Source organism: Crinia signifera, chromosome 7, assembly GCF_055691185.1.
Source record: "Crinia signifera chromosome 7, ASM5569118v1, whole genome shotgun sequence".
Classification (NCBI taxonomy): domain Eukaryota; kingdom Metazoa; phylum Chordata; class Amphibia; order Anura; family Myobatrachidae; genus Crinia; species Crinia signifera.
Genome location: NC_139223.1, coordinates 20,068,654 through 20,140,742, shown reverse-complemented (window position 1 = coordinate 20,140,742; position 72,089 = coordinate 20,068,654). Strand labels below are relative to the sequence as shown.

General features: G+C 47.5%; 1 protein-coding gene across 1 annotated transcript; it reads right to left on the bottom strand.

Moving 5' to 3' along the window:
• Window positions 1–21,250: 21,250 nt before the first annotated feature.
• LOC146021405 (tripartite motif-containing protein 75-like) lies at window positions 21,251–63,124 on the bottom strand. The gene is made up of 2 exons (XM_083155192.1): window positions 62,854–63,124; window positions 21,251–22,931 (listed from the first exon to the last, which is right to left on the bottom strand). Exons 1-2 carry the CDS (start codon window positions 62,913–62,915, stop codon window positions 21,317–21,319), a joined length of 1,677 nt encoding a protein of 558 aa, XP_083011318.1. The 5' UTR covers window positions 62,916–63,124; the 3' UTR covers window positions 21,251–21,316.
• Between the last annotated feature and the right edge of the window lie 8,965 nt (window positions 63,125–72,089).

The window sequence follows — 72,089 nt, the reverse complement described above, 5'->3', positions numbered from 1 at the left end:
GGCTAGGTGACATGAGGGAGATTACTAGACTAATGAGGGAGAGAGGGAGGGAGATTGCTGCTTTGTCAGGGAGTCTCCTGCAGAATGCAGGAGGGGAGGTAACTATGATGTAACAGTGTAATGTGGGCTAGGTGACATGAGGGAGATTGCTAGACTAATGAGGGAGAGAGGGAGATTGCTGCTATGTCACGGAGTCTCCTGCAGAATGCAGAGGGGGAGGTAACTATGATGTAACAGTGTAATGTGGGCTAGATGACATGAGGGAGATTGCTAGACTAATGAGGGAGAGAGGGAAATTGCTGCTATGGCAGGGAGTCTCCTGCAGAATGCAGGAGGGGAGGTAACTATGATGTAATAGTGTAATGTGGGCTAGGTGACATGAGGGAGATTGCTAGACTAATGAGGGAGAGAGGGAGATTGCTGCTTTGTCAGGGAGTCTCCTGCAGAATGCAGGAGGGGAGGTAACTATGATGTAACAGTGTAATGTGGGCTAGGTGACATGAGGGAGATTACTAGACTAATGAGGGAGAGAGGGAGATTGCTGCTTTGTCAGGGAGTCTCCTGCAGAATGCAGGAGGGGAGGTAACTATGATGTAACAGTGTAATGTGGGCTAGGTGACATGAGGGAGATTACTAGACTAATGAGGGAGAGAGGGAGATTGCTGCTATGGCAGGGAGTCTCCTGCAGAATGCAGGAGGGGAGGTAACTATGATGTAACAGTGTAATGTGGGCTAGGTGACATGAGGGAGATTGCTAGACTAATGAGGGAGAGAGGGAGATTGCTGCTATGTCAGGGAGTCTCCTGCAGAATGCAGGAGGTGAGGTAACTATGATGTAACAGTGTAATGTGGGCTAGGTGACATGAGGGAGATTGCCAGACTAATCAGGGAGAGAGGGAGATTGCTGCTATGTCAGGGAGCCTCCTGCAGAATGCAGGAGGGGAGGTAACTATGATGTAACAGTGTAATGTGGGCTAGGTGACATGAGGGAGATTGCCAGACTAATCAGGGAGAGAGGGAGATTGCTGCTATGTCAGGGAGTCTCCTGCAGAATGCAGGAGGGGAGGTAACTATGGTGTAACAGTGTAATGTGGGCTAGGGGACATGAGGGAGATTGCTAGACTAATGAGGAAGAGAGGGAAATTGCTGCTATGTCAGGGAGTCTCCTGCAGAATGCAGGAGGGAAGGTAACTATGATGTAACAGTGTAATGTGGGCTAGGTGACATGAGGGAGATTGCTAGACTAATGAGGGAGAGAGGGAGATTGCTGCTATGTCAGGGAGTCTCCTGCAGAATGCAGGAGGTGAGGTAACTATGATGTAACAGTGTAATGTGGGCTAGGTGACATGAGGGAGATTGCCAGACTAATCAGGGAGAGAGGGAGATTGCTGCTATGTCAGGGAGTCTCCTGCAGAATGCAGGAGGGGAGGTAACTATGATGTAACAGTGTAATGTGGGCTAGGTGACATGAGGGAGATTGCCAGACTAATCAGGGAGAGAGGGAGATTGCTGCTATGTCAGGGAGTCTCCTGCAGAATGCAGGAGGGGAGGTAACTATGGTGTAACAGTGTAATGTGGGCTAGGGGACATGAGGGAGATTGCTAGACTAATGAGGAAGAGAGGGAAATTGCTGCTATGTCAGGGAGTCTCCTGCAGAATGCAGGAGGGAAGGTAACTATGATGTAACAGTGTAATGTGGGCTAGGTGACATGAGGGAGATTGCTAGACTAATGAGGGAGAGAGGGAGATTGCTGCTATGTCAGGGAGTCTCCTGCAGAATGCAGGAGGGGAGGTAACTATGATGTAACAGTGTAATGTGGGCTAGATGACATGAGGGAGATTACTAGACTAATGAGGGAGAGAGGCAGATTGCTGCTATGTCAGGGAGTCTCCTGCAGAATGCAGGAGGGGAGGTAACTATGATGTAACAGTGTAATGTGGGCTAGGTGACATGAGGGAGATTGATAGACTAATGAGGGAGAGAGGGAGATTGCTGCTTTGTCAGGGAGTCTCCTGCAGAATGCAGGAGGGGAGGTAACTATGATGTAACAGTGTAATGTGGGCTAGGTGACATGAGGGAGATTACTAGACTAATGAGGGAGAGAGGGAGATTGCTGCTATGGCAGGGAGTCTCCTGCAGAATGCAGGAGGGGAGGTAACTATGATGTAATAGTGTAATGTGGGCTAGGTGACATGAGGGAGATTGCTAGACTAATGAGGGAGAGAGGGAGATTGCTGCTTTGTCAGGGAGTCTCCTGCAGAATGCAGGAGGGGAGGTAACTATGATGTAACAGTGTAATGTGGGCTAGGTGACATGAGGGAGATTACTAGACTAATGAGGGAGAGAGGGAGATTGCTGCTTTGTCAGGGAGTCTCCTGCAGAATGCAGGAGGGGAGGTAACTATGATGTAACAGTGTAATGTGGGCTAGGTGACATGAGGGAGATTACTAGACTAATGAGGGAGAGAGGGAGATTGCTGCTATGGCAGGGAGTCTCCTGCAGAATGCAGGAGGGGAGGTAACTATGATGTAACAGTGTAATGTGGGCTAGGTGACATGAGGGAGATTGCTAGACTAATGAGGGAGAGAGGGAGATTGCTGCTATGTCAGGGAGTCTCCTGCAGAATGCAGGAGGTGAGGTAACTATGATGTAACAGTGTAATGTGGGCTAGGTGACATGAGGGAGATTGCCAGACTAATCAGGGAGAGAGGGAGATTGCTGCTATGTCAGGGAGCCTCCTGCAGAATGCAGGAGGGGAGGTAACTATGATGTAACAGTGTAATGTGGGCTAGGTGACATGAGGGAGATTGCCAGACTAATCAGGGAGAGAGGGAGATTGCTGCTATGTCAGGGAGTCTCCTGCAGAATGCAGGAGGGGAGGTAACTATGGTGTAACAGTGTAATGTGGGCTAGGGGACATGAGGGAGATTGCTAGACTAATGAGGAAGAGAGGGAAATTGCTGCTATGTCAGGGAGTCTCCTGCAGAATGCAGGAGGGAAGGTAACTATGATGTAACAGTGTAATGTGGGCTAGGTGACATGAGGGAGATTGCTAGACTAATGAGGGAGAGAGGGAGATTGCTGCTATGTCAGGGAGTCTCCTGCAGAATGCAGGAGGGGAGGTAACTATGATGTAACAGTGTAATGTGGGCTAGATGACATGAGGGAGATTACTAGACTAATGAGGGAGAGAGGCAGATTGCTGCTATGTCAGGGAGTCTCCTGCAGAATGCAGGAGGGGAGGTAACTATGATGTAACAGTGTAATGTGGGCTAGGTGACATGAGGGAGATTGCTAGACTAATGAGGGAGAGAGGGAGATTGCTGCTATGTCAGGGAGTCTCCTGCAGAATGCAGGAGGTGAGGTAACTATGATGTAACAGTGTAATGTGGGCTAGGTGACATGAGGGAGATTGCCAGACTAATCAGGGAGAGAGGGAGATTGCTGCTATGTCAGGGAGCCTCCTGCAGAATGCAGGAGGGGAGGTAACTATGATGTAACAGTGTAATGTGGGCTAGGTGACATGAGGGAGATTGCCAGACTAATCAGGGAGAGAGGGAGATTGCTGCTATGTCAGGGAGTCTCCTGCAGAATGCAGGAGGGGAGGTAACTATGGTGTAACAGTGTAATGTGGGCTAGGGGACATGAGGGAGATTGCTAGACTAATGAGGAAGAGAGGGAAATTGCTGCTATGTCAGGGAGTCTCCTGCAGAATGCAGGAGGGAAGGTAACTATGATGTAACAGTGTAATGTGGGCTAGGTGACATGAGGGAGATTGCTAGACTAATGAGGGAGAGAGGGAGATTGCTGCTATGTCAGGGAGTCTCCTGCAGAATGCAGGAGGGGAGGTAACTATGATGTAACAGTGTAATGTGGGCTAGATGACATGAGGGAGATTACTAGACTAATGAGGGAGAGAGGCAGATTGCTGCTATGTCAGGGAGTCTCCTGCAGAATGCAGGAGGGGAGGTAACTATGATGTAACAGTGTAATGTGGGCTAGGTGACATGAGGGAGATTGCTAGACTAATGAGGGAGAGAGGGAGATTGCTGCTATGTCAGGGAGTCTCCTGCAGAATGCAGGAGGTGAGGTAACTATGATGTAACAGTGTAATGTGGGCTAGGTGACATGAGGGAGATTGCCAGACTAATCAGGGAGAGAGGGAGATTGCTGCTATGTCAGGGAGCCTCCTGCAGAATGCAGGAGGGGAGGTAACTATGATGTAACAGTGTAATGTGGGCTAGGTGACATGAGGGAGATTGCTAGACTAATGAGGGAGAGAGGGAGATTGCTGCTATGTCAGGGAGTCTCCTGCAGAATGCAGGAGGGGAGGTAACAGTGTAATATGGGCTAGGTGACATGAGGGAGATTGCTATACTAATGAGGGAGATTGCTGCTATGTCAGGGAGTCTCCTGCAGAATGCAGGAAGGGAGGGAACTATGATGTAACAGTGTAATGTGGGCTAGGTGACATGAGGGAGATTGCTAGACTAATGAGGGAGAGAGGGAGATTGCTGCTATGTCAGGGAGTCTCCTGCAGAATGCAGGAGGGGAAGTAACAGTGTAATGTGGGCTAGGTGACATGAGGGAGATTGCTATACTAATGAGGGAGAGAGAGAGATTGCTGTTATTTCAGGGAGTCTCCTGCAGAATGCAGGAGGGGAGGCAACTATGCACAGCGCTGACACATTGCTGAGCGTTCTGAGTGACCTAGCATTGCACAGAACAGTACTGAGACACTACAACAGCACAGGTAACAGCAGCACAATGCTCAGTACACAATACAGCTGGGATGTAGTGAAGCAGAGGAGGTGTCCGTGTACTACCAGGGGCAGTGTCGTACGTAGGGCACACATTAGTACAATACAGGGGACACAGAACATTACAGTGACTGAGACACTACAACAGCACAGGTAACAGCAGTACAATGCTCAGTACACAATACAGCTGGGATGTAGGGAAGCAGAGGAGGTGTCCGTGTACTACCAGGGGCAGCGCCGTACATAGGGCACACATTAGTACAATACAGAGGACACAGAACATTACAGTGACTGAGACACTACAACAGCACAGGTAACAGCAGCACAATGCTCAGTACACAATACAGCTGGGATGTAGGGAAGCAGAGGAGGTGTCCATGTACTACCAGGGGCAGCGCTGTACATAGGGCACACATTAGTACAATACAGGGGACACAGAACATTACAGTGACTGAGACACTACAACAGCACAGGTAAAAGCAGCCCAATGCTCAGTACACAATACAGCTGGGATGTAGGGAAGCAGAGGAGGTGTCCGTGTACTACCAGGGGCAGCGCTGTACATAGGGCACACATTAGTACAATACAGGGGACACAGAACAGTACAGTGACTGAGACACTACAACAGCACAGGTAACAGCAGCACAATGTTCAGTACACAATACAGCTGGGATGTAGGGAAGCAGAGGTGGTGTCTGTGACGGAACCAGGCCACGCCCCTTTCCGTCATATGTTGTTCTCCCGCCTCTTTCTGCGCTTCAGCAAAGAGAATTGCAAAATGCCGGCGATAACCGGATATTATCACTGACTGTATTCATATCTGAGCTGTGTTCCCCAGACTGCTGCATACAGGGGACATCACAGGGCTGTATGTCGGACAATAATAGGATGTTATACTGACTGTAATCATATCTGAGCTGTGTTCCCCAGACTGCTGTATACAGGGGACATCAGGGCTGTATGTCGGACAATAATAGGATGTTATACTGACTGTAATCATATCTGAGCTGTGTTCCCCAGACTGCTGCATACAGGGGACATCACAGGGCTGTATGTCAGACAATAATAATATGTTATACTGAATAATCCAAACAGGTTATTCCATTAGGCTGAGTATGTGTGCTACTGGAGGGAAATATTCCCTCATGTTATGTAAATGACTGTAATATGTTCCCAAAGCTTTGTATACTGTATCCCATACTGTTACATATGCATATAAAGACAAGAAGATAGTTTCTGGGCACAGGAGAAACTGGGAGGGAGGATCAGCGTTGCCCGTGGTTACGTCACTGCCTCCAGGTCCTGTTCTTAGTAAACTGCGATGGTATCATGAATAAGGGATTTGTGACTCTGATGTTAATTATGGCAGTCTTCCCAAATGCGTATTACTTAAATATTGTAACTGTATATGTGGAGACAAATGGTCCGGGTAGAAGTGACCAAACGCTTAGATTAGAATCTGGTCAGTTTGTTTATAGTTTTTGGTTCAGGGATCAAAGGGCCTCTTTATAGGCTGTTTAGTAACAGAGACTACAGGTAGTGGCAGAGACATACACTTCCCCCCCAAATAACAAGAGGCTAAGGATGGATAACACCAGGGTCAGTCTCCAGAGAAGAGATCTGTTCACATGAAGGTGTGAAATCCCTCACGTACACAAGCTTCAAAGCCAGATGAACGGAGTGAGTTAATCAGCCCCTGGACAGGTAATAGGAGACCCTGTTACATTCATGCAACTGCACCCAGCATAGGAAGGGTTAAGAATTCCTGAGGGAGGGGGAGAGGGGTGCTTTTGGGATGTAAGTGGGTGTTTGGAGGGAGAGAAGAGAGAGAAGTGACTGAGCGTCAGCGCTGGAAGTTGTGGACTTACGGGTCCTGTCCATCTGAAGCTAACCTGAGTGGTGTCGTGGTAAGGTTCTGATAACGTGACTAATACTGATGGCCTTTCTGTATATATTGTATATAGACTGTAATTGCTGATTTTACATGTATAACCCGTGTGTAAAATAAAGGTAATACTTTTGTACCTTTGCTATTGTGTATTCCTGTGCGATCTTTGGAACTCGGAGTGACCCTGGGGGCTCTGCGTGAGGCATAAGTCGCGCTGCGCGGCTGCAAGATCCCGGGATCATCACAATTGGTGGCAAGCGGTGGGGATCGCACACCCAAAGGAGGGAGAGCTAGGGGCTCGTATCTTGATGCGACCAGGCTCTGGAAACACAATAGCCAGTAATTGGCCAGTATTAGCTCATGTTTGAGGGACCTGGTAACCATTGTTCCTAACAAGGATGCCGGGGTGAAGAAAAAGTATACTTTGCGAGGGCATTAAGCGAGGGAAGAATTCCGCTTAAGTGCCGGCTTGTCCAGGGGACAATCCCTGCAAGCGAGGGAACGGCGGAGTGTGCCGTGGCCCAGAAACGGAAGCTGACGTAAGGGGGTCCAGCAAGTGACGCTGACCAAGCTCTACGAGTGCAGCCCGTGTGGAGAATGGCTCCAGGAAAAGGACAGAGACGTCCAAAGAGAGGCAAGAGGTGCCCACAGTCCCCCAGAGCAGTGAGGCTCATAGATGAGGAATCGTCATGGAGTCGTCTGGCTGAGGAATGGGACTGGAGAAGCCCATCCACGCTGATGCAGCCCCTCTGGGAGGATTGGGAAGCAGCATATCGGTGGATTAATGTATGGACAGGAGCTACTACAGAGGAGAAAGCAGCTTACCTGACCGATGAATTTAAGCAGTATGTATCTGAGGCTGCTGCAGGGAACCTGCTGCATACGGTGGCGTGGAAGGCTTTTGTCACAGAAGTAAGTAACGCCACGCATCAGCTAATGCATAGAAGCCGGATCGCTGCGGCCAGCGTGCCAGCACCGGGTAACGTGGTTCCTGGGAAGGAGCCCGCAAAGAGAACTCAAGGGGAGGAGGAGTTGATGGTGCCACCGGGGTGGATGACCGAGGGGTCCACTACCGAGATCCCAGGGGGGGAGGCAGAGGAACTGTGGCCTGTAGAATCTGGAGCTCCATTAGCGAGAATGAGTCTGGAGGACCTAACTGACGAATGGAGGCTACGATGCAGCACACCCCCCGAAGGCCGCTCACACTGCACTCTTATCCGATGGGTGTACGAGCAACAAGAGGACCCGCTACATGCATTCAGCGTGTATAGGAACTGGGTCCTGTGTCCAGGAGAACTGAGAAGTGTCCAGGAGCAGTTGCAGTGTCTCCTGCACTGTTATGATAATGCAGAGAGGGTCGCCCTGGCACAGGGGCAGCTGAATTCTCCAGAGTGGCTGGACCAGTGTCAGCGGGGGGAGGCAGAGGAACAGCGGCTGCTGCGGCTCATGCATCCTCAGAGAGCCACAGAACTAGATTCCCCACTGACACAGGGAGAAATCACAGAACTGTTCCCATTCAGTGAGTTGGGAAATGAGGAACTAGCTGTGGAGTGTCCCTGTGATATCGCACCAGGGACCCCGGACTCTAAAGGAGCCCTAACATCATGGACTGTGATTGTGGCAGACGGATATCGGGAAGAGGATATTTATTCCCCCTGCATTGTGCCAAGTAGTGTGGCGGAGCTGGGCACTGTGGCCCCACATGGTGATGATGGACTGGTGCACACGGAGCCCGTGATAGATGGAGCAGTGCCAGTATACAGTGCAGGGGCTGCCCCAGAGAATAGCCCCAGAGCAGAGCATATCTTGGAGGCTGGGACTGTGATGGCTGAGTCCTCGCCACAGGAGGTACAAAGCAGTGGTCAGCCACTGCTCCAAGCAGCTAGCCAAAGGATGGGGGTGCACCCAAAATTGGCACCCCAGGAAGAATGGCAGTACATCTTCCCTTTTGCAGATGTGGGAGATGGAGACTTTGAAACTAGCGGCCAGAGGGTCTGCAAGGATTGTGCCCCAGCAGAGGGGGCAGTACTTCTCCCCTACATGACCACCAGCGGCCCAGGGAATGAGGGCATCTTGCCCCAGGAGCCCCAGCATATTCAGCAGGGGGAGATGGAAGGAAATGTGTCTGGTGTGTGCTCTGCCACTCTACCACCCCAGGAGGATTATCCAGGACTGTTCCCACTTAGCCATCAGAGCCAGGAGGAGCTGAAGTCAAAAGGCAGGTATGTGACCGGGGTGCCAGAGCAGGGAGTAGAGGCTGGGGTGCAGCGCTTCTGCGAGTCCCCTGCAAGAGTGACTGACTGTAATTATGTGCCCGGGGAGCCGCTGCAGCAAACAGGCAGCCAAGCAAGCAAACATGGAGGGGATGGTCAGAGGCATAGCTCATCACCCCCCTGCACCTCAGAGGAAGACACCTCACTACCCAGCATGGCACGAGCAAGAGAATGTGAGTTTGCACCTGGGGCTGTAAGGGAGATGCCAGCAGTGCTGCCGTACAATGCCACCCCACCAGTCCCTCTCATAGCCAGGCTGGGGAAGCAGTGCACCCTGGGGAAGATGGAAGTTTGCCCAGGGGAGGCCCAGCAGTTATTGTTCAAAGGGCTGGGGGAGGTGTTCGACCCAAGGGGGGGGATTGTGGGTAAATCAGGGGGAGACTTGCGGATACCCCCTGCTTCTCTGCAGCCATTGTGTGAAGGAGAATCCCCAGGACCGCTGCCTGCTGCTGAGGGAAGGTGGGGGCTGGGTGTGCTCAGGCCCTGGGAGGTGGGGGAGAAGGATCCCACCAGCAAGGACCTTCAAGCATCACGTAAGGGTCCAGAGGACCATCTAGAACTGGGGGAGGTGTTTGTGGGGGCTTTTGAGGGAAGAGCCAGGGAAGGATTGCGGATACCCCCTGCTCTTCTGCAGCCATGGTGTGAAGGAGAATTCCCTGGGCCACTGCCTACTGCTGAGGGCAGGTGGGGGCAGAGTGTGCTGAGGCCCTGCAAGGTGGATGAACAGACATGGATGGAAGGTTGCCCAGGGGAGGCCCAGCAGCTTCAGGGGCTGGGGGAGGTTTCAGACCCAAGTGGGGTGGATGTGAAAGCGTTTGAGGGAGGGACATTGTCGGTACCCACCACTCCTCTACAGCCAACATCAGCACTGTTGTTAAGAGCGGCCAGGTTCCCTGATGCTGGTCTGCGTGCGCAGATCGGGCCCCTCCCAGTTGCGCCAGAGGCGGAGGGAGGAGGAACAACCAAAAGGGAAGGCGAGGAGGAAACATTCCCACCTGACAGTGGAAAACCCTGTACCAGGAGTACTGGAGGTTGTGCGATAAACTGTGAATGGCTGAGCCCAGGAGGGCCAGGGATAAGCAATACGCAGGGACATTGTGTAGCCGTGAATCGCAGCGGCGGTAAACAACAGGGGTGCTGTGTGACGGAACCAGGCCACGCCCCTTTCCGTCATATGTTGTTCTCCCGCCTCTTTCTGCGCTTCAGCAAAGAGAATTGCAAAATGCCGGCGATAACCGGATATTATCACTGACTGTATTCATATCTGAGCTGTGTTCCCCAGACTGCTGCATACAGGGGACATCACAGGGCTGTATGTCGGACAATAATAGGATGTTATACTGACTGTAATCATATCTGAGCTGTGTTCCCCAGACTGCTGTATACAGGGGACATCAGGGCTGTATGTCGGACAATAATAGGATGTTATACTGACTGTAATCATATCTGAGCTGTGTTCCCCAGACTGCTGCATACAGGGGACATCACAGGGCTGTATGTCAGACAATAATAATATGTTATACTGAATAATCCAAACAGGTTATTCCATTAGGCTGAGTATGTGTGCTACTGGAGGGAAATATTCCCTCATGTTATGTAAATGACTGTAATATGTTCCCAAAGCTTTGTATACTGTATCCCATACTGTTACATATGCATATAAAGACAAGAAGATAGTTTCTGGGCACAGGAGAAACTGGGAGGGAGGATCAGCGTTGCCCGTGGTTACGTCACTGCCTCCAGGTCCTGTTCTTAGTAAACTGCGATGGTATCATGAATAAGGGATTTGTGACTCTGATGTTAATTATGGCAGTCTTCCCAAATGCGTATTACTTAAATATTGTAACTGTATATGTGGAGACAAATGGTCCGGGTAGAAGTGACCAAACGCTTAGATTAGAATCTGGTCAGTTTGTTTATAGTTTTTGGTTCAGGGATCAAAGGGCCTCTTTATAGGCTGTTTAGTAACAGAGACTACAGGTAGTGGCAGAGACATACACTTCCCCCCCAAATAACAAGAGGCTAAGGATGGATAACACCAGGGTCAGTCTCCAGAGAAGAGATCTGTTCACATGAAGGTGTGAAATCCCTCACGTACACAAGCTTCAAAGCCAGATGAACGGAGTGAGTTAATCAGCCCCTGGACAGGTAATAGGAGACCCTGTTACATTCATGCAACTGCACCCAGCATAGGAAGGGTTAAGAATTCCTGAGGGAGGGGGAGAGGGGTGCTTTTGGGATGTAAGTGGGTGTTTGGAGGGAGAGAAGAGAGAGAAGTGACTGAGCGTCAGCGCTGGAAGTTGTGGACTTACGGGTCCTGTCCATCTGAAGCTAACCTGAGTGGTGTCGTGGTAAGGTTCTGATAACGTGACTAATACTGATGGCCTTTCTGTATATATTGTATATAGACTGTAATTGCTGATTTTACATGTATAACCCGTGTGTAAAATAAAGGTAATACTTTTGTACCTTTGCTATTGTGTATTCCTGTGCGATCTTTGGAACTCGGAGTGACCCTGGGGGCTCTGCGTGAGGCATAAGTCGCGCTGCGCTGCTGCAAGATCCCGGGATCATCACAGTGTCCATGTACTACCAGGGGCAGTGCTGTACATAGGGCACACATTAGTACAATACAGGGGACACAGAACATTACAGTGACTGAGACACTACAACAGCACAGGTAACAGCAGTACAATGCTCAGTACACAATACAGCTGGGATGTAGGGAAGCAGAGGAGGTGTCCGTGTACTACCAGGGGCAGCGCTGTACATAGGGCACACATTAGTACAATACAGGGGACACAGAACAGTACAGTGACTGAGACACTACAACAGCACAGGTAACAGCAGCACAATGTTCAGTACACAATACAGCTGGGATGTAGGGAAGCAGAGGTGTCCGTGTACTACTGGTGTGGTGAAACGGAACCGGCAGGCCAGTAACCCCTTTACCTTGCGCTCTGGGATTCCCTCTTCGTCTCTTCTTACTGGACACGGGACAAGAACCAGACTAAGGAAATGGTGCAACGGAATTTATTTAGACTTAATAGGATACTTGAGATTGGGTAGCAGGCAGGGCTACCTAAGGCATAGATAGCACTGAAAGGGGTGCACCATTATGTAACACAGCAAGTTCACAGTGATAACACAAGGCACTTCTGGATAATTCAATCAAACAAAGTTATCACTTGGTAGAAACATACGATACTTAGCAATCACATTAAACTATACGCATTAGTGAGGTCATGCTATATAAATCACGGTGCAATTTAAAACAACACATTAGTAATACTTTACTGTACACGATATTACGCTACTGGGTACCCAGTTCCTGTGACCACCTACTGTGCACAAGGATTTAATGTTCGTGGGTGGCCTGTTTATTTCTGCGCAGTGCTCCTGAACTTTAGGGCCACAGTCCTCCTCCAGTGGAAAAGGATAAAAGCTTTCAGCGGGGTAATGTCCCGGATAAAGATGGTGAATGCCATAGTGCCTTTTGAACAACTGGCCAGGCAATAGTACTATCTGGTTCCCACCACAAGATGGTGCTGTCTCTACACTAGGCCCTGAGATTGGCCGTACAGTCCATATATTAGATAAAGCGAGGGCTGCCTAAGCCAGAGCGTACTTAAGAGGATTACATTTTTTGGGTTGGCAGGAAAGAGTTAATGACTGCTAGTTGCCTAAAGTTAGTTTCAGTTTTGTGGTTAGACTATGGGAGAGCTTAGGGGCGTGAGCTTAGGAGAGGGGTATATAGGCAGGTCCTTACAGGAAATGCTTCCTCTTGGAAAAGTTCTTCCGCCCAGCAGCATGCAGTCACAGCCCAGCAGCATGCAGTCACAGCCCAGCAGCATGCAGTCACAGCCCAGCAGCATGCAGCACAGCCCAGCAGCATGCAGTCACAGCCCAGCAGCTTCTCCTCAAAGCTAAGTGCCTGCCTGTGCAGCTGATATTTATCCCCGTGCCAAGCAGTGCTGTTATCCAGCGTGTCCCATCCCCAGCACTCAGGCCCCCCTCCCTGCCTGTTTTCTGGATACCACCTTCCCTTCCAGGGATAGTGTGCCTCCTCTCCCCCCCCCCCCACCTCATTACAGCATGTCCCGTCTCCCCCCAAATCCGCACCCTTTCCGTAGCCCACAGCATGCTGTCGTCGTCCCCCCCCCTGCCGGATACTACCAGGGCCCGATCCGGGCACCCGGATCCGGCACAGCCACTTCTGCCTCGCGTCGGCGCCATCCCCCCGCCCCTTCCCTTGTGCCTCCCGCGGGCACTCTCTTACCGCCCGCCACTTTCCTCCATCCCCCTACTGTGTCCCCGCCGGGCGCCGGCATCCACGTGTGGCTGGCGCCCCTGTACAGCCGGTCAGCACTGGGCTATGACGCGATGGGCGGCATTTCCGCCCGCGCGTCTATGCCCGACCCCGGCACCTCCGGGCGGGCGATCCAACCCCATCCCACTGCACATCTCCCACCCGGTGCCAGGTCAGGGGGGGTGCAGCGTTTAATGCCGCCACGCAAGATGGCGGCTCCCGGGTGCACGGTCACCCGCAGGTACCCCCGTTCCAGGCTCGCCCCCATCTGCCGCCATAAAATAAGGGGCCTTATTCAGCCCTGGTTGGGGCCGTGCCGGGCCTGCCGGGTCAGCCATCCAGCACCCCCTTTCACCCCAGCAGCGAATTCCCTGTGGTACAGGCCCCTCCCGGGCCTGGGGTCGGGTGTCCCCACCCGTCCTTCCCACTAAGGGGACCGCTTATCTCACCGGTGCCTCCCCCTGCCTCGACAGGGGTACGAGCACCGGTGACCGCTCCACCACTGCCCGCGGGGTCCAGGGGGTGGCGGACTTTGCGGCCCCCTACCTCGCTCCCTGGCCCCCTGCCGGGCAACCGTGGTGCCAGCCCCCACTCCACGCCAGGCCCCAGCGGGCTTGGCGCAGGATACCTGGCTCCCGGATTGCTCAGGCTGGTGTCTGCCCAGTCCTGTGCTTGCCAATTTTGCCACACCCCTGGGCCATACCCGGCCCAGGGATACGGGCAGGGGGACTGGTCCCAATCCAGCCTGTCCTCCTGGCGGCCTTACCCCTCCCAGCAGCATACGCTCCCGGTGGCCAGGACACCTATTTCGCCCGTCCAATTTCCCGCGCTTCCCCACTCCCACTCCCCTCCCCCTCCCCGGCCCACATGGACATTCAATTCCCACCTGTGACCATGCTATAAAAGGGCAGGGTAGGCCACCGTCGCCCTTGCCACCATTGGGGAAATGGCAACCGACCATCGATGGTGGATGACAGCCGATGGGTGTTACATATTGATGGTCGGCCATTGCCACGTAGACGGAATACAGTGCGGGCTTCACAGGTGCCTGCTCGGAGCTTCCCTCCGCAGCCAAGGCAAAGGCCGTTACAAAAAACTATTTTATGCTTGACATCGATGGGGGGGAAGCCATCTGGCTCTTCCACATCGTGTCCAAACTAGTTGACATCGGCCATAAACCATCTATGTTTTTCCAAACCTCAAAGACCATCCATGTGGGGCCCCACCAGGCCTTGGCAACGCCCAAAATATTGGTGACAGCCCCATCGGCCGGTCTATACCTCTCTCCTGGAAATAGCTCAGATCGAGGGCACGTTAGCTTAGCATGAGGGGGTAGCGGGGCCGGCGCTTGCATTTTCAATATTGGTATGGGTTGGTCCTCATGGCCAGGGGGTTCCTCCCATCGTTGTCAGTGTATAGTGTTGTTGGCCAGCTGTGTCACGCATACATTACTGTGGCAACACCCCCCCCTTCATTAGTCGAGCGCATGCCCCGTTTGTGGGAACCTTGTTCGTTACTTTAGCAGGGTTTAACATTTTCTTTTGTTTCCTCCGAGGTGTTACCCAGGATCCGGTGGAGTCTTCTGGATCCCTGCCGTCAGCCGGGTTGGATGCAGTCCCGACGCCCCCCCACCACGTGCTGTCAAGAGAGAAACTGGTTTCCGTGCAGGCTTCACTCACGCATCGGCCAGGGGGAAGCGGAATTCCTCCTCTAGGTATTCAGACAGTGCCAGCTCTTCAAAAAAGGCCCTGGATATTATCCTGGGTTTTGGTGCTGATCCACTTTTGGCGTCGCCGCCGCAAGCATTGCGGCGGCTGCAATATTTAGTGCTGAAACTGCCTGTGCGGGCAGCTACCTGCGCAGCGGCCAGCAGGCTTCCTGACTCTTCCGTTCAGGCAATGGGGACGATGGAAGTCCGCTGCAATTAGGATTTATTTAAGGTAGATAAGATTTGGATGTAGTGCGCCTGTGGCGCTGACCCAAAAACGCTGTTTACCCGCTGGTTTTGGAACAGCTAGTGTTCCGGAATCAGGGGTGTGAAGGGCTTTCTTGCATTTTTTACCTCCGTGGGTCCTTATTAATTTCAATTTGGCCCACCTCCCCCTTCCGGGACACACGAGAGGTTTTTATCAAGTTTTCGACTTCACTTGGGTCCATTGTACTAACTTACCTTGTCATACTAATCAATGCAATGTATATTTCTAACGGTTAGGAACTTTTTCTTTCAGGCTCCCCTTCAATAAGGATAGGGGGTTTTGTTGAGGTATAGTTCAGTTTTTGTTTAGGATAACGGACACTTAGGTAGGTCTTCGCGGGTGGCATGCGGCGGCTCTTAGAGCTCATCTAGTTAATCTCTTAAGAGCCTGGCGGTGGCGGTAGGGCGTCACGGTCCAGCGGTCACTTGTGGCATGAGAGGGCGCTGGGAGGCACTACCCCCGGGAAAGACGGCGGGGTGTCCTGCCTTTGCGGGGGGGCGCTGTGGGCACTTCGTCAGCGGAGTGTCCACACCAGCCAGAGAAGGGGTGGTGAGACTTCCCAGCGTTAGGTTGTGCCTTAGTCGGATGGGGCCGTCTCAGTCGTCCCCATGTTAATATCAGTCAGTTGGGGCGTTTAAGTCGCCGCCATTTTTGATGTGACTAGAGCTGGGCGCCGTGACGCCTTATTGCCAGCCCTTTACGAAGAAGGGTCATACCACATAATAAATATACTATGCCCTTTAAATCTAATTGCTTTGGTGTGCTTTAGTTAAGCTAGCTTAAAGTGTATGCTAAGGTTCAAGCCAAATAAATGTATAGACGCCTTATGCTCCCCACGCAGGGGAAGGGTTCAGTGTGGCTTAGCAGAGGGGCCAGTGTCCTGTCTTGCTATAGGGTTACTGGCAGTGGGGTTGGGTGTATGCTGGCATACACTTCTGGTGGGGTCCCCTGACACCTTGTGGTCGCTCTCTCCCTCCTGTGCCCCCGCACTTCCCTTTAGGCGTCTCCAGGGCTCCTGGGGTGTCCTGCGCTGATTACACTGGGGGGTCAGCCGGGGCTCCTATTAGGGTCACAGGGTCAGGTAGTTGTGTGCCACTTACCCCCCTAGGTCACTGCTGGGCTCCACTTCCTTCAGAGCCACTCGTGTGCCAGCTCCTCTCTGTGCTCCTGCACGCTGCCTCCTGTCGGGTCCTGTCCCCGCAGCTCCACGCAGTCTCTGTAGCTGGCTGCCTGGTCTCAGTGCGGTACTGCAGCGCACGGTCCTCTCACTGCCGGGGCTGGATGACAGGAAGCTGCAGCTGCTGCTAGGCGGTCCTCTTGTCTCCTGTCCCCCGGCCTCCGATCTGCTGCTGGGAGCCGCGGCCGGCGCCACTCTCTGCGCGCTGGGCTGAGCTGTCACTCACGCTGGGTCTCCTCTGAGGGCTGTGCGGCCGCCGGCTCTCCTCTCCTGCCTGTCAGGTCGCGGCTGGGGATCTCTTCTCTGCTGCTGCTGGGGTATGTACCGGGCGCTCCTTCTGGCGCCACACACACACGGAGGCTCCCCGGCTGCTAGTCTCTCCGTCCTGGACCAGCCGCTCACACGCCGGGACCTCTGACCTCTGCACCCGGCCAATTGCTGCAGCCTGCGCACGTCCTGCGATTACCCTTTTTTTTGTCCTGAGCGCACACACACTGCATCTCCGTGCCTCAGGATGACTCCTCCTACTCTATTCGCGCCCTTCAGGTACGCAGGGTAGTTAACCCCTTCAGGTCCGGTGGTCTGTTGGCTCCCTGTTGTTGGGGTTGCTTAGCAACCCTTCTGTCACAGTTGTCCTGCGGGACACTACAAGGCTGGTGTCCTTATGAAACGGGGTACCCCCAGGCTGGGTAGGGGAAAGGAGGCATCCCTAACTCTGGGGTGTCATATGTCCCCCTACTCGAATGATGCCAGTCCCCGGGCATCAACCCTAAGGGTCAGCAAAAGTCTCGGATAAAGACCGGAACATGAAGATAAGGCCCTTAATGTCCTTTTAGAGGGGCCACGGATAGCATCAAATATTGCATAAATCTTAACACTGTACACAAGTTTATATACACAATTTACAAGGAATTTGCATTCAAGTATTATTTACATTCTATATCGGCTGGTAACAACCCTTTCGCGCACAGACCTCCTAAATTTCGAAACGGCCCTTCGACTGCACCTTAGATCACAGCATGCGGTCTGCAAGGAGCACGTGGTGCTCCTTTTCCACTCTTTCTGGACCTGTTGATGGCCTGTTGTATCATGCACACAAATTCTTCTCCTGTAATTGTCGTGTACTCCTGGTCTGTACCAGTTTTCTCTTCCATGGGACAGGTTTCGGCCTTTTTAGCTGTGTTGGTGATTTCCGTAGTGACCTTTGCTTTGGGCGGTGGCACAGTTGCCTTTGGGCTTTCGGGTTCCCATGGCTCCATTTCCTTCATCCTGGTCATGTGGGCCACAACTTCGAGGCATCTCTTGCGTTCGACGGTACTGATATCTGTCTGCTGTAGAGTTGCTGTCCGGCCACCTGTATCTACCATTCTTGGAGTGTACTTGTGTTCGGTTCCTGGCCTCACTTCTTTCATCTGGGCTTTGGCCTTCTCCGCTTCCCTTGGGGTTTCCACAAGGACATTAGGTGGAGACGGTGGCCTAATGGGCTCTGGGAGACCCTGCGGTCTAATGGCATTTTCATGGCACTGTTGCACTGCCTCACTCTGACCCCATATGTCTGGTCTCTCGCTGGTCTCCAGCCGTTCCTTTCTTATTGAGCCTTTAGGTTCTGGTGATCGTGGCACCTGGTCAGGCCGGGGATGATTACTGATGGGCCGATCGATCTCGCCATAAACATCCTGTGGTCCTCTCCTCTTCAGGTTGTGCTGGCTATGTGGCTGGTGACTGCATGGATCGTTGTGGTGGTTCATGAAGCGTCGATATTGACCGTGGCTAGTTGCATATCTGCTGCCTCTTACTGCAGCACCACCGGGGCCCGTTACGTTGGTTGCCTTGACACCTCTCCTTCCATTGGTCACTTCGAATTCGACCCATTCTCCTTTTTCTAAGCTTCGGAAGTATTTGTTCCTAGGGGTCTTCTGGATGCCGGTATAGTGCACGTATATGGTTCTCCTATCATCTGCCCTTATGACGCCATAGCCACGTGCTACACTGAACCATGATACCTGGCCGGTCAACTTCCTTGCTCTGACTCGTCGTTCTTCAGTGCCAGGTGGTCTTTTCGCCTTGGTCTGACTTTGCATGAGCTCTTGTGGGCTGGTCGATGGATCTTCTACGAAGCGGGGCCACCATTCTTGTTTCTGCGGACCTAGTAGTGGGTCTCTTCCCGATTCTCTGGGTGTGCTCCACCGCGGTCGGCTTCCTCTCTCTCTTCGCGGGCGCCATTCATTGTGTCTGGCTTTACTCTGCTCCAGTCTTTGCCCCATTCTGGCGAGGTCTAGAGCCAGTTCTGTGAGCTTGCTGTTAATGGCGGACAATGGGTCTGGGCCTGCTGGTGATTGTGCCTCTTGGAGTACTGTTCCCCTCTTTACACCAGAGCCATGGCGTCTGGCTTCACAGTGACTCTCCGTCTCCTCTTCTTCCGCCGTAGCTCCTTCTTCCAGCTCCTCATTCTGGGCTTTTTCCAACACCTGTAGTGCCGATTCTTTGAGTTCCTCAAATGTGCAGCCTTGTTCTTGCCGCTTTATCATTCGGAGCTGGGCGCGGGTGGTCTCTTCTCTTGCCCCTTCTACGAAGAGGTCTATCAGCATTTCATCCGCTAGTTGTACTTCTCTTGGGTCTGCGGCTTGTACTGCTTCATGGCATCGTGTAATGCCAGTGCGAAATCACGCAGTGATTCTCCCTGTTTTTGCTTCCTGGCATATAACCTGCTCTTCAGCACTGGCACGGTTTTGGCATCGAAGATCTTTGCCAGTTTTTTCAATATCTTGTCCGCCGTCTCCTTGTCGCCTTCCGACCATGATTTGACTTCTCTCAGGGCGGACCCTCTCAGTTGCGCCAGCAATATTTCTTTGCTTTGTTCTTCGTTCAGTTGGTATAGGGTGAACGTCAAATTCATGCGATCCTTGAATGCCTTAAAAGTGCTTATGCCTTTTGTCCGCGTATCTCCCGAGAATGTGAGTAGCCACGTGGCCCCGAAGTAGTAAGGCATCTGTGCCGCTGCTGCCTTCGGCGGTTCCCTGTCTTCTGGTAGTGGCGGAAGACGTCTGCGGGGGGACGGTGGTGGAGTGCTGGGTTCCGACATGTTTCCGATCCTGTTCGCGGACGCCAAAGTTGGATGTGGTGAACCGGAACCGGCAGGCCAGTAACCCCTTTACCTTGCGCTCTGGGATTCCCTCTTCGTCTCTTCTTACTGGACACGGGACAAGAACCAGACTAAGGAAATGGTGCAACGGAATTTATTTATTTTACTTAGCAATCATATTAAACTATACGCATTAGTGAGGTCATGCTATATAAATCACGGTGCAATTTAAAACAACACATTAGTAATACTTTACTGTACACGATATTACGCTACTGGGTACCCAGTTCCTGTGACCACCTACTGTCTCTAAGACAGACCTGTGCACAAGGATTTAATGTTCGTGGGTGGCCTGTTTATTTCTGCGCAGTGCTCCTGAACTTTAGGGCCACAGTCCTCCTCCAGTGGAAAAGGATAAAAGCTTTCAGCGGGGTAATGTCCCGGATAAAGATGGTGAATGCCATAGTGCCTTTTGAACAACTGGCCAGGCAATAGTACTATCTGGTTCCCACCACAAGATGGTGCTGTCTCTACACTAGGCCCTGAGATTGGCCGTACAGTCCATATATTATGCTCCCCACGCAGGGGAAGGGTTCAGTGTGGCTTAGCAGAGGGGCCAGTGTCCTGTCTTGCTATAGGGTTACTGGCAGTGGGGTTGGGTGTATGCTGGCATACACTTCTGGTGGGGTCGCTCTCTCCCTCCTGTGCCCCCGCACTTCCCTTTAGGCGTCTCCATTGCTCCTGGGGTGTCCTGCGCTGATTACACTGGGGGGTCAGCCAGGGCTCCTATTAGGGTCACGGGGGCATGCGATGCGATTGGATTTTTAATTGTACAGGCACCCTGATGGGTGCTTACAATGTTAAATGCACCCTCATTGTCAACGCCACCCCCAATATCAACGCCAACCCGAAGCGTGGCGAGCGCAGCGAGCCCGCGAGGGGTGGCGGTACGCATCCTCCGACCTTTTCATAACCCCACTATACATGTCGGTGTGGAGTTGAGTTTCGATAGTGTGGCGAGCGCAGCGAGCCACTGAGCCCGAAGCGTGGCGAGCGCAGCGAGCCTGAATAATGGCGAGCGGACGCGGATTACTTAACATGTATTCTGTGTCCCCTCGTGGGGCTCGCCACGCTTCGGGCTCCTATTCTGTGTCCCCTCACTGTGCTCACCACACTATCTAAAATCAACTCCACGCCGATGTGGATAGTGGGGGTTTGAAAAGGTTGGAGGACGCGTACCGCTGCGCTCGCCACGCTTCGGGTTGGCGTTGATAGTGGTGGTGCCGTTGACAATGGGGGTGCATTTAACATTGTACGCACCCATTAGGGTGCTTGTACAATTAAAAATCGCATTGCATCGCATTCCGTTTGCTGGCATGCGATGCTATGCGATATTTCATTGTACAAGCACTTGTAAATTTCAAGGGAATATCGCATCACACTCCAATAAATACGGCATGCGGTGGGCGCCGTGCTAGGAAACAAGTACCTTTTATTTAAATATATATAACAAATGTGAGTGACACTGGCATTTTTAGTGGATATTTTTTGCATCTCCCACAGAGGGTTACGGTTGGACAAGTACTTGATGAATAATAAAATTCAGGGCTATAATCACCCCATTATGGTCTAGGGAGGCCAAATAACAGCGGGCAAAATAACACTAAAATAAAAAGACGCTGAAGAAGCAGGTGTGATAGAAGGTAAGGATGCCGCTGGATTAACGCCCCTGTTTAGTGTGAGTGTAGTGCGCCCCAACAACTGCTTGCAAAAAACACACAACATTCATTGGTTGTATTTATTATCTGAAATAATTATACAGTATTACACATCAGTCATTCGCTCGATGCTTAATGTTTCCACATATCATGGAGTGAGATCAAGAAAGAGGGCTTTATGACTTTGATGCAGGAATTCATGTAGACACGGAAGGCGGCATGCAGGGGCTCAGTGAAGGTGGCGGAGAAGGTGTGTAAGTGTCTGATGGGGTCACACATCTGATAGAAGGACAGACGCCCGGCCTCATAGTCCAGGTATATCCCCACTGTCTGCACATGAGAACCTGGATCTCTTACCTTTATTTTTTTATGGATATTATTATGACATGCTCCAAAGTATTTCATAAGGTACAGGCTCCAGGACTTCTTGTTATGACCGATGTATGATTCACCACCATTAATCTTTCTCTCCATACTGTGACCGGCCACCCCTATCAGCCATTTCTGTGCTTCGCTCACATCCACTTCCCAGTAATGTCTCCCAGACGAGAAGCTACAGGAACTTAGAACCTGCTGGATTCTGAACATCTCCGGTCCATCTGTTCTCTTTTGATTTACATCAGTACCAGAAGCAGATCTGCGATCCTCTGATATAATAATCCAATTAGAGGCTGTCTTTATATCCAATAATACATCAGCTTTCTCCATCACTGAGAACTGTCTCTTTATCTGTAGATTCTTAAGACTCTCAGCCAAGTATAATAGTCCCCTGTGTAACATCTGTGAGATTATTCCTTCATCCACACATCCAGCCACATTTACATCACTGGTGACTTCACAGCTCCTGTGACTGACATCACCTCCTGGTTCGTTCTTCAGGACTGCTACTGGATCAGTGATGCTACAAATCTTCTCAATCCTACTAATCTTCCTGGACAGCTCGTCCTCCTGTTTTTTCAGCTGTGTGATCAGATCAGAGACATAGAGTGACATCTGCTCCTCCTGCCTGGAGAGGTCACCCACCACTTCCTTCTCCAATGTGTCTAACTTCTCCCTGATTTCTCTAAACAGATCAGTGACTCTCTCAGTGCCCCTGGTGGCTTTCTCCTCCTCCTCTCTCCTATGATCCTGCAAACACTGCACTCTCCTCTCAATTTTCGCTCTCTCAGACTTCAGGGTCTCAGTAACTGCTCTCAGTGTCTCCTTTTTGTTCTCAGAGGCCACATTCAGAAGTTCCACGTGATGTCCCCGGTGGTCTCCAGCCACCCAGCAGGATGTACAGATAGCAGTGGAGTCCTCATAGCAGTAATACTTCACCATCTCCTTGTGTACGGAGCATTTTCTATGCTCAAATGAATCAGTGGGTTCAATTAAAACATGTTCAGCAGACTTACTGTGTTTGCTCAGGTGTTTCTGACAAAACGAAGCTTCACACTGCAGACATGTTTTAGTAGCCAATATCGGAGCATCACAGTAAGTACAGTAGATCTCTCTCTCCTTCAGCTGACTAATTAGGAAACTTTCCACTATATTATTCAGCTTCCTGTTCCTCGCCAGTTCTGGATGTTCCCGATACTTTGCTCTGCACTCCGGACAGGAATAGCCCCCGGCCCCCTCCTGTCTATCCAGCACCTGCACAATACAGTCCCGGCAGAAGTTGTGTCCACATGTCAGGGATATGGGGTCAGCATAAAGGCTCAGGCAGATGGAGCAGCTCAGATCAGCTTCCAGGGCTGCAGATGCAATTCTAGGAAAGAAAAAGAAATAACAGAATTTATTTTACGAAAGTACAGTCATAGACCTCCAGGGCGCAAAAGGGTTAGGATAGTAGTTGGGAGGGACTAGGGCAAAGGTCCTCAACATGTTTGTCAATGCACCCCAACAGTCCAGGTTTTAAGTTTATCCTTGATTGGCCACTTAGCATGTCAGTCAATTTAATGTGGTGAGAAATTAGAGAAATTACCCTTTTTCACATTACATTGTTATAAAACAATATCAGTATAAAGTTTTCTAAAGATTAAAATACATTTACATCTCTGTAGTTATTTTAACTACATTTGTATATCTGGCACTGGTCTTTTTTTTCCACTATATATTTTTTTACTATATATATATTTTCTATATTTACTATTTATTAACAGTTTCTTACAACAAACAGGGTATTTACAGACAGTCAAAATGTAGGAGGGCCCTGCTCGCAAGCTTACAATCTATAGGGAAATAGGCATTGATACATAAGGATAGATACTGTATTCTTTATTGCATCGATTCCACCAGAATGCAAGGTTCTGTGACTGGTCCTGGAATTTGATAAGCTTGCCTGAAGAGATGAGTTTTGGGTACTTGTGTAGTTTCACGGCGCCGCCGCGCGCACAGTCTGTTACAGAAACTTGGCAGCCTGCCAGAGGCTCTGTTTAACTGTGCGCGTGCCGCTCTAGCTCTGCCTGACTGTGCTCGTGCCGCTCTAGCTACGTATTGACAGCTACGTTAACAGCGTAGCGGCCGGGCAGCAGCTGCAGCACGCTGGCCAGGCGCTGACAGGTCACTGTGGTACTTGTAGTTCCACAGTGAAATAGGCAGCACCTGGGCATCGCTGACAACCGGGGCAAGTGGAGACACCCCGGGCACAACGCTGACGTGCCGGGGCTTCTAAACTACACACCCCGGCACACCGCTGTGTCCCCCATGTACACTCTAAATTCAGACTCAAAAGCGTCTGAATCCAGCATTACCTGCAAGCCGCTAAGGAGGGGGGCGCCTGGATTCAGACGCAAAAGCGTCTGGATTTAGTTGGGTGTAGGGGTACATCTAAATTTAGACGCAAAAGCATCTAAATTTAGCTTGGTCTAGGGCTACACTATTAAAACCCGCGCCACAGTGCCACTAGTCTACGCAACAGCTGTCGACCTTGTAAATCCCACTATCCACGCCAACCCGAAGCATGGCGAGCGCAGCGGTACGCGTCCTACGACCTTTTCATACCCCCACTATCCATGTCGGCGTGGAGTTGAGAATAGAAAGTGTGGCGAGCCCGAAGGTATCCGCGTCCCCTCGCGGGCTTCACAGGTGTCCGCGCGGCTCGCTCGCGTCCCCTTTTCATACGCGGATACCTGTGAAGGTATCCGCGTCCGCTCGCCACACTTTCTATTCTCAACTCCATGCCGACGTGAATAGTGGGGGTATGAAAAGGTCGTAGGACGCGTACCGCTGCGCTCGCCACGCTTCGGGTTGGCGTGGATAGCGGTATTTACAAGGTCGACAGCTGTTGCGTAGACTAGTGGCACTGTGGGCGGTTTTTAATAGTGTACCCCTAGACCCAGCTAAATTTAGATGCTTTTGCGTCTAAATTTAGATGTACCCCTATACCCAACTAAATCCAGACGCTTTTGCGTCTGAATCCAGGCATCCCCTCCTTAGCGGCTTACAGGTAATGCTGGATTCAGACGCTTTTGCGTCTGAATTTAGCGTGTACATGGGGGACACAGTGGTGAAGCCCCGGCACGTCAGCGTTGTGCCCGGGGTGTCTCCACTTGCCCCCGTTGTCAGCAATGCCCAGGCGCTGCCTATTTCACTGTGGAACTACAAATACCACAGTGACCTGTCAGCGCCTGGCCAGCGCGCTGCTGCTGCCCGGCCGCTACGCTGTTAACGTAGCTGTCAATACGTAGCTAGAGCGGCACGAGCACAGTCAGGCAGAGCTAGAGCGGCACGCGCACAGTTAAACAGAGCCTCTGGCAGGCTGCCAAGTTTCTGTAACAGACTGTGCGTGCGGTGGCGCCGTGAAACTACACAAGTACCGTGTATTGTTTGTAACCACCTTTTAATTGCAGGTATGTGGCTACCACATAAACAATACTGATATAATGCTTATTTCTTTTTAGGGCTCTCAAATGAATAGAGGTACAGCGTGTTTATATAAAAAAAGGGTAAGTTTACTTTCTTAAAGTGATGAATATAACTTTACAATGTAAAACATTTGAATTTAATAAATAACTTTTACATAACATACGGCTTCAATTAATGACTTTAACATAACACATCAATAACTTCATAGAACAAGCAGAATATAACTTTACACATTGGCCCTTATTCTGATCTCGGCGGTACGGCCCGCGTGCGGCCGTACCGCCGATGTTTTCACTCTGCACATGCGCAGAGGTCACTCTGCGCATGTGCAGGCGAAATCGCCGCACAAAAATTTTATACGCCGCAAAGGGGGCGTATAGGGGCGTGAGGGGCTTAATAGCCTCATTTCCCTATGCATACGCCCCGCGTTTCATGGGCGTTCCCATGCAAACGCGGGGCGTATGCATGGTAATGAGGCTATGACGCCAGTGATGGGGGCGGAAAGCTGACATCGCCGGATGTCAGCTCTCCACCCCCATACAAGCTTTCACACGGACGATTGTCCGTGTGGTCTAAGCTTGCGTGAGCGGGTGGAGCGTGCGGCCCTGCCTTCGATGGTCGTCGACCATCGAATGCAGGGGGCAGCTCCCACCATGGTGGAGGCGTACGCCCCACCATTTTCATGCGGATCGCCAGCCGTCCGCGTACAGACGGCCGTGGCGATCCGTCTTGTAGGCGGGGATTGGTTTGTGCGGCCGGAGCAACGTATGCGGCTCCGGCCGCACAGATCAGAATAAGGGCCATAATGACGGTTCAGCAAGTAACTTTGCATGACATATATAAACTCAATAAACAACTATACTCTCTATATTTCCTATACATACATTAATGCGTGCATTTACACAAAAAGTTACCATGCGCTGGCCAGCATAAAAACACTGCATATAAATATATTTGTTGGCGCGCGTTGGGGCCCTTGGTCTGCTGAAGGTGTGAATGGGTTAATAAGCAACCTGTCTAAATATGAGTCTCTCCGCTGTTCTTCACTAGGTGTTCCTAGCACTGTAGAAGTCTATGTCTCTGTCCCTTAGATGTGTGATATTAATCACCCAAAGAATTTGAGTCACTGAATTTATATACAATAGTCTGGCTTTCCCTTAGAGCAGGGGTGGGGAACCTCAGGGCCGACGTATGCGGCCCCCATAGCCGGTCTGAGTGGCCCTCCGTCCCGCCTGGTGGCTTTGCCGGGAGTAAAGTACAGGGGAATTCTCTTGAGATTCCTCTTAATCAACAGCAGCCGGAGACTGTCAGTCCTATTCAGCGGAGCGTGGGACGGCTGCACCAGGACAATTTGTACGAGAAATTTTTACATATGGCCCCTGAAGGATTTTTTTCCCATACAAACGGCCCTTGGCACAAAAAAGATTCCCCACCCCTGCCTTAGAGAATTGAAACTTTCTATCTTTCTCCTATAATTGCATGGCTGTGAGATTAGGGGCAATCGCTACAAAGTCTCTTATTCAGTGCAGTAGGAAGCTTGAGCTATTCCTATACAGCTGCTGTCTTTAAATAGAGCTAACATAAATGTCTGGGGTTCCTGTGGTGTTATAGTGCATAAAGAAGGTTAGCTCACCCTTTCTGGCAGCTTTAATTGTCTATCTGGGCAACTGTCTCTCTCTCTCTCTGTCCTCCCTTTCCTGCTTTATCTCCTCGCTTGGTAAACTGTCCCTCTTTCTATCTTCCTCCTTCTCTTCCAGCTTTAATGTCTTGGATCTGCCTGCCTTTTTTCTTAGCCCCAGTGACTGCCTGTCACTCAGTTGCCCCACCTCCCGTCTCCCGCAGGGTGCTGCTGTTAATACAAACAGCCCCTGGGTGTGGAGGGGTGCATCTGGACCTTAGTGTTGCTGGTGCTAGTAGGGGCGGCAACAGTGGGGCGGTGCTTCACTTGTCAGCTCTCCGGTGGGCTGCTGAGAGGTGACGCTTACTGGACAGTGCTGGTGTGGGGGCGGCTCTCAGTCTCTCTTTGCAGCGGTAGGCGGCGGCCTTGGATGACGGGCAGCGTCTCCCTGGTGACTTGTAGCAGCGTCTCTGGCCTTGCTCCTCCCCCACACGCCTCCTCCCGTCTCCCGCTGGTGATACCAGGGTGTAGAGGGGCGTGATTGGGGCTGGCCGTCAGCTCTGACTGGGCGGCACTTTCCTCCTTCTGGTGGTGAGCCGGTGGGCGGCGGCTTCCCCACCTGTCAGCGCCTCTCCTCCCGTCTCCCGCTGGTGACTGCCTATGATACGGGCAGCACCAGGGTGTAGAGGGGGCGTGACAGGGGCAGCTCTCTCTCTATGCTGGGCGGCGTTTTCCGGCTTCACCCAGCAGCGCCTCCGGCTCCTGAGTGTAATGGTGGGCGGTGGCTGGTTGACGCCGTCCCCCTTTAGTCAGCTGCGTCCAATGGATGGTGAGGGGGCAGCGTGCTGGGCGGCTTGGTGCAGCGCGGCTATCGTGGGTGACGCGCTGTCAGCGCTTCTTCAGACAGTGCGAGGCTCTCCTGTCAGCGGCGTCTCTGGTGGCAGGCGAGCACACTCCCCTCTGGCTTGTTGCTGCGTGCGGTGGTCTGGCAGCGGCGTTTCCCTCACAGGGCGCTTCCCGACTTCTCCGGCGGTGAGGCACTGTCAGCGCGGCTCACTTCTTATTTCAATGGTGAGTACCGCTGGTGGCCTCTCCGCTCCCCCTCCCGTCTCCCGCTGGGTATCGCCAATGGCTGAAGTGATCCCAGGGTGTGGAGGGGTACTTGCGTTTCTGTGGTAGCTTTTGCGGGGTAGAGGGGCGACTTGAGTGGCAGCGCTGTCCTTTCTCCGCTTGGCTGCTGTCTTGTGGCTGTGTCACACGGGTCAGCGCGGCTGAAGCTTCTAGGAAGGGGCTGCAGCTTTACGGGTTCTCAGGGTTACTAAGCTCACGCCCCGCTCACATATAAGCTCTCTCCCTAACTCTATTCCTGGAGCCCAGCCATCGCCATGTTACAGCTCAATGTTTACAGCGCTGCTCAGGCTGGCTCCAGGGTGAGCACTTGGAGAGAGGGAACAGCAATCTGCTGTCAGATCTCTGACAGCTGTTTTTTATACTCCTGCTGCAAGTCAGCTGATGTGCCTCGAGAACAGCTGTTCTCCCGCTCAGGTCTCGCGGCACACTGTTTCCCGCACATTTAGTGTCCTCGGGGACACTCACTAAGCACTTTTGATTGATGGCTAGCTGCAGGGTTCACTGAGGGGGCAGCACAAGTACAAGCCCTGTTTAAACCAGAGTCTATGTGATAAACAGTACATTCCACTGCCACCAATGTCTTTTGTCAAATAATATACACTAAAACACATATATGGCAGAGTCTGTCATTGGCCACAGTTATTTCATATATATGAGTCTATACCACATTGTTTTAAACAGTTTCTGAGCAACATATACATTTTGGTTGCTCAGTCAGCATCGCCATATTTGTGAAAAAGTCCATCACACAGTACCATTTCTGAAGTGGAAACTGCTTATAACTTATTTTCTCATACTTTAATACATATACAAGCATGTATATGTTACATGTTTTTGTTTAATTAAAAAGCGGTTACAGAGTAAGATGTACATTGATAGTGTGGAGGGTACAGTGACATTTGTGGGTGTGTGTGTGGGGGGTGCGCATGCTGTGTGTGTGTGTGTGCAATAGTATAGTAGGGTGTTTTTGAGTCAGCGGCTCCCCACTGGCGGAGGTCACGACACAGGAAAACAGGAGGCTGGGTAGTGATAGGGGTGTGTGGGCATAAGGGGGACTAAAGAGGAGGGTGGGGGACAGGACAGTGGCCCTGAGTCAGTGTCTCCTCCTACTGGGTGGGAGTTAGGGTGCATGAGAGCAGGAGGCTGGGCTATGAGGCATGATAGGGGTATGTGGGCAACACAGCGTCAGCGACTCCCCAGTGGTACAAGTTATGGTTCAGGAGAGCAGGAAGCTGGGTAGTGATAGGGGTGTGTGGGCATAAGGGGGACTAAAGAGGAGGGTGGGGGACACTGTGCAGCTTCTGCCAGTGGGTGAGGGTCCAGCGTGGCAGTACAGGACAGTGGCCCTGAGTTAGTGTCTCCTCCTACTGGGTGGGAGTTAGGGTGCATGAGAGCAGGAAGCTGGGCTATGAGGCATGATAGGGGTATGTGGGCAACACAGCGTCAGCGACTCCCCAGTGGTGGAAGTTACGGTTCAGGAGAGCAGGAAGCTGGATAGTGATAGGGGTGTGTGAGCATAGGGGGACTAAAGAGGGGCTTAGGGGTGCCGTGAATTGCGGGAGGGGCCGTGAATCAAGGGAGGGAGGGGCGCAGGTGTCTGCGAAATCGCGGGAGGGGGTCCGCAAAGCGCGGGAGGGGGGCGTGAATCGCGCAAGGGGGGTTGCGAATTGCGGGGGGGGGGTGCGCGAGGATGATGTGAATCGTGGGAGGGGGGGGCGTAATTCACGGGAGGGGGGGCGAATCGTGGGAGGGGGGGGCGCGGGGGGCCACGAATCGCGGGAGGGGGGGGGGTCGCGGGGGGGCCACGAATCGCGGGATGGGGGGCGCTCACCTGGTGTGTCTGGTGAGTAGCTGTGTCTTTTCTGGGTAACATGGGGAGGCAGAGGGCGTCTGGCACTGTGGGCTCACTGGGCTGGTTCTCTGTCATGTGAGTCAGAGGCTCCACCCAGCGTTAGAGACACACTCACACACTTTGAGTGACAGATGTAGCCAAATATACAAGAGATACGGTAGAATACAGGTAACCAATGAAGTGACTGACAGAGTAGCTTTGCAGATGATGACAGTCTGGCTAGGAAGATTAGCCTTGCAGCTGCTTTCATGATGGACTGTAGTGGTGAGAGTCTGTATTGGGGGAAGGCCAATAAGGAAAATATTGCAATACTCAATTCGTGAGATGATGAGAGCATGGAATAGCCACTATGCAGCTCTTATAATGGCTGGCCACACCCCTTAGTGTGCCTCTAATTGCATTTCCCTGGTGGGCCCTTCAAACCCCAGTCCGACACTGCTCCGTACATTTTTGTTCCCACCAGACAGATAAATCTATAGGTGTGTCCCCAGCCTGAGATTTATCTGTTCAATCTGTCTGGAAGAAGCAAAAATCTGATAGTGTCTGAGAGCAAATGACAATCAACCAGGGGTGGGGCTGCAGCACAGATCAAAAATCAAACAGGGGAGCCACACCCACTGCCAGTGAGTCGGATTGGAATGGCAGTTATTCCCCTATTTGAATTTTGAACTGTGCCGCAGCTGAACCCCTGGATCTGCAAATGTAAATCAACCATGTGCTCCCAAATGCTGAAAAACAGACAAAAATCAAATTGTTGGTATTTTTTTTTTTTTTTAACCATATGGATTTTAAACTGGGTGCACATTAACTGATTAACAATTTGCACTCCCACTGGTCATTATTGAACCCCTGTGTCTTCTGTACATGCAGTAAAATCCTGACTATGACCCTTATTCAGATTTGATCGCAGTACAAATTTGTTCTCAAAATGGGCAAAACCATGTGCACTGCAGGTGGGGCAGATGTAACATGTGCAGAGAGAGTTAAATTTGGGTGGGGTGCGTTGAAACTGAAATCTGATTTGCAGTGTAAAAATAATGCAGCCAGTATTTACCCACTGCTACTCCACAGCCACCAGGTGAGCGGCAGGTCTGCCCGCAACCACCCCCCCCCCTCTGCCAGCACCCCACCCCTGGCCCCGCAACCCCCCTCACGCGACTCATGGACACCCCCCCCCCCCTCCTCCCTCCAGCGATTCGTGGTGCCCCCCCGCGATTGGTGCCCCCCCTCTCGCGATTCCCGGTACCCCAGCGACCCCCCCTCCTGAAATTCGGGGGCCCCCCCTCCCACGATTCATGGCACACCCCGCGCCCCCCCCCTCCGCAATTTGCAGACCCCCCTGATCCGCTTCCAGCAATTCCACCCCCCAGCGGACCCCTACCGCCTGTACCGCCACAAGCAGGTGCCGCTCCTAGGTGGGAAATCCAGCCCTGGCTGCCACGCTGCAGGTTCCCCCACTGCCAGAAGTGTCCCCACGGTCCTCTGAATCAGCGCCACAACTCTCATGCACCCCCTTACTCCCTCCCAGTGGGAGGAGACGCTCACCCACTGCCGGGAGCTGCATACTGTCCCCCACCCTCCTCCAGTTCTAGGGATGCCCATCGACCATCAATTATTTCAAATCATCGATGGTTTATGGCCGATGTTGAATACTTTTGCCATCGATGTGGGAGGACCAGATGGTTTCCCTACATCGATGGAAAAGGAGAACCGATCAAGTTTCAATTTTTTTATGGTGCCGGGACACGGAGCATAGCTCTGCCCCCACACCCGACAGTCCCGCCACCGAGTTCTGATTGTCCCACGCCCTATTTAGTCAGATATAATGGTTGACCATCGATAGCTACAACAATCGATGGTTATCCAAGTAATATTTTACTACTATCGATGGCAGGGTGCAAAATCGCCATCAATGCCAACCATCGATGGCATGTGCACCAATGCCCATCCCTACTCTGCAACAGGCAAAAACCTTTACTACAGTACCCCTCATGCCCACACACCTCTATGACTGCCCTGCCTCCTGTTCTATACAATTCTAACCATATTTCTCACAATACAAACGTTCACAAATTAAGGGGGCACAGCCACTTTCGCCGGTGTGAAGAGCGCCCGTAGGGCGCGATGAATCACCTAGTATTACAATATAAGCCTACACTGACTTTTGTTTGCGAACGGGGAAAAATCATTAGATGTTTGCCGATCACCAAATGATCCCCCCCTACACTAGCATGCAATGGATTTATAAGCGGTGTACATATCCACTCGCATGCTACCGAGGGGATTCAGTGGCAGGGAAAGGGGGGGGGCGAGGTTCGGCCGGGCAGCATTAAGCCGCTCGCTAACATCCGCATCTTAGCAAGCGATACTGAATCAGGCCCAAAGTCTCTTCGCTGTTCCAGGATTTGAGTATTGATCTGCGAATGGCTGGCGAATCGTGACCTCCTCCTCCCAGCACCTCTTCCAGGTGCAGGGAGGAGGAGGTGGAGCCCAGAAGCCCCTGCAGCCGTCTGAGCAGCGGACTGCCGGGCAGGAGATGGGGGGAGAGCCGCCGGCGACCTGCTCAAACATTGCCGGGTGCATCTCAAAGGGCAGCTCTAGGCGCAAGAGCTGCCCTTTGTGATAATAATCGCGTATGTTAGTGCATATGGGATTATTATCTATGCGGTAGCTGGAGATGTGTGGCAGAGAGTGGCTGCGGATGTTACTGTATGCCGCACAGGGACTGGGGGTGGGGTGGAGAGTTTGTGGTCTAAAAACGGTCACCGCTCAAAGTGAAAGTAAAAACTGTCACAGCTCAAAGTGAAAGTACACTGCAGAAGCCGCCATATTTACGGGCTTACTAGTTTATTGAATAAAAGTGAGTACCTGGGAGCGTAGTCCGGCTTCAATAGATTATACAGAGTATTCATTTCCCTTAATACCCGCCCCATACAATATGGAAAACCCCTGTATTACATAATATTACACCCTTCGGATGAGATTAATGTTCCGGCATATTGTTCTACTTTCAGCAGAGTTGTCTGAGACCCGTAACACCTTCTCCTAATCGGCACTATCTTATGGCTCCGGCCTTGCTGACTATGAGAAACACCATAGACTGTGTGAGCTTGATGGCTCCAGAGGAACCAGTTTCTAGGCACTTCCTGCGCTGGGAACCATTAGGACAGTCTCTAGGATTTATTCTATGAATTACCAGATCTACAGATATCAGTAAAAGTGTATGTGAGATTTCTACTTACAGTATGGGAGCCTTTGGTCACATCCGTGCTGTAGGAAAGGGGATACGGTCTTTGGGTCGACCTATATTCGGTCGACATACACTAGGTCAACAGGACATAGGTCGACACCTATTAAAGGTTGACATGGACTATAGGTCGATAGGGACTTTAGGTTGGCCTGCCAAAGGTCAACATGAAAAAAGTTGCCATGGTTTTTAAAAAGATTCTTTCAAAAAGGTTTTTTTCATACCCAACCATCTCATGGTGACCGAAGCGAGTCCTTGCAAGGGGAAGTGGTACAATGAACATGTTAACATAAATCAACATAGGCACCCCAAAAAATATTTTCACCATGTCGACCTTTTTATGTAAGGTTATGCGTGGAAGTTATACCCCTTTCACAACGCATCCGCGACCTGGGTATTTGCCGGGTTGATGACGTACCAACACAGGTCGTGGCGCGGTGTGAATCGCGACCCCCCCTCCCACGATTCGCGCCAACCCCCCGGGCCCCCCGTCCCGCTGTTCACGGTGCCCCCCACAACCCCCCTACCGCGATTCCCCACCCCTGACCCCCCCCTCCTGTCATTGCGGCAACCCCCCGCGATTCACTGCGACCCCCCCCCCTCCCGCAATTCACGGCATCCACCCACGGCAGCACCCCTAAGCCCCTCTTTAGTCCCCCGTATACTCACACACCCCTATCACTACCCAGCTTCCTGCTCTCCTGAACCGTAACTTCCACCACTGGGGAGTCGCTGACGCTGTTTTGCCCACATGCCCCTATAATGCCTCATAGCCCAGCCTCCTGCTCTCATGCACCCGAACTCCCACCCAGTAGGAGGAGACACTGACTAAGGGCCACCATCCTGTACTGCCACGCTGGACCCTCACCCACTGGCAGAAGCTGCACAGTATCTCCCACCCTCCTCTTTAGTCCCCCTTATGCCCACACACCCCTATCACTACCCAGCCTCCTGTTTTCCTGTGTCGTGACCTCCGCCAGTGGGGAGCCGCTGACTCAGAAACACCCTACTATACTATTGCACACACACACACACACCTAAACAACATGCACACACAGCCCCCCCCCCACACTCACAAATGTCACTGTACCATCCACACTATCAATGTACATCTTACTCTGTAACCGCTTTTTAATTAAACAAAACAATACACACCCCCTTCCACATCATATGCTCTCTATTTAACACATTTCACCTATAACTCAAGTTGCAATACAGGCATCTTTCATACAATTCTAACCATCTTTGTCATATGCAAATGTTCACAAATTAAGGGGGCGCAGCCCCTTACGACGGTGTGAAGAGCGCCCGTAGGGCGCGATGAATCACCTAGTCCAGTAATATGTCTGCTTTCTCCATCACTGAGAACTGTCTCTTTATCTGTAGATCCGTCAGACTATCAGTCAAAAGGGAAAATCCCTTGTGTAACATCTCTGAGATTATTCCCTCATCCACACATCCAGCCACATTTACATCACTGGTGACATCACAGCTCATGTGACTGATGACATCACCTCCTGGTTCCTCCTTCAGGACAGTTAATGGATCAGTGATGTTACAAATCATCTCCTCAATGCTACTAATCTTCCTGGCCAGCTCATCCTTCTGTGTCTCCAGCTGTGTGATCAGATCAGAGACTGAGAGAGACATCTGCTCTTCCTGTCTGGAGATCTCATCCAGGACCTCCCTCTCCAGGGTGTCTAACTTCTTCCTGATGTCCCTAAACAGATCAGTGACTCTCTCAGTGACCCTGGCAGCTCTCTCCTTCTCCCCTGTCCTGTGATCCTGCAGACACTGCACTCTCCTCTCAGTTTCCTCTCTCTCAGACTTCAGGGTCTCAGTGACAGATCTCAGTGTCTCTTTTTTCTTCTCAGAGGCCACAGTCAGAAGTTCCACGTGGTGTCCCCGGTGGTCTCCAGCCACCCAGCAGGATATACAGATAGCAGCGGAGTCCTCATATCAGTAATACTTCACCGTCTCCTTGTGTACTAAGCATTTACTGCCCTCAAAGGAATCAGTGGGTTCAGATAAAACATGTTCAGCAGACTTAAGGTGCCCACACGCTAGAACGATTAATCGTCCGATTTCATTGTTTTTGCTCGTTTGGACGATTAATCGTTCGATTTGTGTGTGCACATCTTTTAGTATTTTTTATACTTACCTTCCGATGCGCGTCCCCGTGTGTCTTCTGCGGCGTCGGCTCATCTTCCCTACTGCAGGGAAGATATGCAAATCTTCTGACCAATTTCTGGTCATGTGTTGGGGGCGTGGCTTGGACGCGGCATGTAAAGCCGGAAGCTGTGTTCCCCCGGCAGCTGACAGCCGGACACCTGCCAGAGCCGGCGGGGACCCAGCAGGAGAAGCGCCAAGTGAAGCGGCGTGTGCCCCGGCAAGAGAGGTAGCAGGGAAGGCAGTTGCGGGACCCGGCAGGAGACAGCGGGGACTGAGCACAGGTATGCATAGATAGCAGGGCATATCTGTGGCACTGTGGGGGCCATATCTGTGGCACTGTGGGGGCCATATCTGTGGCACTGTGGGGGCCATATCTGTGGCACTGTGGGGGCCATATCTGTGGCACTGTGGGGGCCATATCTGTGGCACTGTGGGGGCATATTAGTAAACGACATCAGTTGTACGGCAGCGGCTCGTGGGGCATAATGTGTAATGGGCATTACGGTGTGGGGAGTATTGTGTAATTGCCATCACAGCCACTATTATACCTTCTACATAGCCCAGCCCATTACCTTCTGCATAGCCAAGCCCATTATTATAATTTTTCTGAAATCTTAAGATAAATCTTTTGTCAAAATGTACTCTTTTGAACGAAATCTTCTGTGTTGGGCAGAGGGAGTTCAAGGGACATCTTAAGATCACAGATCTTTCTAGTGTGTGGGCACCTTTACTGTGTTTGCTCAGGTGTTTGTCACAGAATGAAGCGTCACACAGCAGACATGTTTTAGCCGCTGGCACAGGAGTGTCACAGTAAGTACAGAAGGTCGGGGTCTCCTCCGGGTCTGGCTCGCTACCTAGGAATCTCTCCACAATGTTACTCAGCTTCCTGTTTTTCTCCAGTGCCGGACATTCCTGATACTCTGCTCTGCACTCCGGACAGGAATAGCCCCCGGCCCCCTCCTGTGTATCCAGCACCCGCACAATGCAGTCCTGGCAGAAGATGTGGCCACATGTCAGGGACACGGGGTCGGTATAAGTGCTCAGGCAGATGGAGCAGCTCAGCTTCCATGTCTGCAGACGCCATTCTGGGAAACAGGAAGAAATGAAACTTTCTGATGATACAGAGCAGGGCAGAGGGAGGGGCTGAGCAGTAACGTCTGCAGCCAGAGACAGGAGATGAAAGTGAAAGTATGCTGGGAATGGCTATGTGGGGGGAGAATAGAGCTGTGATACTCAGTAAAAACTTATTAGCAGGACCTTACTCTACCCCAGAACAGGTTACAGCAGGGGGAGGGAAACATTCCTCTAGCCCAGTGGTTTCCAAACTGTGCGCCTAGGCTCCCTGGGGTGCCTCGGGACACTTGCAGGGGTGCCTCGGGTTGGTCGTCCAGGACCAATTCAAATTATTTATGATCAATTATTTCTGGAAAAAAACAGTGCTGATGGCTGCCAATCATAAAATGTGTACAATCAGAACCAAATCATGCCCGTTACCACATAACTGAACCTAAGAAGCACACAAACACAATCTACTTAATTTGATATATATTTTTGGGGGCCTAGGGGTGTCTTGGAAAAATTCTGATACTCTAGGGTGCCGTGATTAGAAAAAGATTGGGAACCCCTGCTCTGGCCCATGGTGACATAATAGCAACACACAGTTGTGGCAGATGTGTCGGCTGCAGCGTCATGCTGTGAACCTTCCTTCCCTGCATCCCAAAGTTGCTCTGTTGTACTGAGCACAAATCTAAAGCTGGGTACACATATATACAATCGTCGGGCCGTTCTTCCAATCTGGGGGCAAACGGCCGTTCGATTGTATAGGTGTGTACGCTGTCCCAATTGCTGCTGTGCGATCGATAAACGGCCAAAAACGCTCTTGGCCGTCCACGGTCGGTCGGTCGAAGGTTCTTTGCTGCTTAATATTTCATCCGACAGGACGGCTCCATATCGGAACAAAAGTGAAGTGTGTACGCATGTTCGATCGATATGCTTGACAGTTTGACAAAGCACGGTGGTATGCTGCGTTATGAGAGACCCTGTAACCCTTTGCCTGCTGTTTTAACTAATGTGGGTTTAATGCCTCACTGCCCAACACTTTAGAGGCATCACTTTAAGACATTAATCAATGTTGAAGTTTTAATAGAGTGTGCTGGAAGCTCTTTGCAGGGCACCATAATACACTATTAAAACTTCAACATTGATTAATGTCTTAAAGTGATGCCTCTAAAGTGTTGGGCAGTGAGGCATTAAACCCACATTAGTTAAAACAGCAGGCAAAGGGTTACAGGGTCTCTCATATACTTCTTCTTGCGATTGTTTGGACGGGAGTACATCGGACGTCGCAAGGAAAATTGTACATATGTGTACGCGCAGAACGGTCGTATGTTTTGGACGGTCGAACGTGTATTCGGTCGAACGAACGGTCGCAAGAAAAATGAAATTGTACATATGTGTACCCAGCTTAACACCCTGGTTAGGGATGCAAATCCCGGGACATTTTTTGGGATTGAAAAATGCTTAAAATAAAATGCCCCTGCCCTCTAAACTGCCCGCCCCGCACATTTATTTACGTGGCTAGGAGCGGGCGGGTGAGGCCTGAACTGAAGAGGGACCTGATTTGGAGAGCGGGGGTGCAGCCAGCGTGTTGCACAGTGACACGCAGTGTGACCTCTGACCGCATCAGAGCAGAGCCGCAGCAGCCGGGCAGTGTCCGAGTGAGTGCTCAGATGCTACCAAGCATTACATTGCGCATGCGCAGTGTAAATCCCAAATCCTGGGATTGGAAACTCTGATTCCGGAATTCAAATCCTTGCAACTTTGGGGCCAAATCACAGGATTCCGATACCCAGGGCTATTTTTCAGCAGGCTCCAGCAGGAACTGAGGCCCTTATTCTAGTTCACTCTTTTTGACAAAATCCTTCTTAGATGGACAAAACCATGTGCACTGCAAGTGAGGCAGGTGTAAAACCCCACCCAAATCTAATTATCTCTGCATAAGTAACACCTGCCTCACCCGCAGTGCACATGGTTTTGTCCATCTAAGAAGGATGGGGTGATGGCCCGTGGTCGCGCCCATGGGAACGCCCAGCGTTTCATGGGCCTTCCCATGGTAATTCGCTGGCGACACAGGTGGCCGGCAGCTGACGTCGGCAGATGTCAGCTGCCCATCTGCTTCCCGTACAGGGCGCCGCAGATCCATGTGCACAGGGCTTTAGGATTCACACTAGCCCTCCCACTGAATGCGGAAGAGTAGGCAACCCTGACACACACCATTATATTAGACACAGCCCCCCCAAGATTACACACCACTATATTACAATACACAGCCCCCCATATTACACCCAGTGCACACACTACTATAATACACTATATACAGCCCCCATATTACACCTAGTGCACACACCACTATATTACACTATACACAGCCCCCATATTACACCCAGTGCACACACCACTATATTACACTATACACAGCCCCCCATATTACACCTGTGCACGCACTACTATATTACACTATATACAGCCCCCATATTACACCCAGTGCACACACCACTATATTACACTATATACAGCCCCCCATATTACACCCAGTGCACACACCACTATATTACACTATACACAGCCCCCATATTACACCCAGTGCACACACTACTATATTACACTATATACAGCCCCCATATTACACCCAGTGCACACACCACTATATTACACTATATACAGCCCCCATATTACACCCAGTGCACACACTGCTATATTACACTATATACAGCCCCCATATTACACCCAGTGCACACACTACTATATTACACTATATACAGCCCCCATATTACACCCAGTGCACACACTGCTATATTACACTATATACAGCACCCCCATATTACACCTAGTGCACACACTACTATATTACACTATACACAGCCCCCATATTACACCCAGTGCACACACTACTATATTACACTATATACAGCCCCCATATTACACCTAGTGCACACACCACTATATTACACTATACACAGCCCCCATATTACACCCAGTGCACACACCGCTATATTACACTATATACAGCCCCCATATTACACCCAGTGCACACACTGCTATATTACACTATATACAGCCCCCATATTACACCTAGTGCACACACTACTATATTACACTATATACAGCCCCCATATTACACCTAGTGCACACACTACTATATTACACTATATACAGCCCCCATATTACACCCAGTGCACACACCGCTATATTACACTATATACAGCCCCCATATTACACCCAGTGCACACACCGCTATATTACACTATATACAGCCCCCATATTACACCCAGTGCACACACCACTATATTACACTATATACAGCACCCATATTACACCCAGTGCACACACTACTATATTACACTATATACAGCCCCCATATTACACCCAGTGCACACACCACTATATTACACTATATACAGCCCCCATATTACACCCAGTGCACACACCACTATATTACACTATATACAGCCCCCATATTACACCCATTGCACACACTACTATATTACACTATATACAGCCCCCATATTACACCCAGTGCACACACCACTATATTACACTATATACAGCCCCCATATTACACCCAGTGCACACACCACTATATTACACAGCCCCCATATTACACCTAGTGCACACACTACTATATTACACTATATACAGCCCCCATATTACACCCAGTGCACACACTGCTATATTACACTATATACAGCCCCCATATTACACCTAGTGCACACACTACTATATTACACTATATACAGCCCCCATATTACACCCAGTGCACACACCACTATATTACACTATATACAGCCCCCATATTACACCCATTGCACACACCACTATATTACACTATATACAGCCCCCATATTACACCCAGTGCACACACCACTATATTGTACTATATACAGCCCCCATATTACACACTACTATATTACACTATATACAGCCCCCATATTACACCTAGTGCACACACTACTATATTACACTATATACAGCCCCCATATTACACCCAGTGCACACACCACTATATTACACTATATACAGCCCCCATATTACACCCAGTGCACACACCACTATATTACACTATATACAGCCCCCATATTACACCCAGTGCACACACCACTATATTACACTATATACAGCCCCCATATTACACCAAGTGCACACACTACTATATTACACTATATACAGCCCCCATATTACACCTAGTGCACACACCACTATATTACACTATATACAGCCCCCATATTACACCTAGTGCACACACTGCTATATTACACTATACACAGCCCCCCATATTACAACCAGTGCACACACTACTATATTACACTATATACAGCCCCCATATTACACCCAGTGCACACACTACTATATTACACTATATACAGCCCCCATATTACACCCAGTGCACACACTACTATATTACACTATATACAGCCCCCATATTACACCTAGTGCACACACCACTATATTACACTATATACAGCCCCCGTATTACACCCAGTGCACACACTACTATATTACACTATACACAGCCCCCATATTACACCCAGTGCACACACCACTATATTACACTATACACAGCCCCCATATTACACCCAGTGCACACACCACTATATTACACTATATACAGCACCCATATTACACCCAGTGCACACACCACTATATTACACTATATACAGCCCCCATATTACACCCAGTGCACACACCACTATATTACACTATACACAGCCCCCCATATTACACCCAGTGCACACACTGCTATATTACACTATATACAGCCCCATATTACACCCAGTGCACACACTGCTATATTACACTATATACAGCCCCCATATTACACCCAGTGCACACACTGCTATATTACACTATATACAGCCCCCATATTACACCCAGTGCACACACTACTATATTACACTATATACAGCCCCCATATTACACCTAGTGCACACACTACTATATTACACTATATACAGCCCCCATATTACACCCAGTGCACACACCGCTATATTACACTATATACAGCCCCCATATTACACCCAGTGCACACACTGCTATATTACACTATATACAGCCCCCATATTACACCCAGTGCACACACTACTATATTACACTATATACAGCCCCCATATTACACCTAGTGCACACACTACTATATTACACTATATACAGCCCCCATATTACACCCAGTGCACACACCACTATATTACACTATATACAGCCCCCATATTACACCTAGTGCACACACTACTATATTACTCTATATACAGCCCCCATATTACACCCAGTGCACACACTGCTATATTACACTATATACAGCCCCCATATTACACCCAGTGCACACACTGCTATATTACACTATATACAGCCCCCATATTACACCCAGTGCACACACTGCTATATTACACTATATACAGCCCCCATATTACACCCAGTGCACACACCACTATATTACACTATATACAGCCCCCATATTACACCCAGTGCACACACTACTATATTACACTATACACAGCCCCCATATTACACCCAGTGCACACACCACTATATTACACTATATACAGCACCCCCATATTACACCCAGTGCACACACCACTATATTACACTATATACAGCCCCCATATTACACCCAGTGCACACACTACTATATTACACTATATACAGCCCCCATATTACACCCAGTGCACACACTGCTATATTACACTATATACAGCCCCCATATTACACCCAGTGCACACACTGCTATATTACACTACATACAGCCCCCGTATTACACCCAGTGCACACACCACTATATTACACTATACACAGCCCCCATATTACACCCAGTGCACACACCACTATATTACACTATATACAGCCCCCATATTACACCCAGTGCACACACTACTATATTACACTATATACAGCCCCCATATTACACCCAGTGCACACACCACTATATTACACTATATACAGCACCCCCATATTACACCCAGTGCACACACCACTATATTACACTATATACAGCCCCCATATTACACCCAGTGCACACACTACTATATTACACTATATACAGCCCCCATATTACACCCAGTGCACACACTGCTATATTACACTATATACAGCCCCCATATTACACCCAGTGCACACACTACTATATTACACTATATACAGCCCCCATATTACACCCAGTGCACACACCACTATATTACACTATATACAGCCCCCATATTACACCCAGTGCACACACCACTATATTACACTATATACAGCCCCCATATTACACCCAGTGCACACACCACTATATTACACTATATACAGCCCCCATATTACACCCAGTGCACACACTGCTATATTACACTATATACAGCACCCCCATATTACACCTAGTGCACACACTACTATATTACACTATACACAGCCCCCCATATTACACCCAGTGCACACACCACTATATTACACTATATACAGCCCCCATATTACACCCAGTGCACACACTGCTATATTACACTATATACAGCACCCCCATATTACACCTAGTGCACACACTACTATATTACACTATATACAGCCCCCATATTACACCCAGTGCACACACCACTATATTACACTATATACAGCCCCCATATTACACCCACTACTATATTACACTATATACAGCACCCCCATATTACACCCAGTGCACACACCACTATATTACACTATATACAGCCCCCATATTACACCCAGTGCACACACCACTATATTACACTATATACAGCCCCCATATTACACCCAGTGCACACACCACTATATTACACTATATACAGCACCCCCATATTACACCCAGTGCACACACCACTATATTACACTATATACAGCCCCCATATTACACCCAGTGCACACACTGCTATATTACACTATATACAGCCCCCCATATTACACCTAGTGCACACACTACTATATTACACTATATACAGCACCCCCATATTACACCCAGTGCACACACCACTATATTACACTATATACAGCCCCCATATTACACCCAGTGCACACACCACTATATTACACTATATACAGCCCCCATATTACACCCAGTGCACACACCACTATATTACACTATATACAGCACCCCCATATTACACCCAGTGCACACACCACTATATTACACTATATACAGCCCCCATATTACACCCAGTGCACACACTGCTATATTACACTATATACAGCCCCCATATTAAACCCAGTGCACACACTACTATATTACACTATACACAGCCCCCATATTACACCCAGTGCACACACTACTATATTACACTATACACAGCACCCATATTACACCCAGTGCACACACTACTATATTACACTATATACAGCCCCCATATTACACCCATTGCACACACCACTATATTACACTATATACAGCCCCCATTTTACACCCAGTGCACACACCACTATATTACACCCACTACTATATTACACTATATACAGCACCCCCATATTACACCCAGTGCACACACCACTATATTACACTATATACAGCCCCCATATTACACCCAGTGCACACACCACTATATTACACTATATACAGCCCCCATATTACACCCAGTGCACACACTACTATATTACACTATACACAGCCCCCCATATTACACCCAGTGCACACACCACTATATTACACTATATACAGCCCCCATATTACACCCAGTGCACACACCACTATATTACACTATATACAGCACCCCCATATTACACCCAGTGCACACACTGCTATATTACACTATATACAGCCCCCCATATTACACCTAGTGCACACACCACTATATTACACTATATACAGCACCCCCATATTACACCCAGTGCACACACCACTATATTACACTATATACAGCCCCCATATTACACCCAGTGCACACACCACTATATTACACTATATACAGCCCCCATATTACACCCAGTGCACACACCACTATATTACACTATATACAGCCCCCATATTACACCCAGTGCACACACCGCTATATTACACTATATACAGCCCCCATATTACACCCAGTGCACACACTACTATATTACACTATATACAGCCCCCATATTACACCTAGTGCACACACCACTATATTACACTATATACAGCCCCCATATTACACCCAGTGCATACATCACTATATTACACTATATACAGCCCCCATATTACACCCAGTGCACACACTACTATATTACACTATACACAGCCCCCATATTACACCCAGTGCACACACTACTATATTACACTATACACAGCACCCATATTACACCCAGTGCACACACTACTATATTACACTATATACAGCCCCCATATTACACCCAGTGCACACACCGCTATATTACACTATATACAGCCCCCATATTACACCCAGTGCACACACTGCTATATTACACTATATACAGCCCCCATATTACACCCAGTGCACACACCACTATATTACACTATATACAGCCCCCATATTACACCCAGTGCACACACCACTATATTACACTATATACAGCCCCCATATTACACCCAGTGCACACACCACTATATTACACTATATACAGCCCCCATATTACACCCAGTGCACACACTGCTATATTACACTATATACAGCCCCCATATTACACCTAGTGCACACACCACTATATTACACTATATACAGCCCCCATATTACACCTAGTGCACACACCGCTATATTACACTATATACAGCCCCCATATTACACCCAGTGCACACACTGCTATATTACACTATATACAGCCCCCATATTACACCCAGTGCACACACCACTATATTACACTATATACAGCCCCCATATTACACCCAGTGCACACACCACTATATTACACTATATACAGCCCCCATATTACACCCAGTGCACACACCACTATATTACACTATACACAGCCCCCATATTACACCCAGTGCACACACCACTATATTACACTATACACAGCCCCCATATTACACCCAGTGCACACACCACTATATTGTACTATATACAGCACCCCCTATTACACCCACTACTATATTACACTATATACAGCCCCCCCATATTACACCCAGTGCACACACCACTATATTACACTATACACAGCCCCCATATTACACCCAGTGCACACACCACTATATTACACAGCCCCCATATTACACCTAGTGCACACACCACTATATTACACTATATACAGCCCCCATATTACACCCAGTGCACACACCACTATATTACACTATACACAGCCCCCATATTACACCTAGTGCACACACCACTATATTACACTATATACAGCCCCCATATTACACCCAGTGCACACACCACTATATTACACTATATACAGCCCCCATATTACACCCAGTGCACACACCACTATATTACACTATATACAGCCCCCATATTACACCCAGTGCACACACCACTATATTACACTATATACAGCCCCCATATTACACCCAGTGCACACACTGCTATATTACACTATATACAGCACCCCCATATTACACCTAGTGCACACACTACTATATTACACTATACACAGCCCCCCATATTACACCCAGTGCACACACCACTATATTACACTATATACAGCCCCCATATTACACCCAGTGCACACACTGCTATATTACACTATATACAGCACCCCCATATTACACCTAGTGCACACACTACTATATTACACTATATACAGCCCCCATATTACACCCAGTGCACACACCACTATATTACACTATATACAGCCCCCATATTACACCCACTACTATATTACACTATATACAGCACCCCCATATTACACCCAGTGCACACACCACTATATTACACTATATACAGCCCCCATATTACACCCAGTGCACACACCACTATATTACACTATATACAGCCCCCATATTACACCCAGTGCACACACTACTATATTACACTATACACAGCCCCCCATATTACACCCAGTGCACACACCACTATATTACACTATATACAGCCCCCATATTACACCCAGTGCACACACCACTATATTACACTATATACAGCACCCCCATATTACACCCAGTGCACACACCACTATATTACACTATATACAGCCCCCATATTACACCCAGTGCACACACTGCTATATTACACTATATACAGCCCCCCATATTACACCTAGTGCACACACTACTATATTACACTATATACAGCACCCCCATATTACACCCAGTGCACACACCACTATATTACACTATATACAGCCCCCATATTACACCCAGTGCACACACCACTATATTACACTATATACAGCCCCCATATTACACCCAGTGCACACACCACTATATTACACTATATACAGCCCCCATATTACACCCAGTGCACACACCACTATATTACACTATATACAGCCCCCATATTACACCCAGTGCACACACTGCTATATTACACTATATACAGCCCCCATATTACACCCAGTGCACACACTACTATATTACACTATATACAGCCCCCATATTACACCCAGTGCACACACCACTATATTACACTATATACAGCCCCCATATTACACCCAGTGCATACACCACTATATTACACTATATACAGCCCCCATATTACACCCAGTGCACACACTACTATATTACACTATACACAGCCCCCATATTACACCCAGTGCACACACTACTATATTACACTATACACAGCACCCATATTACACCCATTGCACACACCACTATATTACACTATATACAGCCCCCATATTACACCCAGTGCACACACCACTATATTACACCCACTACTATATTACACTATATACAGCACCCCCATATTACACCCAGTGCACACACCACTATATTACACTATATACAGCCCCCATATTACACCCATTGCACACACCACTATATTACACTATATACAGCCCCCATATTACACCCAGTGCACACACCACTATATTACACCCACTACTATATTACACTATATACAGCACCCCCATATTACACCCAGTGCACACACCACTATATTACACTATATACAGCCCCCATATTACACCCAGTGCACACACCACTATATTACACTATATACAGCCCCCATATTACACCCAGTGCACACACTACTATATTACACTATACACAGCCCCCCATATTACACCCAGTGCACACACCACTATATTACACTATATACAGCCCCCATATTACACCCAGTGCACACACCACTATATTACACTATATACAGCACCCCCATATTACACCCAGTGCACACACTGCTATATTACACTATATATAGCGCCAATATTACACCCAGTGCACACACCACTATATTACACTATATACAGCCCCCATATTACACCCAGTGCACACACTGCTATATTACACTATATACAGCCCCCATATTACACCCAGTGCACACACTACTATATTACACTATATACAGCCCCCATATTACACCTAGTGCACACACCACTATATTACACTATATACAGCCCCCATATTACACCCAGTGCACACACTGCTATATTACACTATATACAGCCCCCATATTACACCCAGTGCACACACTACTATATTACACTATATACAGCCCCCATATTACACCTAGTGCACACACCACTATATTACACTATATACAGCCCCCATATTACACCCAGTGCATACATCACTATATTACACTATATACAGCACCCATATTACACCCAGTGCACACACCACTATATTACACTATATACAGCCCCCATATTACACCTAGTGCACACACCACTTTATTACACTATATACAGCCCCCATATTACACCCAGTGCACACACCACTATATTACACTATACACAGCCCCCATATTACACCCAGTGCACACACCACTATATTACACTATACACAGCCCCCATATTACACCCAGTGCACACACCACTATATTGTACTATATACAGCACCCCCTATTACACCCACTACTATATTACACTATATACAGCCCCCCCATATTACACCCAGTGCACACACCACTATATTACACTATACACAGCCCCCATATTACACCCAGTGCACACACCACTATATTACACAGCCCCCATATTACACCTAGTGCACACACCACTATATTACACTATATACAGCCCCCATATTACACCCAGTGCACACACCACTATATTACACTATACACAGCCCACATATTACACCTAGTGCACACACCACTATATTACACTATATACAGCCCCCATATTACACCCATTGCACACACCACTATATTACACTATATACAGGGACTAAGTAAAAACCGGACCCGGATAAGACACCGGAACGCCGGACCAGACATCAAACTCTGCATTCCGGAGCTTATAGTGTCTGGTCCGAGGGGTGTCCCATCCGGGCGGTGTCTTGTCCGGGGGGATGCCTGTGATTGCTCACACCAGGGACATGGGGAAGGGGAGATTACAGCCTCCCCGTGTGGTCTGGAACGTTCCAGTTTTTATTACACCCCCGGAGCATGCGGTGAGGCTGTATTCTCCCCCCTCTCCTCTCCCAGGTGACAGGTGCGAGAGCAGCCCCGGACCGGATACTACAAGCTCCGGAATGCAGAGTTTGATGTCCAGTCCGGCATTCCGGTGTTTTATCCGATTCCGGATTTTACCCAGGGATATACTAAAAGGATGATCACAAAAAGGGATGATCAGGATGATTGCCTGCAGTTCCAGTTCACACCTCTAGATGTCACTATTTTTTTTTTTTTACTTTAACAGAATATAGTAAATACAGAAATCACATTAAGCTTTTCAATGATATTTATAGTTAAAAAAAGTTACAGGATTTATGTAGCATCTTTTCTATTTACATGGGATGATCACGTTTTTATCGCAGATAATTACACCTGGGACAGTTTTCAATGTGTTTCCAGGGGGAGGATGGCTATATCTTTTCTATTTACGTGGGATGATCACAATTTCTTCGCAGATAATTACACCTGGGACAGTTTTGAATGTGTTTCCAGGGGGAGGATGGCTATATCTTTTCTATTTACGTGGGATGATCACCTTTTTATCGCAGATAATTACACCTGGGACAGTTTTCAATGCGTTTCCATGGGGATTATGGCTATATCTTTTCTATTTACGTGTGATGATCACAATTTCATCGCAGATAATTACACCTGGGACAGTTTTCAATGCGTTTCCAGGGGGATGATGGCTATATCTTTTCTATTTACGTGGGATGATCACCTTTTTATCGCAGATAATTAGACCTGGGACAGTTTTCTTTGCGTTTCCAGGGGGAGGATGGCTATATCTTTTCTATTTACGTGGGATGATCACCTTTTTATCGCTGATAATTATACCTGGGACAGTTATCTATGCGTTTCCAGGGGGATGATGGCTATATCTTTTCTATTTACGTGGGATGATCAGCTTTTTATCGCAGATAATTATACCTGGGACAGTTTTCAATGCGTTTCCAGGGGGATGGTGGCTATATCTTTTCTATTTACGTGGGATGATCACCTTTTTATCGCAGATAATTACACCTGGGACAGTTATCTATGCGTTTCCAGGGGGATGATGGCTATATCTTTTCTATTTACGTGGGATGATCAGCTTTTTATCGCAGATAATTATACCTGGGACAGTTTTCAATGCGTTTCCAGGGGGATGGTGGCTATATCTTTTCTATTTACGTGGGATGATCACCTTTTTATCGCAGATAATTACACCTGGGACAGTTTTCTTTGCGTTTCCAGGGGGAGGATGGCTATATCTTTTCTATTTACGTGGGATGATCACCTTTTTATCGCTGATAATTATACCTGGGACAGTTTTCTTTGCGTTTCCAGGGGGATGATGGCTATATCTTTTCTATTTACGTGGGATGATCACCTTTTTATCGCAGATAATTACACCTGGGACAGTTTTCAATGCGTTTCCATGGGGATTATGGCTATATCTTTTCTATTTACGTGGGATGATCACAATTTCATCGCAGATAATTACAACTGGGACAGTTTTCTTTGCGTTTCCAGGGGGAGGATGGCTATATCTTTTCTATTTACGTGGGATGATCACCTTTTTATCACTGATAATTATACCTGGGACAGTTTTCAATGCGTTTCCAGGGGGGTGATTGCTATATCTTTTCTATTTACGTGGGATGATCACCTTTTTATCGCAGATAATTACACCTGGGACAGTTTTCAATGCGTTTCCATGGGGATTATGGCTATATATTTTCTATTTACGTGGGATGATCACAATTTCATCGCAGATAATTACACCTGGGACAGTTATCTATGCGTTTCCAGGGGGATGATGGCTATATCTTTTCTATTTACGTGGGATGATCACCTTTTTATCGCTGATAATTATACCTGGGACAGTTATCTATGCGTTTCCAGGGGGATGATGGCTATATCTTTTCTATTTACGTGGGATGATCAGCTTTTTATCGCAGATAATTATACCTGGGACAGTTTTCAATGCGTTTCCAGGGGGATGGTGGCTATATCTTTTCTATTTACGTGGGATGATCACCTTTTTATCGCAGATAATTACACCTGGGACAGTTATCTATGCGTTTCCAGGGGGATGATGGCTATATCTTTTCTATTTACGTGGGATGATCAGCTTTTTATCGCAGATAATTATACCTGGGACAGTTTTCAATGCGTTTCCAGGGGGATGGTGGCTATATCTTTTCTATTTACGTGGGATGATCACCTTTTTATCGCAGATAATTACACCTGGGACAGTTTTCTTTGCGTTTCCAGGGGGAGGATGGCTATATCTTTTCTATTTACGTGGGATGATCACCTTTTTATCGCTGATAATTATACCTGGGACAGTTTTCAATGCGTTTCCAGGGGGATGGTGGCTATATCTTTTCTATTTACGTGGGATGATCACCTTTTTATCGCAGATAATTACACCTGGGACAGTTATCTATGCGTTTCCAGGGGGATGATGGCTATATCTTTTCTATTTACGTGGGATGATCAGCTTTTTATCGCAGATAATTATACCTGGGACAGTTTTCAATGCGTTTCCAGGGGGATGGTGGCTATATCTTTTCTATTTACGTGGGATGATCACCTTTTTATCGCAGATAATTACACCTGGGACAGTTTTCTTTGCGTTTCCAGGGGGAGGATGGCTATATCTTTTCTATTTACGTGGGATGATCACCTTTTTATCGCTGATAATTATACCTGGGACAGTTATCTATGCGTTTCCAGGGGGATGATGGCTATATCTTTTCTATTTACGTGGGATGATCACAATTTCATCGCAGATAATTACACCTGGGACAGTTTTGAATGCGTTTCCAGGGGGATGATGGCTATATCTTTTCTATTTACGTGGGATGATCACCTTTTTATCGCTGATAATTATACCTGGGACAGTTTTCAATGCGTTTCCAGGGGGATGGTGGCTATATCTTTTCTATTTACGTGGGATGATCACCTTTTTATCGCAGATAATTACACCTGGGACAGTTTTCAATGCGTTTCCAGGGGGATGATGGCTATATCTTTTCTATTTACGTGGGATGATCACCTTTTTATCGCAGATAATTACACCTGGGACAGTTTTCAATGCGTTTCCATGGGGATTATGGCTATATCTTTTCTATTTACGTGTGATGATCACAATTTCATCGCAGATAATTACACCTGGGACAGTTTTGAATGCGTTTCCAGGGGGATGATGGCTATATCTTTTCTATTTACGTGGGATGATCACCTTTTTATCGCAGATAATTATACCTGGGACAGTTTTCAATGCGTTTCCAGGGGGATGGTGGCTATATCTTTTCTATTTACGTGGGATGATCAGCTTTTTATCGCTGATAATTACACCTGGGACAGTTTTCTTTGCGTTTCCAGGGGGAGGATGGCTATATCTTTTCTATTTACGTGGGATGATCACGTTTTTATTGCAGATAATTACACCTGGGACAGTTTTCATTGCGTTTCCAGGGGGATGATGGCTATATCTTTTCTATTTACATGGGATGATCACAATTTCATCGCAGATAATTACACCTGGGACAGTTTTCTTTGCGTTTCCAGGGGGATGATGGCTATTTATTTTATATTTACGTGGGATGATCACGTCTTTATCGCAGATAATTATACCTGGGACTAACCCTTGAGTGGTGGGTTTTGCTGGGGCAGGACAAACCTATCAGGGCAGGTTTGTCCTGCCCCAGAAGTACCCACCACATAAAGTTGCAAGCCCCCCTCCCTCGCCTCCGCTCCGGCGATAGTACGCCAGCGCTTCCCTGCAGTGCTGCCGCTGTCCCCTCTGCCTAAGACGCCTGTCACATTCAGCAGTGAAGTCGGCGGCAAGCTGGGGGATGTTCGCGGCGGCTCGGGAGGAGTCTGGTGCCTGAACACTCCCGAGTTCCCTCGAACCGCGCCGACCACACCCGAGCCTGCCGCCGGCGGGCGGCTGGCTGGCGGGTCTCCGGAGGTCCAGGGTATTGATTGACGGAGCGAAGGTGACGGGGGGACTGGAAGGGTGTGGGAGAGGGCTCTAGAGGTGCTGCACCAGTGTTGCACACCTGGACACCACTGGTGCACACCTATTCTGCATTAGTGATATGACCGGAAATATTCCGGGACAGCCCGCTGCGGCAGCGCAGCTGAGCCAGGAATATCTCCGGGCATACCACTCAAGGGGTTAAGGGCCTTGTTCTGGTTCACTCCTTTTGGCAAATTCCTTCTTAGATGGATAAAACCATGTGCACTGCAGGTGTAAATGTGCAGAGAGAATTAGATTTGGGTGAGTAATTTTGTTTCTGTGCAGGGCAAATACTGACTGCTTTATTTTTACACTGCAATATAGATCTCACTATGAAGTAAAACCCCACTCAAATCTAACTCTCTCTGCACATGTCACATCTACCCCACCTGCAGTGCACATGGATTTGTCCAACTAAGAAGGAATTTGGCAGAAGGAGTGAATCAGAATAAGGCCCATAAAACATGATCATCCCTTGTAAATAAAAAAAAACATATAGCCATCATCTCCATAAAAGCACATAGAAAATGGTCCCAGGTATACATATCTGCGATAAAAACCTGATCATCCCACGTAAATAAAAATGTTATAGCCTTCACCTCCTTGGAAACGCATATAAAAAACAGTCCCAGGTATACATACTGGCAATAAAAACCTGATCATCCCACATGGCTATAACTTTTATATTTATCATCCCCCTGGAAACGGATTGAAAACTATCCCAGGTGTAATTATCTGCGATAAAAACGTGATCATCCCACGTAAATAGTAAAGGAAAAATAGGTCGGCGCTATTCCTGTCTGGGTAATGCTCTGTTCACCCGAGCTGCTGGTCCTCACTAGAAAGGGAGGGCTACCCTTTAGAAATATAATGGAAAGCAGGGGGTGAGGGCCTGCGCTCAGGGTGCGTGAATAATGAGATAATGCCAATGTTTTCAGTATCTGAAAAGTTTTATTCACTATCAGTATACTTTACATGCTACCGTTACTTGCATAAAGTAAGTGGGGGTCAAAAGTACGATGATGGTCAGTCTCAGTGGTGTTAGTTGGTTAATGCACTCACTGTGTGGGTGGGGAGAAGCAGTCAATGGGAGAAAGGAATACAGTACAGTCTCGCAGGTGTGAGTGGTGCGGGGGGCTGGCGTCCCGTACCACCCGCAGTGCACTCTTACCTGTTACCACCGTCCGGGTGGTGCTGGTCCTTGTAGTCTTCTCTTATGCCCGCTTCTGAACACACCGCGGCTGGATCGGCGCCTTGACCGCACGATCCGCCGGTACCACAGCCTGATACAGACGGGACTTCCGGGGTTCCGTCTCGCGAGATTTCGCCACCGGTGTCTTGCGTCCTGTGTTAGCGCTGTGCGCTCGACTCCCAGCCGGGAGGAGACTAGGTTAAGTGTTGGTATGGGAAGGATGAAACTCCAACGCGTTGCGACCCTAGTGGGTCTTCTTCAGGGAGTGATGCTGGGTTATGTTGCTGTCCGGGGTTTTATCCCCGTGGTAGCCCTAATGTGAGCTGGTGGTGGCCATATTGGAAAAGGGCAAAACGCCCTTAATGGATTGTCCCGTTCGTGCAGGCTAAAATGTACCTAAAAAGGCCTGTCTGATGTTGCTGGATGGTAAACAACTAAACGGGGGGTATGGGTTTGCGATAGAGGACGTAAAAAACGGAAAACAGGGGTGTTGGCTGCATGAGATCAAAAATCGCCCAGTGTGTATATGGGGCGCATCTTGACATGATAGGAATAAGTTGCAAAAATGGGTATAAATGTGGGGGAGGGTCCTAAGGCGGTATAGGTACCTCCACAGTCAAGGTCACAGTGCTGTAGGTCCCTCTATAGCCATAGGGGACAAGTGTGATCCTGATGCCATAGTAAATGTCATGCGCATGTCATATAGCCTGTAATCACTGGTAGGTGATGGGGTATAATATATTTATAGGTATTTAATAATGGCTGATTGATCTGACTTCGTTGTCTGCGTTCAGTCCCCTGGGTATCATGGATCTTAGAGTGAAGATCCATTTCAATTCTTCAGTGTTAATGGTCTTAATGAAATCACCTCCCCTCCAGTTCTTATGTACCAGTTTAATCCCAATTATGGTTAGGCCTAATGGGTTGCAGTCGTGTACGTCTTTAAAGTGCTTTGAGAGACTATGGTTCTCAAAACCGTTTGTGATGTGTCTGACGTGTTCAGCTGTCCTGATTTTAAGCTTCCTGATGGTGCGTCCTACATATTGTAGGCCACATGGGCAGTTTGCCAGGTATATAACTCCCATGTGGTCGCAAGTTATATGTTCTGTGATTTTGAATTCTTCTGAGGTTATTCTGGATTTGAAAGTCTCTGTTTTCCTAGTGGTGGTTATGTGCCCGAGTTTGCACAGTTTACATCTTCCACAGTGGAAGAAACCCTTGCTATTGACTGTTTTGTTCTGTGTCTTTATGTGGTTGTGGGTTAATTTTTGTTTCAAATCTGCTGATTTTCTATATATCATACGGGGTTTTGTGGGTAGTATGTCTCCTAGGGTCTCGTCCTCTAATAATATGTGCCAGTGTTTACGCATGATATTGTAGAAAAGTCTATTGTCAGAGTTGTATTTGGTGATGAACGTCATTTTGAAGCTGTCTTTTTTATTGTCGGTTTTGTCTTTGTATGTAAGTAATTCGTCTCTGTTTGTGGTCTCTGCTTTGTTATATGCTTCTTGGATTCTGGTCTCTTCATAGCCCTTCTCTCTAAATTGGGTGCTCATGTTAGTTGCTTGTGCCTTGTAGTCTGATATTTTCGTGCAATTACGTCTGACCCTTTGGAATTGGCTAGTGGGAATGCCTGCTAACCAATTGGGGTGGTGTCCGCTGGTGGAGAGGATGTAGCTATTAACGTCGACCGGTTTTTGATATATCTTGGTGTTGATGTGATTGTTTTCAATGAAGATGGTGAGGTCTAGAAAATTAACATGGGTTCTACTGTATTCCGTCGTGAAGATGAGATTGTTATTATTGTTATTGATGTCATGTAAGGAAGATGAGATTGTTATTATTGTTATTGATGTCATGTAAGAATGATTTTAAAGTCTCCTCAGTCCCCCTCCAGATGAAAATGATGTCGTCGATGTACCTTCGCCAGAGCACCAGATTCTCCCCCAGCTCGCCGTCTGCCCAGATATAACGATCTTCCCAGCAGCTCATGAACAGATTGGCGTAGCTAGGGGCGAATCTGGTGCCCATAGCGGTCCCTGTCGTCTGTCTGTAGTAGTTGTCTCCGAACCAAAGGTAATTATGTTCCAGGATGTAATTAATGCAATCTAAAATAAAACTTGTCTGGTCATTAGGTAGTGTGCTGTCTTGTCTGAGATAATGTTCCGTGGCTTCTATTCCCTGTTTGTGATTGATGACTGAGTATAATGAAGTAATGTCGCTGGTGCAGATCCAGAATGTGTCGTCCCATTTGATTGTCTGTAGTGTCCTGATTATGTCTGTTGTGTCTCTGATGTAGGATTTTTGTGTACTGACATATGGTTGAAGAAATCTGTCAATATACTGGGAGAGGTTGGATGTGAGTGATTGAATGCCTGATACTATGGGACGGCCTGGTGGGTGTTGGGTGTCCTTGTGTACCTTAGGAAGATAATAAAAAACGGGGATGACCGGGTTGCTATTGTCTAGGAAATTGTGCTCTTTTTCAGTGAGAATGCCTGTGTCTTTGCCCTTTTGTAGAAGTGTTCTTAGTTCTTGTTGGTATGATGCTGTAGGGTTTGTGGGTAAAATCTCGTATGTGTTGGGGTCTGATAGTATTCTTAATGCTTCCTGTGTGTAATCTGTAGTGTTCAGCAGAACTATACCCCCCCCCTTATCCGCCGGTTTGATCGTAATGTTTTTGTCATCTTTGAGTTCTTTAAGTGTTTCCATCTCTTGTTTGGTAAGGTTCATGTGTTTCCTGTGTCCCTTAATGTTAAGGTTTTCTAGGTCATGAGTGACTAGTGTTTCAAATGTGTCGACTAAATGTCCTCTCATGTGCTGGGGATAAAATTTGGATGGGGGTTTGAGATCGGAGTGTTTGTATGTGTCTGTGGTTTCTTTCTTCTGTTGGTATGGGGGGGGCTTGTGGTGGTATTTGGCTAATGCTAATTTTCTGGTGAAACGGTGTAAGTCCATGTATGTCTGAAATTTGTCGCAAAGAACGCAAAGAAAACTGTCCCAGGTGTAATTATCTGCGATGAAATTGTGATCATCCCACGTAAATAGAAAAGATATAGCCATCATCCCACTGGAAACACATTCAAAACCGTCCCAGGTATAATTATCTGCGATAAAGACGTGATCATCCCACGTAAATATAAAATAAATAGCCATCATCCCCCTGGAAACGCAAAGAAAACTGTCCCAGGTGTAATTATCTGCGATGAAATTGTGATCATCCCACGTAAATAGAAAAGATATAGCCATAATCCCCCTGGAAACGCAAAGAAAACTGTCCCAGGTGTAATTATCTGCGATGAAATTGTGATCATCCCACGTAAATAGAAAATATATAGCCATAATCCCCATGGAAACGCATTGAAAACTGTCCCAGGTGTAATTATCTGCGATAAAAAGGTGATCATCCCACGTAAATAGAAAAGATATAGCCATCATCCCCCTGGAAACGCATTGAAAACTGTCCCAGGTATAATTATCAGCGATAAAAAGGTGATCATCCCACGTAAATAGAAAAGATATAGCCATCCTCCCCCTGGAAACGCAAAGAAAACTGTCCCAGGTGTAATTATCTGCGATGAAATTGTGATCATCCCACGTAAATAGAAAAGATATAGCCATAATCCCCATGGAAACGCATTGAAAACTGTCCCAGGTGTAATTATCTGCGATAAAAAGCTGATCATCCCACGTAAATAGAAAAGATATAGCCATCATCCCCCTGGAAACGCATAGATAACTGTCCCAGGTGTAATTATCTGCGATAAAAAGGTGATCATCCCACGTAAATAGAAAAGATATAGCCATCATCCCCCTGGAAACGCATAGATAACTGTCTCAGGTATAATTATCAGCGATAAAAAGGTGATCATCCCACGTAAATAGAAAAGATATAGCCATCCTCCCCCTGGAAACGCAAAGAAAACTGTCCCAGGTGTAATTATCTGCGATAAAAAGGTGATCATCCCACGTAAATAGAAAAGATATAGCCACCATCCCCCTGGAAACGCATTGAAAACCGTCCCAGGTATAATTATCTGCAATAAAAAGCTGATCATCCCACGTAAATAGAAAAGATATAGCCATCATCCCCCTGGAAACGCATAGATAACTGTCCCAGGTATAATTATCTGCGATAAAAAGGTGATCATCCCACGTAAATAGAAAAGATATAGCCACCATCACCCTGGAAACGCATTGAAAACTGTCCCAGGTATAATTATCTGCGATAAAAAGGTGATCATCCCACGTAAATAGAAAAGATATAGCCATCATCCCCCTGGAAACGCATTCAAAACTGTCCCAGGTGTAATTATCTGCGATGAAATTGTGATCATCACACGTAAATAGAAAAGATATAGCCATAATCCCCATGGAAACGCATTGAAAACTGTCCCAGGTATAATTATCAGCGATAAAAAGGTGATCATCCCACGTAAATAGAAAAGATATAGCCATCCTCCCCCTGGAAACGCAAAGAAAACTGTCCCAGGTGTAATTATCTGCGATGAAATTGTGATCATCCCACGTAAATAGAAAAGATATAGCCATAATCCCCATGGAAACGCATTGAAAACTGTCCCAGGTGTAATTATCTGCGATAAAAAGGTGATCATCCCACGTAAATAGAAAAGATATAGCCATCCTCCCCCTGGAAACGCAAAGAAAACTGTCCCAGGTGTAATTATCTGCGATGAAATTGTGATCATCCCACGTAAATAGAAAAGATATAGCCATAATCCCCATGGAAACGCATTGAAAACTGTTCCAGGTGTAATTATCTGCGATAAAAAGGTGATCATCCCACGTAAATAGAAAAGATATAGCCACCATCCCCCTGGAAACACATTCAAAACTGTCCCAGGTGTAATTATCTGCGATGAAATTGTGATCATCACACGTAAATAGAAAAGATATAGCCATAATCCCCATGGAAACGCATTGAAAACTGTCCCAGGTGTAATTATCTGCGATAAAAAGGTGATCATCCCACGTAAATAGAAAAGATATAGCCATAATCCCCCTGGAAACGCAAAGAAAACTGTCCCAGGTGTAATTATCTGCGATGAAATTGTGATCATCCCACGTAAATAGAAAAGATATAGCCAGCCTACCCCTGGAAACGCACTGAAAACTGTCCCAGGTGTAATTATCTGCGATAAAAACGTGATCATCCCACGTAAATAGAAAAGATATAGCCATCATCCCCCTGGAAACGCAAAGAAAACGGTCCCTGGTGTAATTATCTGCGATGAAATTGTGATCATCCCACGTAAATAGAAAAGATATAGCTATAATCCCCATGAAAACGCATAGATAACTGTCCCAGGTTTAATTATCTGCGATAAAAACCTGATCATCCCACGTAAATAGAAAAGATATAGCCATCCTCCCCCTGGAAACGCAAAGAAAACTGTCCCCAGGTGTAATTATCTGCGATGAAATTGTGATCATCCCACGTAAATAGAAAAGATATAGCCATAATCCCCATGGAAACGCATTGAAAACTGTCCCAGGTGTAATTATCTGCGATAAAAAGCTGATCATCCCACGTAAATAGAAAAGATATAGCCATCATCTCCCTGGAAACGCATAGATAACTGTCCCAGGTGTAATTATCTGCGATAAAAAGGTGATCATCCCACGTAAATAGAAAAGATATAGCCACCATCCCCCTGGAAACGCATTGAAAACTGTCCCAGGTATAATTATCAGCGATAAAAAGGTGATCATCCCACGTAAATAGAAAAGATATAGCCATCCTCCCACTGGAAACGCAAAGAAAACTGTCCCAGGTGTAATTATCTGCGATGAAATTGTGATCATCCCACGTAAATAGAAAAGATATAGCCATAATCCCCATGGAAACGCATTGAAAACTGTCCCAGGTGTAATTATCTGCGATAAAAAGCTGATCATCCCACGTAAATAGAAAAGATATAGCCATCATCCCCCTGGAAACGCATTGAAAACTGTCCCAGGTGTAATTATCTGCGATAAAAAGGTGATCATCCCACGTAAATAGAAAAGATATAGCCATCATCCCCCTGGAAACGCATAGATAACTGTCCCAGGTGTAATTATCTGCGATAAAAAGGTGATCATCCCACGTAAATAGAAAAGATATAGCCATCATCCCCCTGGAAACGCATAGATAACTGTCCCAGGTATAATTATCAGCGATAAAAAGGTGATCATCCCACGTAAATAGAAAAGATATAGCCATCCTCCCCCTGGAAACGCAAAGAAAACTGTCCCAGGTGTAATTATCTGCGATAAAAAGGTGATCATCCCACGTAAATAGAAAAGATATAGCCACCATCCCCCTGGAAACGCATTGAAAACCGTCCCAGGTATAATTATCTGCGATAAAAAGCTGATCATCCCACGTAAATAGAAAAGATATAGCCATCATCCCCCTGGAAACGCATAGATAACTGTCCCAGGTGTAATTATCTGCGATAAAAAGGTGATCATCCCACGTAAATAGAAAAGATATAGCCACCATCCCCCTGGAAACGCATTGAAAACTGTCCCAGGTATAATTATCTGTGATAAAAAGGTGATCATCCCACGTAAATAGAAAAGATATAGCCATCATCCCCCTGGAAACGCATAGATAACTGTCCCAGGTATAATTATCAGCGATAAAAAGGTGATCATCCCACGTAAATAGAAAAGATATAGCCATCATCCCACTGGAAACGCATTCAAAACTGTCCCAGGTGTAATTATCTGCGATGAAATTGTGATCATCACACGTAAATAGAAAAGATATAGCCATAATCCCCATGGAAACGCATTGAAAACTGTCCCAGGTATAATTATCAGCGATAAAAAGGTGATCATCCCACGTAAATAGAAAAGATATAGCCATCCTCCCCCTGGAAACGCAAAGAAAACTGTCCCAGGTGTAATTATCTGCGATGAAATTGTGATCATCCCACGTAAATAGAAAAGATATAGCCATAATCCCCATGGAAACGCATTGAAAACTGTCCCAGGTGTAATTATCTGCGATAAAAAGGTGATCATCCCACGTAAATAGAAAAGATATAGCCATAATCCCCCTGGAAACGCAAAGAAAACTGTCCCAGGTGTAATTATCTGCGATGAAATTGTGATCATCCCACGTAAATAGAAAAGATATAGCCATCCTCCCCCTGGAAACGCACTGAAAACTGTCCCAGGTGTAATTATCTGCGATAAAAACGTGATCATCCCACGTAAATAGAAAAGATATAGCCATCATCCCCCTGGAAACGCAAAGAAAACGGTCCCTGGTGTAATTATCTGCGATGAAATTGTGATCATCCCACGTAAATAGAAAAGATATAGCTATAATCCCCATGGAAACGCATAGATAACTGTCCCAGGTTTAATTATCTGCGATAAAAACCTGATCATCCCACGTAAATAGAAAAGATATAGCCATCCTCCCCCTGGAAACGCATTCAAAACTGTCCCAGGTGTAATTATCTGCGATAAAAAGGTGATCATCCCACGTAAATAGAAAAGATATAGCCACCATCCCCCTGGAAACACATTCAAAACTGTCCCAGGTGTAATAATCTGCGATGAAATTGTGATCATCACACGTAAATAGAAAAGATATAGCCATAATCCCCATGGAAACGCATTGAAAACTGTCCCAGGTGTAATTATCTGCGATAAAAAGGTGATCATCCCACGTAAATAGAAAAGATATAGCCACCATCCCCCTGGAAACACATTCAAAACTGTCCCAGGTGTAATTATCTGCGATGAAATTGTGATCATCACACGTAAATAGAAAAGATATAGCCATAATCCCCATGGAAACGCATTGAAAACTGTCCCAGGTGTAATTATCTGCGATAAAAAGGTGATCATCCCACGTAAATAGAAAAGATATAGCCATCATCCCCCTGGAAACGCATTCAAAACTGTCCCAGGTGTAATTATCTGCGATGAAATTGTGATCATCCCACGTAAATAGAAAAGATATAGCCATAATCCCCATGGAAACGCATTGAAAACTGTCCCAGGTGTAATTATCTGCGATGAAAATGTGATCATCCCACGTAAATAGAAAAGATATAGCCATCCTCCCCCTGGAAACGCATAGATAACTGTCCCAGGTTTAATTATCTGCGATAAAAACCTGATCATCCCACGTAAATAGAAAAGATATAGCCATCATCCCACTGCTAACACATAGAAAACAGTCCCAGGTATAATTACCTGTGAAAAAAAACATGATCATCCCATTTAAATAGAAAATATATAGCATCATTCCACTAAAAATAAACAATATAGGTATGTGTAGTTTAATATACAATAAAAATGGGATAATGCACTTTTTACTGCAAATTATAAGGACAAAAGACACTTAGATGGTCTGAATGACATATAATTTGATGTTTACACCTTTTTTTTTTAGTTCGTTAAGGTTGAAATCAGCAAAAATTGTGACATCTAGTGTATTGGAGGTGAACTGCACTCAATCATCCCGATCATCCCTTTCTGCAATCATCCTTTTAGTACATCCCTTTTACCCATACCCCTATATACAGCCCCCCCCCCCATATTACACCCAGTGCATACACCACTATAATGTACTATATACAGCACCCCCTATTACACCCAGTGCACACACCACTATATACAGCCCCCATATTACACCCAGTGCACACACCACTATATTACACTATATACAGCCCCCCCCCCATATTACACCCAGTGCACACACCACTATATTGTACTATACACAGCACCCCCTATTACACCCAGTGCACACACCACTATATTACACTATATACAGCCCCCCCCCCCCATATTACACCCAGTGCACACACCACTATATTGTACTATACACAGCACCCCCTATTACAATACACAGCCCCTCATATTACTCTTAGCACACACAAAACTATATCACATAGCACCCCCCATATTACAATAAACATTGACCCCCATATTACTCTCAGTAAAAAAACACTATATACTATTTGATAACAGCCCTCCCCATATTACACAGTACATAGAGCAACCCCTCCCCCCCCCCCCACCTATTACTCCTATACACACCACTAAAGTATGTTACACACAGCCCCCTCACATTAAACAGAACCCTCCCCCCCCCCCCCCCCCCCCCAGTCTATACCTTTCTCTCAGGAGCTGCATGGGCGTGGGAGCATAGGGAGCGTAGGGAGGGTAGGGAGTCATGCCAGCAGGGAGAGTGAACTAAATCGTTCAGATCACTGCTCTGGCAAAGATTAGTTCATTTAGTTCACCAGGAAGTAAAGCAAGTGGGAGGTGTAACACAGACAGACAGAGCCCAGCAGCTACATAAGGCTCATTTACTGGATCTTTACTTCCTGAATCTAAAGTTAAAAGTACAACAAAGCCCAGCAAATACAGATCTAATAAAATAAAAATATGCACTGCCTAGCCAAAGTCTATGGGTGGGATTCTCTAAAATCCGCAGCCCTCTTCACCGGCCACCGCATTTCTAATGACCGCATATTCTCTAAAATATGCGGTCATTAACGCAAGGGACAGCTCTTGCGGTAAGAGCTGTCCCTTGCGATGCGGCGCTGTTGCTGGACTTCCAGGTCTATGGCCCGGGAGTCCGTCTGCGCATGCGCAGACTGACGCGCCGGCCGCAGGGCATGCTGGGAGGGATCCGTGACGGATCCCTCACACACCGCTGCGGTAAGAAGCCCATAGGCTTCTGCAGGGAACCGCCAGCTTTTGCTGGCGATTCCCTCCGCAGCGGTGACACTGCGGAGGGAGGTTAGAGAATACAGAAATGCGGTAAAAACCCCGATAACTGGGTTTTTACCGCATTTCTGTGATAGAGAATCTCGCCCTGAGTGTGGTGTGTCTGTGAGTGAGAATGTGTGCTCATGCTGCTCACCTTTCTGTGATTCTATCACTATTAGTCCAGATGTCCAAACACTTGCTGCTGCCGCTGCTGGTACTAGGTCCTGAGCATACTGCTGTGCTAAATCTGCTGCTGGGACCTGTGTAGGTACTTCTGCAGCAGCCATGTTATTCAGCTCTCATGCAAATTGCAATACACAGGAGGCAGTACATGTTAGCTGCCACAGGTGGCAGTGCTGAGCTCACACATGGTCTGGACTCTGGGGATCTACATTGTCCTGATGACTTATGAGTCCTGCAAATAGTTCAGTAGTTCAATTAGTTCACTGATCATACAGATCCCTGATCTAATCTCTGACTATACAGCCATAATGAGACTGTACAGTACCTGTGAGCTACCATGTGTGGCACTGCTGTGCTCAGGCACATGTATTGTGTGTATGCAGCCACAGACACAGTGCTGGCTGCTGCATGTTATACAGTATACTGTAGTAGCTCTGTTTACTCCACATTACAGTCAGAGATGGATATGTATGAACTTTCAGGATACATACAGTGGAGCAGTTACCCCTAGCAACCATTATCAGCAAATGGTTACTTTGCAAAGTCTCTACTTTATCTCTCTCTAAGGTCAGTTACATTGGGGCAAGGGGACATGTTTTTTTCTAATTACTGTATTTTAAAAGCAGAAAAAAATTTACTTATTAAATTACTCTGAATTTGGGTATTTTACTTGCATATTATGGAAGGTAAAATAACCACCACAATGGGATTAATATTGCAGAGCTAAACAATAAACACTAGGTGATTCATCGCGCCCTACGGGTGCTCTTCACACCGTCGTAAGGGGCTGCGCCCCCTTAATTTGTGAACGTTTGTATATGAGTAATATGGTTAGAATTGTATGAAAGATGCCCTGTATTGCAACTTGGGTGTCCGCGAATCGCGGGAGAGGGGGGTCGCAGGGGGTTTGCCATGAATCATGGGAGGGGGGGTCACGGGGTGGGGTGCCAAGAATCGCGGGGTGTGTGTGTGCCGTGAATCGCGGGAGTGGGGGTTGCGGGGGGGGTTTAGTGACGCAAATCGCCACAAGAAAAAATCAACACAGAAAGGTCAACACATGTAAATGTTGACATAAGTGTGGCACTTCATTGGTGTCCATGTCGACACATGAGAATGAATATGAAAACATTCAAAAAATGAGAAAAAAATCTTCAAAAACCCATGTCAACCTTTTTCATTGTCGACCATAGCCATGTCAGTGTTTTGCATGTGCCATTTAATCATGGGGCTGCCGCGAATCGCGGGGGGGGTGTGTGTGTGTGTCGCGAATTGTGGGAGGGGGGGGGTCGCGGGGGTGGGTGCCACGAATCGCGGGAGGGCGGGGTTCACAGGGGTTCCGGTGGGGGGTTGCCGCGAATTGCGGGAGGGGGGTCACGGGGGGGTGGGCGCCGGGGGGTGCCGTGAATCGTGGGAGGGGGGGTTGCGGGTGGTGTGACGCGAATCGCCACAAGAAAAAATCAACACAGAAAGGTCAACATATGTAAATGTTGACATAAGTGTGGCACTTCATTGGTGTCCATGTCGACACATGACAATGAATATGAAAACATTCAAAAAATGAAAAAAAAATCTTCAAAAACCCATGTCAACCTTTTTCATTGTCGACCATAGCCATATCAGTGTTTTGCATGTGCCATTTAATCCTGGGGCTGCTGCGAATTGCGAGGGGGGCCGCGAATGGCGGGAGGGGGGTCGTGGGGGGGTGCCGCCAATCGTGCAAGGGGGGGGTCGCGGGGGGTTCTTTTTGCCGCGAATCGCGGGAGGGGGGGTCGCAGGGGGGTGTTTTTGCTGCGAATCGCGGGAGGGGGGGTCGCGGGGGAGGGGGTGTTTTTGCCGCAAATCGCGGGAGGGGGGCGCTCACCTGGTGGCTGTGGAGTAGCAGTGCTGGGCAACATGGGGAGGCAGAGGGTGTCTTGCACTGTCTGTGGGCTCACTGGGCTGGTTCTCTGTCACATACCTCCCAACATGACCCTCTCCAAGAGGGACACAATGCTCTGTTTCTAGACTTCTTCTTAATGTATGATTGCCATCACCTGTTTTAAACAGGTTAATTTATCAGAAAGGTGTTCAGCACAGATGAAGGCAATCACACATTAAGAGGAAAGTCCAGGAACAGAGCGTTATACACACACTCACACACTTTGAGTGACAGATGTAGCCAAATATATAAGAGATGTCACTAGAAGGGTGCTGTATAACTTATTGCTTTTCTAAAATAGAAAATAATCTGATTTATTAAACATACAGTATATGATCATTCTAACAAGACTATAACTCCTACAATGAGCTGGTATTACAATGCCTGCTCTGTGTCATAATCTAGTCTAGTTCATCTAGCTCCATGCACTCCTCTCAGTCTCTAAAGGCCCATACACACTAGAAGATTTTCATTTGAAAAGACTTTGGCAAAATGTTTGATAGATATATCTTTCACCAAAGTAGTGCGTACACACTGAGCTATTTTCTCAAAGAGCAAAAGATTTTCAGGAGGCGAAAGACTTTGCTGAAAATCTTTCATTAAAAGGCGATTTACATAATGGGCTGGGTTTGAATTCCAAGGGCGGGAGCAGAGGCCATTGTATTTAATGTATTTCTGTTCTTGGGGCCTGATTCAGAACTAATGTAAACCCCACCCTACGCTGCCAGCTAGGGCTTTCTTGATCTTTGCCAGGGGTTACATGCTCTTTGCAACGGGTTTCATGCTCTTTGCCAGGGGAAGTTACTCTGTGCACTGCACTCCGTGTTAAAGGAGACAGCCGGGGCAGAGCGGTGGGAAACCCAGATATCTCAGAACAGGTCTATCTGTCTGTGGCACGGTTATTTGAAATGATGTGCCGGCTCGTGACTCGCAAGCTAATTGAAGCTCGCGGCATGGCAGCACCTGATTGGTTGCCTGGCTGCTAGCTCCGATTGGCTCAGGAGTCGCGAACCGGTGCGTTATTTGAAATAGCCGTGCCACAGACGGATGAACCTGCTCTGAGACAGCCGGGTATATATTACTGGCTAATAAATTCAGAAAATAATCATTGGTGGGTAGTGGTGCCAGTAGTATAAACATTGCTGGCATGTGCCAGCAATCTATATATTACTGGCTTATGAAACTCATTGGTGCCCAGTGGTGCCAGTAAAATATACATTGCTGGCACGTGCCAGCAATGTATATATTACTGGTTTAAGGATCTCATTGGTGCCCAGTGGTGCCATTAATATATACATTGCTGGCACATGCCAGCAATGTATATATTACTGGCTTAACAGGGAAATCATTGGTGGACAGTGGTGCTCCGTGTGGAGCAGAACGGAGGGAGCAGGGTGTAGGGGGGCGGGGAGTCAGCGTGTCAGTCAGTGTGGCCGGGTGGCAGAGCTCAGAGCTGGGACCCGGCAGGAGGACAAGTGCGGCGGACGGCAGGGGAACTAGGCTCTGCAGCATCCAGCCGCAGCAGCAGTGTGAGCGGGGAAGCGCGGACCAATCCTGCAGGGTGAGTATGACAGGTGAGGGGCGGGGTGGCGGAGGGGGGCAGCGGGGCGGTCCGCCGGGCTGAAAGTGGTTAATCTTTCAGCCCGGCAGGCGTACACACATGGCGATGATGGATGAAAAACCATCCATCATCACCACATCTGCTGGTAAAACCAGCAGATGAACCACTTTACTAGCGATGATGCGGGAGCGCGCATCATCGCTAGTCGGCAATCTTTGGGGCATACACACTGGCCGATTTTCAGTCGAAAATCGCTCAAAACGGCTGTTTTGACCGATTTTCAGCTGAAAATCGTCAAGTGTGTATGGGCCTTAAGTCAGTGATGGAATAATGAACTAGATGAACTAATCTTCTGATCTAATCTTTTGGGTGATCTAGAACTAGATTTCCCATCACTAGTAGTGAAACAGAGCCCCGGCTGCCGGCTCTCCAGCTCCTCTGTCTCCTCTGATGCAGCCAGTTACTTCCTGTAACTGCGCGCCGCGGCGCACACCACACACACACAGCAGCACAGCCGACTGTGACCTCACGTGTACACGCCGCCCCCTGCCATTTCCAGACATGCGCACACGCGCAGTCTGGATTACAATGGAGGGGTTGCAAAAACCGGGAGGGCTGAGGGGGATTGCGGGACAGCGGGAGGCTCAGGCAAAAGTCGGGAGCCTCCCGCGGTAGGCAAGCCTGACACAATTTAATATCCACACCAGACACCATTTAAATATAGTCAAAAAAATTAACGAGGAGATCAGCAAATACTATATGCGGCAAACAGTTGTAAGCCCTAATATAATGACCAACATTAGCCTCTAGATAGAAAGGCATATAATAGGTGGCTATACATACAATTCACCCTGAATGGGAGCTGAAATACACACTGTGAATATCCAAAACGAATGCATGCAGACAAATATTCAGAAGTGACCACATAAGCTGTATAAAACGGCTTTGTCTGTCAAACAGCACTAACATCAGAGAACTGACTAATACTCTCAGACTACATTGGATGAGAAGGTCTTAATATTAATCTGATATGAGATAATAAATACTATTAACCCATGAACATACTGAGGGTTAAATGTAAATAAAATTGCATAAGCAGGAGATTGGATAGTGTGTATTAGCAGCATATTACAAACACCCAACAAGTGACAAGAGAGAAAGTGCAGACATATCTGACCATTATAGCCACCAAAAAGCCTGAATATGGAGTGACACATCATAAGGGCATATAACACTGAATAAAATCGGATTGCATGTAAGAGTACCAATTATTATTGGGTATTCAAAATAAATATAAAATAAATATCCACCCTCCCTAGAAACTGTAGAGACATCACTGTGGGACAATAAAGATCACATTTGAATAGAAATATTATGAGACAGTAGAATACGATAAAAACTGACAGTGCAAGTTGGGACTCTGAAAATAACTCACATCTGACCACAAGTGATACATAACTGTATCCAATTAACTCTAAACAAAGTTTCCACTAATACAAGTAGGATAACTTTGTAACAGGATACTGCACACAGACCAGTACCAGGCATTTTGCTGGGAATAGTAATATGCAGAAGGAATAGACAGATGAAACAATAAAGTCAGAGTTAAAGCTTAAGAAGTATATACTTAGCAGTACCCTCTCCCTCCAATAATAGAGAGAAGAGACTTTAGGAGTCAGTGAAACACAAGTACTAAAGAGCATCCTTATCACGAATATTTTAATCACTTTTTCAAAACTTTAATCACTTTCTTACTATCATACTAATAAGAAGATGTAATTAGCACACTTCTTTTTTAAACTAATATATCGAATAAAAGTTAATTTTTAAGTTTGTTGGTATCAGTTGGACGCCCTATACAGCTGTCTGCAGTGTGCACCCATCAATTCTCTACTCTTCCCTTCTTTTTCTCATTGTATATTTAAAATTTAGAGAAGGGTAGCACCACCACTCTTGTTAAGAATAAAACAATTGAAATCAATTTAAGAATCAAAAGAGAAAGCAGATATAGCCTATTAAAAGCGAACAAAAGGATATCAGTGCGGAACCTATTCCCCTTTCCCCTTTTCCTTATTTTTTTGACTGAATTTATCTGTGGCTGTCACAGATTATAGTTCCAGCACGAATTACAGGAATATTTTCTATATATACAAGATATAGGGGGCAATAAAAGCCCTAGAATATAAATCCTATAAGAAATAAGACGGTCCACTGATTAATACACATATAAAAAAGATTAACAAAGCCGAAAAAATGACATCCTTCAGTTTAAGCAAAGACCTAGACAGTCGGAGGGATCGTTGGTCAGGTGAAACTGAGAATCTGTTTGGGGAAGGAATTAGTGGAGAACAAATAACCCAACCAAATAGATGGACAGAAGACCTATTCGCCCTAAAAGATATGATGTACAAGCAAACCAAAACTATCTGGAGTAAAATCACACTGGAAAATTATGTAAAACAACAACTTGTCCCCAGAGGATTACGACCAAGAATAGCCCCTGCATATGAGATAGATGAAGACCTGGGCAAAGAATGGGAAATGTCACTTTTAAAGTGTTCAAGGGAACTGATACAGATCCTAATTAAGCAAGAAACACGAAAAATGGAGAAAGTAACCAAGGATATGAATAAGATCACTGAGAAATTAAAAGATCATGAGAACTCAGAGCAGTTTAGAAATATGTACGAGAAATTCAGAGGGGATGTGGATAACTTTGAGAAAATTCTAAAAGAAAGAAAACAACGGAAATTTATGAGAGACAAAAATGATTTCCAAAACAATAGAATTTTTAGATGGAATCTCAGAAAACCACGTGGTGAGGAACAAAGTGCCTCTGGATACAGTACATCTGAAATGGAATCGTCCGAAGGAGAAACTCCAGAAATCAGTAACCGCTTCCAACGAAATAGATCACATTTTTTAGGTGGAGGCCGGGACAATCCCAATGGACCAGGCAGAAAACCAGAAGGGGATCAAAGAAATCAAAAGAAAAGAGAAACGAGAGAATGGGAGGACAAACCAGTGAAGAGAAAATACAAAAATCACAAAAGATATTAGAGGCGGAGGGAGACTGTTTACAAATCATTAATTTAACAGAGAAAATACTCACTGAAGATCAGATTAAGGTACTATCTAAAGGTCTCAGTTTTTCACCGGCAAAAAATATGGACAGATTTGAAGTGGAGAAGGATTTGCAACTGTTCACAAGAAAATTACTACTCAAAAAATTCTTTTACAAAACTAATGATGGAACCACAGAGGATGAGCTTTGGAGCGAGGAAGAAAAAGAAGCACTGAGAGCCTTAGAAGATCTGGATGAGGAATCAAGGGAGATCCCCACAAGGAGTCAAAAACTAAAAAAGAAATCGAGATTTACCCCTCAAATGAACATATGTCCACCGATACAGGTGTATCAGAACCTAGTATCAAGAGACCTGGATACATTAATGGGGAAACACAATCCATCCCACCAATTCAGAAAAGATAATATGACACCAGGGGAAAGGAAAGCCCTAAATGAAATATTGAAATGGGATGAAGTTGTAATAAAACCCTCAGACAAGGGGGGGAATGTCGTCCTATGGTCAAAAGATGACTACGTGAAAGAAATAAACAAACAATTGGGAAATAAAAATTGCTACAGACGACTTTTAACCAACCCATTACCTGATTTCTTAAAACAATACCAAGATATCATTACCAAGGCATTCCGGGATGGCATTATCAATAAACAAGACCAGGACTTCCTATGGGTAGAGTACCCTAAAATATCTACAATATATGTACTCCCCAAGATACATAAGAACGCTAAACAACCCCCAGGACGACCAATTGTGTCTGGAGTTGGTAACTTGACTGAAAAGGCAAGCATGTATGTAGATTCTTACTTAAGGAAATTCGTTACAGAACTACCATCCCACACCAGGGATACCATGGACATTCTGAACAAACTGGAGAATGTAACCACAACCGAGAACACCTGGCTCTGTACCTGTGATGTCGAGGCATTGTATACGAGCATAGAGCATGAAGTGGGAATAAGAGCAACAGAATACTTCCTAAGTATGGGAAAAAGAACAGAACATAACAACTTCTTAAGTGACCTACTAAGATTTATTCTGACCAAAAACTTCTTCGTTTTCAATGGCCACTTCTTCCTACAGACCCGGGGTACAGCTATGGGAACTACGTGTGCACCCAGTTACGCGAATCTGTACCTCGGGTGGTGGGAGAAGGAGCACGTATTCAGTGAAAAGTACGAAAAATATACCCAACACATAAATGCATGGTACCGTTACATTGACGACCTGCTGATTCTCTGGGAGGGACCAGAAGACCTGTTCAAAGAATTCATCATAACACTGAATAATAACATCTGGAACTTAAAGTTGACAACAGAGATGAGTCAGACTAAAGTAACTTTCTTAGATCTCACCATAATGATCACTGAAACAGGAGAAATAGAAACAGACCTGTTCAGAAAAGATACTGCTACGAATAGCATTCTTCATTCTGAAAGCTCACACTTCCCAGCTACAAAGAGAAATATCCCCAAAGGAGAACTGCTCAGAATCAAGAGAAACTGCTCGAATACAGAAACCTTCGAAAAAAGATCAGAAGAACTGGAGGTACGGCTCATACAAAGAGGATATAGCAGGAAAAACATCAGGAAACATCGGAAGAATGTAAGAAGGATTGACAGACAACAACTACTAACACCCAAGATGAAATCTGGAAAGGATAATGACAATAAAACTCGCTTTATTGGTACTTATTGCAATCAAGCTGAAGAAATACAGAGTATCCTACAGAGACACTGGGGAATACTCCTCACTGATGAGCAGCTGGCTTCTCAAATAGGAACCAGAGCCAACGTGAGTTGGAGGAAATCGGCTAACCTAAGGGACCGATTAGTGAACAGCCACTTTTCCAACAAAACCCAAAAAGATATAGCAGATGGAAGCTATAT

What these genes read in the sequence shown, in the direction of transcription:
- LOC146021405 (XM_083155192.1), bottom strand. Translation starts at nt 62,915, where the DNA reads ATGACTCCCTACCCTCCCTACGCTCCCTATGCTCCCACGCCCATGCAG. An exon ending in ATGCAGCTCCTGAGAGAAAG is followed by an intron (nt 22,932 to 62,853) that starts GTATAGACTGGG and finishes TTTCTTTCCTAG; the next exon opens with AATTGCATCTGCAGCCCTGG.